Source organism: Lathyrus oleraceus, chromosome 7, assembly GCF_024323335.1.
Source record: "Lathyrus oleraceus cultivar Zhongwan6 chromosome 7, CAAS_Psat_ZW6_1.0, whole genome shotgun sequence".
Taxonomy (NCBI): domain Eukaryota; kingdom Viridiplantae; phylum Streptophyta; class Magnoliopsida; order Fabales; family Fabaceae; genus Lathyrus; species Lathyrus oleraceus.
The window spans coordinates 468,476,333-468,548,421 of NC_066585.1; the positions used below are offsets into that span (position 1 = coordinate 468,476,333).

A 72,089-nucleotide genomic window follows, 5' to 3' on the forward strand; every position below is an offset into this window, starting at 1 on the left:
TGGTGGTGCAGAAGATGAGTTTTTCGAGATATGGTGGTGCAGAAGATGATAGATTATGGATTTGTTGACTATCAGGTGCTTTTCTTATAGTGTTGATTATGTACTATTTATTATTTTCATGATTATCAAAATATTATATGCAAATACTTTCTTTATTAATGATGTTTCATAGATTTATTGACCACTGTAGCATCCAACACTCTATTGCAAGTGAATTAAATACCGATTACATTTGCAACATTTTTGTTGTTGTTCTTTATAATGTTGGTCAATAGTGTGAAATGAAAGGAAAATAAGAGATTTAGAAAAAAAGTTAGAAAATAAAAATAGATATTCAAATGAAAATAGGGAGAAATTTAATAATACAAAAGATAAAATTAGTTGGAAAAGATAGGAATATTTATTTTATTTCTTTATAATTAAGATGATAAATATTCATTACAATAAATTATTACTTAAATATGTGATATATATATATATATATATATATATATATATATATATATATATATATATATATATATATATATATATATATATATATATAAATAAATAAAGAGAGAGAGAGAGAGAGAGAGGATTACAATCCAATGACTCATACCATCCCAATCTAAACTGAGGATAACTCTAGGGTGTACGATTGCAAATAATAATTTTGCCACGGATAGAGACTTTTTCTGTCACGGAGAGAGAGAGAGATGTATATATATATATATATATATATATATATATATATATATATATATATATATATATATATATAGAGAGAGAGAGAGAGAGAGAGAGAGAGAGAGAGAGAGAGAAAATTATCCTTATTCTGCCACGGATTACAGTCCAATGACTCATACCATCCCAATCTAAACTAACTTTTTCTCTTAATTTCCAAAATTCAACTATAAAAAACCCCTAATTTTCGCAATCAACAACATCTATCTACCCTAGAGTTACTTTGTTGAATTCTTCCCTCATCTTCACCATAAAATTAATTCCACTCACACCTTTTCAATAAGTAACCAGCTCCATAGAACCTTTTCAATAAATGACTTTCCCCGTAAACTCACTCACCATGAGTCGTCAAAGGAATATATCAATTAGTCTGTCATCATGAATGATCATTATCAACTATTGAGCGGGTCTTCACCTCTCACATCTCCAGCTTATTAATCTATCCCATACAAGGGATGTGTTCCATCAAATACACCAGGGTTTTATCAAAGGGTTACACCAAGGGTTTTCAAGGGGTTCCACCAAGGGTTTCATTAAAGAGCTTTTACTAGGAGTTCTATTAGGGGTTTCATCAGAAGTATAAATGATTTTCATCAAGGGGTTATGTCATACGATGAACTGGACTTTATGGATTTGTAATCGCAATGTCGCGGTTAGCAAGATTCGCCACCGACTTTTCTTTTATCCCTTAAGGAAAGGTGGAAAAGAACAGGAAAGACCTTAATTTTAAATTCTTAGGTTCGGGAGGTACTTTATACGAAGGGAAGGTGTTAGGCACCCTTCGTATCCATGGTTATCCATGGGCTCTTAATTGCTCAATCATTTATGTTTTCTAGGTTTGAAAAAGTGGTTGAGAAATGTATGAAAGATGTTTTGAAAATGAGAATTTAACTTTGTAATGATTCTTGCATGAATGTATACAAAGTGGTTATCTCGTTCGAGTCTTTTTTTGAAAGTAGTTTAGAAAAATATAACTCGGCAATGATCCTAGTACGGATGTATGCTAAGTGGTGATTTTCCAAAAAAAGATGTTTGAAAGGTGTGAGGTGTGAAGAGTATTTTTTTTTTTTAGGTTATGAATGAGCAATTAAGGTTATACCTGTCCGAGGTCTTTTCGGGCAGTTCCTATCCTTATGAGGGTAAAACTGTCCTTACTATTGGGAAGCAAGTAGTTTTATCCTTGGGATGTTTAAGGGTCATCGTAGGGTCATCGGCTGGTCATTGAAGGCAACAGTTGTGAGGATACCTTAGCATTCGAAGGGACTATCATCATTTAACCGTAGGCTACACCGAAGGGTCATCGAGGGACAAAATCGTGTTTCGAAGGCAACATCCGAGGGACTATGATGATTTTTACCGAAGGGTCTTTGCTAAGGATATCCCCATATTCGCGGGACATGACCGTAATATTGTAATCGTGGGGTAATAAAGAGAGGTCCGATATCATTTAATTAAAGTCCATATTTTAAATTCCTTGGGTAATTAGGATGATTAATTAAAATCAATACATTAAGAATCAATACATTAAAATTAATTAGGCAATCAATATGAATCTTCACATTAAAGTGAAATAATTTAGAATCCATCTCCATGAAGGCTTCCCATGCGTAAGGTGGAGTACCTATTTCTTCGGAAGTATGCTAGCCTTTACACCATGAACACACGGATTAAAGCATCGAGGTAAAATACAATTGGAAATTGCACCATAAAATAAATATAACAGCCAGGAACTTAAGCCAAATAATGCAGAATCATCATTAGGTAAACATAAAATGGGCAATAAAGAGGCAAAGCAGCCCCTGGCCCGTTCGCTTCTGCTTCGCCTAGCGAAGGCTCAGCGAAGGCTCGCTGCGGGCTCGCCTAGCGATGAGCTAGCGAGCGGCCACGGGTTTGAAATTATGACCTCAATCAGCAGCATGGCCTATGGCATCCAACACATAGTTATATGGTTCAGTTTCACAATGTTCAAGCACATTTAAATTCTCATGCAAAGCTTCAAAATGTTTATGAATTCAATTATGATATCCTCCACTAATTAAGAACATGAAGTGGTACCATATACCAAAAGAGAGTACAAAACGATGTCACCTGCAAATTGAGACACTGTTTGCAAATCGAGTTGCAACCTTGAATTGGCGAGCCGGATTGAGTTGGACGGCGGTAGCTTCGGAGCGGGTAAGCGGCCTTCAGGGTTTCCGCCTTCTGAGCTCTTTGGATCAGTAGGGTTTCTGTGTTTCTCCCTCTGGATGCGTGTTTCCGTCCGTCTTCGTCCGTCTCTGTGTGTTCTTTTTCGTGGCAGCAGAGCATGTATTTATAGTAGTGGCAATGGTGACCTAATGGGCTTAAAATGAAGTCCAAAAATTCAAATTCTCGCAAGCTTCGCTAGGCGAAGGAATTGCTCGCCTAGCGAGCAAACTAGGTCTGGGCTTTTTTGCTGGATCTGATGCTTCGCTGGGCGAGTGGTATGATGCAATGTTCGCTGGGCGAATCCGCTGCTCGCCTAGCGAGCAAACTGTTTTGGGCCGCCTGTGGATTGGGCCTGTAGTGAGCTGGGCTCTTGTCCATTTGGCATCAGTGCCTTGCAGAACAAGTCAGAGGGTCTTGGAAAATGCTTTGTAACACCAATGGGCAAATTTTGGGGTATGACAGCTGCCCCTGTTCAATATTCTCGAACCGAGAGAGTAGAATGGCATGTGCCGTTCGTGGTCTGGAGGTGAAAGATTATTGAACACTAGAATGCCCCGAAAATTTGCGCTTGTCCATCAGTCTTGACGGAGATGGGCTTAAAGATGCCACCCAAGAAACTTGCTGAGGAGATTTCCAGATTGTGTCGTACATTAGACGATATCTAGAGACATGGGTGTCACACCGGGTCATACATCAGACCGTATAGTGAACCCTCCATTATGCTGTTGACTTCGTTGGGGAGTCAGAGTATGATATACTGCTGGGGATAAGGGATCAGAATGGATCATACGTTAGACCGTGCCTGAACACCCGAGTGAGTTGTTCATTAGGCAGATGACTTTGCTGGGGATGAAAGATCAGAATGGATCGTACGCTAGATCGTATCTGAGTTGCAGAATGAGCCGTACGTTAGGCTGAAGCTGCTGAAAAGGGAGTAGTCGTATATTCGACTACCATTCAGGAATGTACCTGTCCGAAGGTAGCACCTGAGAAAAGGAGTAGCCGTATACCAGACTACCATTCAGGAAGGTACCTGTCCGAAGGTAGCACCTGAGAAAGGGAGTAGCCGTATATTCGACTACCATTCAGGAATGTACCTGTCCGAAGGTAGCACCTGAGAAAAGGAGTAGCCGTATACCAGACTACCATTCAGGAAGGTACCTGTCCGAAGGTAGCACCTGAGAAAGGGAGTAGCCGTATATTCGACTACCATTCAGGAATGTACCTGTCCGAAGGTAGCACCTGAGAAAAGGAGTAGCCGTATACCAGACTACCATTCAGGAAGGTACCTGTCCGAAGGTAGCACCTGAGAAAGGGAGTAGCCGTATACTAGACTACCATTCAGGAATGTACCTGTCCGAAGGTAGCACCTGAGAAAGGGAGTAGCCGTATATTCGACTACCATTCAGGAATGTACCTGTCCGAAGGTAGCACCTGAGAAAAGGAGTAGCCGTATACCAGACTACCATTCAGGAATGTACCTGTCCGAAGGTAGCACCTGAGAAAGGGAGTAGCCGTATACTAGACTACCATTCAGGAATGTACCTGTCCGAAGGTAGCACCTGAGAAGATGGAGGTTTAACTTGGTCGTACATCAAACCATACTTGAGTTGTTGAAGATCAGACTGGATCGTACGTTAGATCGTATCTGAGTTGAAAGAGTCATATGTTGAGCTGAATCAGAATGAACCATATGTTAGGCTGTATCTGTATACGTTGTACTTGCAATAAATGTCTGGGATGGGCTTAAAGATGCCATCGCTAGGAGGATATCGAAGTGTTGTCAGAATGAATGTTCTCCTGAATTGCATCTGGAATATGTATCTGAATCTTGTCTGTGATTGATAAAGGCGTCTGCCTGAATGAGCCTTTTACTTTGACTATATCAGGAGGATGATTAACCTGCAAAGAAGAGTTAGCTTTATGCCATGTCATGATGCATGAGATGTTTTATGCTTTCGAAAATAAATGCGAATGTTGTATGCAGGCGTATGCTGCGAAATGATGTAATGAGTTATGCGTATGAGAAGTTCTGCTTGGGGACTCTACTGGGGAAAATAAATCCCCATCTACTGATTGGAGATATTCGTGTTGAGGACCCTCTCTCGGCTGGGGGTTCTGATTTCTGTCTGATGGTAGAGATATTCAACAGAGCCTGGCTAGGGATGGATGAGATGATCAATCTGCCTGATGAGGCCGACCTCTGTTGGGGAATAGCTGGCTGTGCCGGGGAATACTGCCAACTTCTTCTGGGGAAAAACAGGTTTGCTGGGGGAAGAGAATTGGTAGTGGATTCATCGGAAGCATGATTAGACCTTTTCCTTGATCCTGAAGTCTTGTAGTAATTGCTATTGCTATTCTATGCATGTATTTCGGTAAACATTGGTCATATTCAAATGCATATATTAATTCAAATTAAATCAATGGGCGTTTACGCAAACAAAACAGAAAGTAAAAAACAAAGCATCTTTTTTGAAAGAGGGTTGTATTGATTTTTGAAAGAAGGCCTATAAACAGGCAAATTGTGTACAAGGAGACAGAAATCCTAGTAAGAGGAAATTGTCAAAAACAAAGAGACAGCTATGCAGAAAAAGTCCTATTGATTTTAAGTCTACTACTGCCATTATGTCTTCAAGCATCTCATCCCCTGCTGTCGGATAGAAGTGATTGGCTTGGTCAGTCCCTGGAACCTGGATGAAAGTTGACTGAGAACGGGACATAGTCATGCGCTTTAATCCCTAATTTTTGCCTGGACCGCCTTTTCAGGTTTTCAGTCCACCAGGATACCCTTTTTTGCCCAAGCCGCCTTTTCAGGTTTTCGACTTGCCGGGTGTACATTTTTGTATGTTTATCCCTAATTTTGCCCGAACCCTTTTGGTTCGCCGGGATGCCCTTACTTTTGCCTAGGTACGTCGACCTAGCGGGTCTCTTTTATGCGTAGTATTTTTTAACTATGTCCGCGTTCACGGGATGCGGGAAGTCTTCGCCATCCATTGTAGCAAGTATCATGGCTCCACCAGAGAATACCTTCTTAACTACAAATGGCCCTTCGTATGTGGGAGTCCATTTGCCTCTGGGATCACCTTGGGGTAGAATGATACGCTTGATCACCAAGTCACCAATTTGATACACCTGTCTCTTGACTCTTTTGTTAAATGCCTGGGTCATGCGCTTCTGATATATCTGCCCATGACAAACAGCCGCAAGTCTCTTTTCATCAATCAAATTTATCTGATCGAGTCGTGTCTGAATCCATTCATCTTCATCTAAGCCCGCCTCTTTCATGATTCTTAGAGAGGGAATCTGGACTTCCACTGGTAAAACGGCTTCCGTTCCATAGACTAAAGAGAAAGGAGTTGCCCCTGTCGAAGTGCGTACTGAAGTGCGATAACCGTGAAGGGCAAACGGTAACATCTCATGCCAGTCTTTGTACGTTACCGTCATCTTTTGTATGATCTTCTTGATGTTCTTATTAGCAGCCTCTACGGCGCCGTTCATCTTTGGTCGGTACGGAGAAGAGTTGTGATGCTTAATTTTGAACTGCGTGCAGAGTTCAGTAATCATCTTGTTGTTCAAATTAGTACCATTGTCAGTGATAATTCTTTCAGGGATGCCATATCGACAAATAAGACTATTCTTGATGAACCGTGCCACCACATTCTTGGTGACAGAAGCGAATGAGGCTGCCTCTACCCACTTTGTGAAGTAATCAATAGCGACGAGAATGAAGCGATGTCCGTTGGAAGCCGTAGGTTTAATCTCTCCGATCATATCGATGCCCCACATTGCAAAGGGCCAAGGAGCTGTCAACACGTTCAATGGAGCAGGAGGCACATGTACTTTGTCCGCATAAATCTGGCACTTGTGACAGGTTCTGGAGTGATGATGGCAATCAGCTTCCATGGTAGACCAATAATACCCTGATCTCAGAATCTTCTTGGCCATTGTATGTCCATTAGAATGAGTCCCAACAATACCGTCATGCATGTCTTCCATAATCCTTTCTGCTTCCTTTTTATCCACACAGCGAAGCAGAGTCGAATCATGATTACGTTTGTATAATACTCCGTTACTCAGAAAGAATTTAGCGGAGAACTTCCTCAGGAATTTTCTGTCCTTGATGGATGCCCCTTCAGGGTATTCCTGAGCTTCCAAATATCTTCTTATGTCGTGGAACCAAGGTTTCTCCTGTACCTTCTCAGTGTTAAGTCCATAACAGTACGCTGGTTCATCTAACCGTCCAATGGTAATCATGGGAGCTTCACCGTCCCATCTGACTCTGAACATAGACGACATGGTAGCTAATGCGTCTGCCAACTGATTCTCTTCTCGTGGGATATGTTCAAATGTTATCTCTTCAAAGTATGGGATCAATGTCATCACCTGCTCTCGATAAGGGATGAGATTTGGATGTTTAGTATCCCATTCCCCTTTGATCTGACTGATTACCAAGGCCGAATCTCCGTACACACTCAAAAGCTTGATTCGCCAGTCTATAGCAGCTTTGAGTCCAAAAATACATGCTTCATACTCAGCCATATTATTGGTGCAATGAAAACATAGTCTAGCAGTGAGAGGTGTATGGTAACCTCCGGGAGAAATGAGTACAACCCCAACACCATGGCCCAATGCATTAGAAGATCCATCAAAGACCATAGTCCATCGGGATCCCCCTTCGGGTCCTTCATCTGGTTTAGGTTTTTCATTATCCGTAACAAACATGACATCCTCATCTGGGAACTCAAAATTCATAGATTGGTAATCATCCACCGCTTGATGAGCCAAATGATCAGCCAGCACGCTTCCTTTGATTGCTTTCTGGGTAGTACATTGGATATCATACTCTGTTAAGATCATCTGCCATCTCGCTATTCTTCCGGAGAGGGCAGGCTTCTCGAACATGTATTTGATGGGATCCATCCTAGAAATCAACAAAGTGGTATGATTCAACATATACTGTCTTAGTCGGCGAGCAGCCCAGGCCAAAGCACAGCAAGTTCTCTCGAGCAGTGAATATCTTGTTTCACAGTCGGTAAACTTTTTGCTCAGGTAGTATATGGCATGCTCTTTTCGACCAGACTCGTCATGTTGCCCCAACACACACCCCATTGAATTTTCTAACACGGTCCAATACATGATTAGAGGTCTTCCTTCAACCGGTGGCATCAGTGTCGGAGGTTCCTGGAGATACTTCTTGATTTTGTCAAAAGCTTCTTGGCATTCGTCATTCCATATCATCTCTTGATTCTTCCTCAATAATTTGAAGATGGGTTTGCAGGTAGCGGTCAAGTGGGAGATAAATCGAGCAATGTAGTTCAAGCGTCCCAAGAAACCTCTGACCTCTTTCTCTGTACGGGGAACTGGCATTTCTTGAATAGCCCTCACTTTAGCCGGGTCAACCTCAATTCCTTTGCCACTGACAATAAAGCCTAAGAGTTTACCGGATCTCACTCCAAAAGTGCATTTGTTCGGATTTAATCTCAACTTGTACTTCTTCAGCCTCTCGAACAGTTTATATAAATGATCGAGATGCTCTTCCTCTGTATGAGATCTGGCTATCATGTCATCCACATATACTTCTATCTCATGATGAATCATATCGTGGAACAAAACCACCATAGCACGCTGGTACGTTGCCCCGGCGTTCTTTAGACCGAATGGCATTACTTTGTAACAAAAAGTGCCCCATTGCGTCACAAACGTAGTTTTCTCCATGTCCTCAGGTGCCATCTTAATCTGGTTATAACCCGAGAATCCATCCATGAATGAGAATACTTTGTGTTGAGCGGTGTTATCTACCAGAACATCAATGTGCGGGAGTGGAAAGTCATCTTTGGGACTTGCTTTATTCAGGTCTCGGTAATCTACGCACATTCGCACCTTACCATCTTTCTTTGGTACTGGTACCACATTAGCAACCCATTGAGGGTAAGAAGTAACGGCTAGGAAACCGGCATTGAACTGTTTCATAACCTCGGCTTTGATTTTCTCGGACATTTCAGGACGCATGCGACGAACCTTTTGCTTAACAGGACGACATTCTTCCCTCGTTGGCAGTCGATGCACCACTATATCAGTATCCAACCCGGGCATGTCTTCATAAGACCAAGCGAAAACCTCTACATAATCATGTAACATCCGAATCAATCTTTCTTTGACACTGTTTTCCAATCCTGCTCCTATTCTGACTTCTTTTCTTTCCACTTCAGTACCTAGATTTACGACTTCGAGTGACTCTTCATGCGGCTGTATAGTCCTTTCCTCTTGCAGTAACAGTCTGGCAAGCTCTCCAGGGACTTCACAATCTTCCTCACTTCCATCTTCGGCTTGGTAGATCGGATTTTCGAAGTCATAATGAACAGTAGCGAAATTATTATCAATAGGATCCAGAGTGGATACGGATCTGCAATTTGTTACGTGAGTGTGTGTAAGAATGCATAGCTTGTTTGAAAGACGACAGGAAAAATAAAGAGCGCAATATTTGAATGCGAAAAAGTCCATTGATTTATTGAATATGAATATGCTTATGAAATGACAAACCCTTAACAAATTAGCTATTGTGCCCCGGGTATAGACACAATACTTTAAGAAGTTCAATTGAAAAAATAAAGATTTGCAAAACTAAATGGACAATAGCAATTACTCCTGACTAAAGGAGATCGGGATAGTGTCTTCAGCCTTCCAATTATTGAGTCCGTCGCCAATTGTTGGGTAGATCCAGCTATCCAGGTCGCAATTACTGTCAGCATCTTCTACAGCATTGATTTGATCTTTGACCATCTTTCCAGAGTTGAATCCCAGACCAGCTTTGTCAGACTTGTACGGTACGTTGATCAGTTGACCCCAGCCAGTACAGCCACCATCTTCGACCACAGCTTGAGCATCTTTCAGAGAAATCATAGCAGGAGGAGCTCGAATAACCTCGGGCACAAGGGGAGTTGGCTTAAGGACAGGACTAGGCGGAGGAACCACTTCAAATGACTGAGTTGGAGTCTCGAAGAATTCACCATCCATCTCAACGTATCTGAAGGTATGCACACTACTGACAATGTATTCTTCTTCCCCACACACAGTGACAATCTTTCCCTCTACTGGATATCTCAGCTTTCGATGGAGAGACGAAGCTACAGCACCTGCCCCATGAATCCAGGGGCGTCCCAGCAAGCAGGAATAGGCGGGGCGAATGTTCATTACATGAAAGGTAGTGTTGAAGACTTGAGGTCCTATCTTGATAGGGAGAACAACTTCACCATGGACAACACTCTTTGCACCATCGTAAGCACGCACCACAATGTCACTAGGATTCAATTCAATGCCTTTACAGTCAAGTTTATCGAGCACGACTTTCGGTAGCACATTCAAGGAAGAGCCATTATCGATCAACACATGAGCCAAAGTGACTCCCTGACACTCAATAGAAATATGCAGGGCCTTATTGTGGTTCCTTCCTGCTGGTGTCAGGTCAGCATTGGAAAAACCTAGGCCGTCGTCAACAGTCAGGTTAGCAACATAGTTTTCGAACTGATCGACGGAGGTCTCTTGAGGTACATGGGCAGTCTTCAGGAATTTTATCAAGGCATGGGCATGAGATTCAGAGGATAACAACAAGGACAACATCGAGATTTTGGAAGGAGTATGCCCCAACTGTTCTACCACATCGAAATCACTCTTGCGGATGATTTTCAGCATTTCTTCCATTTCTCGTTTGGCAACATCTTCAGTAGTAGCTTTGATCGGTGTCTCTGACTGAGAAGGGTTGACTGGTTCTTTTCCTCGGTTTTCGGGAACCGGAGGTGAGATCTCTGGAGAGAAGATCCTTCCGCTTCGAGTAACTTTACTAGTCCCATCAATGTCATTAGGATCAGCAGAATTGCCAACTTGCTTTACACCATGGATGTAAACATCACCTCCATAATTCCACGGAATAGCTTTGCTTGAGGAATACGGGATCGGGCCAGGTGCAGTAATGATCAGGGGAGCTACTCTGGGTTCAGCAATAATCTTCACAGGTATTCTGGGAGCAGTAATCTTCACTGGAACCTTGGACCTTGCAATCACAGATACTTCTTCAACAGGGTTTTCCGCCTTAGAAACCCTTTCAAAGAGGATTGTACGATCGTCCATCAGTCGTTGGATACCATTCTTCAATTTCAAACAGTCTTCGGGCCGGAGTATGCAGAGATTGCAATCTTCAGTACAACCTGGAAATAAACCAGCTTGCAATAAATTCCTCTTTATGATCGGGAGAGGAGATGTTAAGTCCGCTACAGTAGTGATGAGAGGATTGTCATCGAGAGCATTAACAACCTTGTCATGATTAGGCATAGGAGCGGTGATGACATTAGGACTCTCCGGAGGCTCGAACTCAATTTCCCCAGCGTCGATCATGTCCTGAATTTTATTCTTTAACAGCCAACAATCGTTTGTATCGTGCCCGGGGCTATCGGAGTGATATGCACACCTGGCATTGGGATTATAACGAGGCGAAGCAGTGTTGACATTTGCAGGAGGACCTCTGAGAGTGATTAAATTTACCTTCAGCATACTTTGCAGTGCTTGTGCTAAAGTCATATTGAGCTTGGTAAACTGCCTTCTTGGTCTGTCTTGTCTTTGCTGGAAGTTTTGAGCCGGCGGGGCTGCGGTTGTCACTGCTCCAACGGCATGGTCACCATTTTTCTTACTATGATTCTTCTGACCATACACAGCATTCGATTCATTCTTCCCATGATAGGATTTCTTACTGCTTGTAGAAGTAACTGCCTGTAACTTTCCACTTCGAATGCCGCTCTCCACCCGTTCACCTGTCAGTATAAGTTCAGTGAAACCTGATGAAGAACTCCCCAGTAGGTGGCTGTAGAATGGGCCAGTCAGGGTACCCATGAACAGGTCTACTAATTCTCGGTCAGTCATAGGGGGTTTGACCCTGCCAGCCAAATCTCTCCATTTCTGAGCATACTCTTTGAAGCTTTCTTTAGATCCCATGGCCATGTTCTGCAACTGTAGCCGAGTAGGTGCTAATTCAGAATTGTACTGGTACTGCTTATAGAAAGCTGTTGCTAAATCAGTCCAGGTGCGGATGTCAGAGCTCTCGAGCTGATAATACCATTCCAACTGAGTGCCAGACAGACTTTCTTGGAAGAAGTGGATCCACAGTTTCTTATCAGTGGTATGCGGCTGAATCTTTCTCACATAAGCCCTTAAATGCATCTGAGGGCAGGATGCACCATCGTACTTAGTGAAAGTGGGGATTTTGAATTTGCGGGGAATGGTCACATCGGAGACCAGACCCAGACTTTCGAAATCCAGACCAGGTGTCTTCTGACCCTCCATGGCTAGCATGCGTTCTTCCAGCAGTTTGTACTTATCATCTCTTGGAGAGTACTGTTCATCTTCATACCCTTCATCCTCATCCTCAGGGTTAGAGAAATCAGCGTCCTCCTCCTCTGAATCCTTTTCCGCCCCCTCTTCTGGGCCATTCGGGATTCCAAATTTGATTCCTGTAGCCTGTCCTTTACGCCTTCTTCCCGGGTTAATGAAACTCACAGCTTTCTGGTCTTTCTTCTTTTCAACCAAAAGAGCCTTCAGTTCCTCCTGCCCCTTGGATAAGCTTAGCATCATCTCCTTGAACTGAGCATTCTGAGTCTGGAGATCTTTGACAGTTTGTTCGAGATCCATTTTTCTGTTTAAGAGGCAGACCGTGAGAATATGGTCCTTTGGAATACCTGTTATGCAATGTTATGTTATGTGATGCAATGCATGAAATGTTTTCAAGGACTTTTGGAATTTAACTTTGCATAAATCACCAACAAGAGAGAAATGTTTATTGCCACTTTTTTTAATCAATGTTCATTACAAAAGGAATAATAGTAAAATACAATGAAATCTCAAGTCTCCCAGGGGCGACTTCTTTTTGGGCGAAGATATGCATTGAGTCTTCGTTCCTCATTAAGCTGACTGGTGAGCTCTAATACTTTCTTCCTTTCTGCATTGAACTGAGCTTCGAAAGTATCTCTCTCTTCTCTCAACTGGGTCCAGGATCTTTTCAATTCCTCAACATCAGTAGGCATATCTGGGTAAGAAATAATCTGGGAAGTGCCTCCTTCGACCTCTGTTTCAACGATCAATGGTCCGACTGCAAGATATGGCATGACAAGTTCACGAGCTCTGGCGCGTACCCATCGGAGATAAGGCTCCATAGGAATAGAATTTCTCTTTCCTAAATTGCTTCTTTTCACCATGCCCCAAGCTCGTACAAACCTTCGGTGGAGACCTTGAGAGTCATTGTCATAGTCAAACACTGTACCTTGAATAATCATTTCATGTGGGCTATCTCTTCGAGCATACCCAAACTGACGTAAGGCTAAGGCAGGGTTATAAGTAATACCTCCTCTTATCCCCATGAGCGGTACATTAGGGAATTCTCCACATCGGTCTATGATGATAACATTTTCTTTGAGGTTAGAACACCACCGGATGTCTGAATGGGAGAGTGTCATTATCCTTTGAGACCATTTCAGATTTTGATCATTCTTCAAGACTGATTGCGGGAGGTGCGAAATAAGCCACCTAGACAACAAAGGTACGCAGCACATGAGAGTCCCTTGCTCCTTCATAGTACGAGTGTGAAGGGAATGCAAGACATCTCCGAGCAAGGTAGGCACAGGGTTGTGAGTGAGGAATATCTTAATAGCATTCATGTCTATGAATTGGTCCGGATTAGGGAACAACACCAAACCATAGATTAGCAATGCTAGAACATCTTCAAAAGCATGGACATTCATAACTTTTAGGAATTCTCGGGCCTTACTTATCAGAAATTTGGCAAGTAAACCCTTAACTCCACTCCTTGTTACCCAATTAGCTTCAACGTCGGACTTCGTCATGTGTAAAGCTGCGGCAACTTCTTCAGACTTTGGCATCTTTTCTAAACCGCTGAAAGGTATTTGATCCAGGATAGGTATCCCGAGCAGCTGGGAGAATTCTTCTAATGTGGGTACCAACTGATAATCTGGGAAAGTGAAGCAATGATGCTTAGGATCGAAGAACTGGAATAGGACTCTCATCATATCTTCTTTGAAACCAGTGGTAACTAAGTTGAGAAGATGACCATGTTTCTTGTTGAACTGAGCATGATCGGGGAGTTCTGACACCAAATCCTTGAGTTGAGGAGAGATTGCTACAAGATTGATCCGGATAGTCTTCCTGGAAGCCATAACCTGTTCAAAGAGCAAAACTAAATTCCTAAGTCCTTGAAATGGTTAGTATGATGATGTTATGGTGTTATGATGTTATGATGTTATGCAAGCACAAGCATGTCACACAACAATTATCCCTAGGTTTTAAGGCTTGCATGAGTTCCATAGGTAAGTACCCTCCCCACTGAAGTTTGGTTGGTTCAACCTGTCCTAGAATGGTAACCGGGTTCTAGAAGGATCTCAGATCATCGACCTTTCTTTAGGTCCACTTCAGTGCAACACCAAGTGGTTGACCGAAGCTTTCCTAAAGTCCAATCTCAAAGAGTGTAGTATCGAGTATCAACCAACCTCAGTCGGAACCGAAGCCAGTTATCTCACTACTTTCTAATGGCTAGGATGAGTCAATTAGGGTTCTAAAGGTCTGGTTAATGCTTTGATGACACCACGCGGAAGCCAAATTTTTCCTCAAATAACATGAGGACCATCAGGACAACCAAAGTGTCACATTAACCGTAGCTATCATTTTGACCATTCCAGTATACGCCGGATAGTCGCGATGATCTATTGCTACTTACCTAAGGTACACTAGATCCGGGTGTAGGATCTTTCACTCACAGCCCCCTTAAAAGAAGGAATAATAAAACATAAATGATTTTTTTTTTTTTTTTTTTAAGATGGACCTCTCTTTTCGTCCCCAGCAAAGTCGCCAGTTCTGTCATACGATGAACTGGACTTTATGGATTTGTAATCGCAATGTCGCGGTTAGCAAGAGTCGCCACCGACTTTTCTTTTATCCCTTAAGGAAAGGTGGAAAAGAACAGGAAAGACCTTAATTTTAAATTCTTAGGTTCGGGAGGTACTTTATACGAAGGGAAGGTGTTAGGCACCCTTCGTATCCATGGTTATCCATGGGCTCTTAATTGCTCAATCATTTATGTTTTCTAGGTTTGAAAAAGTGGTTGAGAAATGTATGAAAGATGTTTTGAAAATGAGAATTTAACTTTGTAATGATTCTTGCATGAATGTATACAAAGTGGTTATCTCGTTCGAGTCTTTTTTTGAAAGTAGTTTAGAAAAATATAACTCGGCAATGATCCTAGTACGGATGTATGCTAAGTGGTGATTTTCCAAAAAAAGATGTTTGAAAGGTGTGAGGTGTGAAGAGTATTTTTTTTTTTTAGGTTATGAATGAGCAATTAAGGTTATACCTGTCCGAGGTCTTTTCGGGCAGTTCCTATCCTTATGAGGGTAAAACTGTCCTTACTATTGGGAAGCAAGTAGTTTTATCCTTGGGATGTTTAAGGGTCATCGTAGGGTCATCGGCTGGTCATTGAAGGCAACAGTTGTGAGGATACCTTAGCATTCGAAGGGACTATCATCATTTAACCGTAGGCTACACCGAAGGGTCATCGAGGGACAAAATCGTGTTTCGAAGGCAACATCCGAGGGACTATGATGATTTTTACCGAAGGGTCTTTGCTAAGGATATCCCCATATTCGCGGGACATGACCGTAATATTGTAATCGTGGGGTAATAAAGAGAGGTCCGATATCATTTAATTAAAGTCCATATTTTAAATTCCTTGGGTAATTAGGATGATTAATTAAAATCAATACATTAAGAATCAATACATTAAAATTAATTAGGCAATCAATATGAATCTTCACATTAAAGTGAAATAATTTAGAATCCATCTCCATGAAGGCTTCCCATGCGTAAGGTGGAGTACCTATTTCTTCGGAAGTATGCTAGCCTTTACACCATGAACACACGGATTAAAGCATCGAGGTAAAATACAATTGGAAATTGCACCATAAAATAAATATAACAGCCAGGAACTTAAGCCAAATAATGCAGAATCATCATTAGGTAAACATAAAATGGGCAATAAAGAGGCAAAGCAGCCCCTGGCCCGTTCGCTTCTGCTTCGCCTAGCGAAGGCTCAGCGAAGGCTCGCTGCGGGCTCGCCTAGCGATGAGCTAGCGAGCGGCCACGGGTTTGAAATTATGACCTCAATCAGCAGCATGGCCTATGGCATCCAACACATAGTTATATGGTTCAGTTTCACAATGTTCAAGCACATTTAAATTCTCATGCAAAGCTTCAAAATGTTTATGAATTCAATTATGATATCCTCCACTAATTAAGAACATGAAGTGGTACCATATACCAAAAGAGAGTACAAAACGATGTCACCTGCAAATTGAGACACTGTTTGCAAATCGAGTTGCAACCTTGAATTGGCGAGCCGGATTGAGTTGGACGGCGGTAGCTTCGGAGCGGGTAAGCGGCCTTCAGGGTTTCCGCCTTCTGAGCTCTTTGGATCAGTAGGGTTTCTGTGTTTCTCCCTCTGGATGCGTGTTTCCGTCCGTCTTCGTCCGTCTCTGTGTGTTCTTTTTCGTGGCAGCAGAGCATGTATTTATAGTAGTGGCAATGGTGACCTAATGGGCTTAAAATGAAGTCCAAAAATTCAAATTCTCGCAAGCTTCGCTAGGCGAAGGAATTGCTCGCCTAGCGAGCAAACTAGGTCTGGGCTTTTTTGCTGGATCTGATGCTTCGCTGGGCGAGTGGTATGATGCAATGTTCGCTGGGCGAATCCGCTGCTCGCCTAGCGAGCAAACTGTTTTGGGCCGCCTGTGGATTGGGCCTGTAGTGAGCTGGGCTCTTGTCCATTTGGCATCAGTGCCTTGCAGAACAAGTCAGAGGGTCTTGGAAAATGCTTTGTAACACCAATGGGCAAATTTTGGGGTATGACAGGTTATATCAAGGGATATTATCAAAGGAGTTTTGTCAAAGGGGTTCAATCAAGGGGTTTTCATCAGAGCATTATCCACCAAGGGTTCACCATGGTTTTACCAAGAAGTTTCAACAAAGTATTATTATCAAGGGGTTTCATCATGGATTTATCAAAGGGTTTCACCCGAATTTTCTATCAAAGGGTTCCACCAGAATTTTATCAAGGGATTTTATCATAAGGGTTTTGTCAAGGGATTTTATCAAAAGGGTTTATCAGAAATGTCATCAAAAGATTCCATCAGGGGTTCTACCAGAATTTTACCAAGAGGTTTCATCCAGAGTGATTAGGATATTAGTAGAGTACTATCCGATTCCCATAAAATGATCGGATGCTCATGGAAATCGTATGCAAGTTTCACTCAAAAGGGATCAGATTGATCAAAAAGGGTTTCATTAAGAGTTTTCATCAAATGTTCCATTAAGGGTTTCATTAGGGATTTCATCATAATTTTATCAGAAGGGTTTCATCAGAGTTTTATCAAAGGGTTCCACCAGGGTTTCACCTTGGGTTTCACCAAGGATTTTATCAAGGGTTTCATCAAAGGATTCTATCAAAATGGGTTATATCAGAAGTTTCATCAAAGGGTTCCATCAATGGGTTTCACGAGATTTCTATCATGGGGTTTCATAAAGGGATATCATCAAAAGGATTTTATAAAGGGTTTCATCTAGGGATTATATCCTAAGTTTCATCAAATGGTTCCATCAAGGGGTTCTACCAGAACTTTATCAAGGGGCTTCACTAGAGTATCAACAGAGGGGTCTCAGCCAGAGTGATTGTGGTATCACTAAAAGTCCTACCCGACTCCAGGGACATGATCAAATGATCATAGGAATCATAGGCAAGTGTCACCCAGATAGGATGAAACTGATCATCAGGGATTAATCAAGGGGTTCCATCAGGAATTTGTCAAAGGGTTTCATCAGGGATTCCATCAGAAGTTGTATCAGGGGTTTCATCAAGAGTTTTGCCAAGGATTTTATTAGGAGTTTTATCAGGGGTTCTACCAAGGTTTATCAAACAACGACCGGAGGGTCGTCAGAGTCCTACCCAATTTTGGTAACATGATCAGATGATCATAGGAATTATATACAAATTTCACCCAGATGGGCTGAAATTAATCGCCAGGGTATTATTGGAGTTCCATCAAAGGTTGGTATGGATGCCAATAAAGCATCAAGAATTATTCAATCCTTGCGTATTCCCAGAATCCACTGACTATGTGATCAAAACTAGGGTCCCTCTCTATATTTAATCATCTTTCACCATGAGAAGATGAAGGCTCACCGTCATCATCCTCTCAATTTGAAGCTAATTAAATAAGGGCAGCTGTCGTACCCCAAAATTTGACCACCTTTTAATTTTCATTTCTAGTTGACACTAACACATCAAGAGTATACCAGTCATCTGGTCAAATGACCTAAAAAGTCAAAGGGATACCATTTTGATTTTTTAGTCCCTCTTAGGAGTTGATTTTAGTTTAGGGGTGTTATTTAGATTTTTTTATTATTTAAAAAGGCATAATTTTATAGGAGCATGCTAAAAAGGGTATTACTATTAATTTTTGTGAAAGTTAGTAATCAGGATAATATGTCTTATTTGTTAAAAAAAATCAATTAATTATGGGTAGTATTTACTTAATAAAAGTATAAATTGATAAAATTATAGAGGTTTTAATATTATTAATATAATTAACTCTCATTAAGATATTAGTTCTATGGTTCCATTTTATTTTAACTAAATACATTGGTCCAATTGGTAAAAGAGGATGTCTAAGAAGTAAGAATGGAGAGGTCATGTGTTTAACTCTCATCTTTTCTATTTTTTCCTGCATTTTTCCCTTTTTATGTCTTTTAATTATAAAAATCACAACAAATTTAAAATTTGCATTTTTTATCTTTTATTAATTAATTTTTGTATTTTTAATTTATATATTTTTTAAAAATTGATTTTTTTCACTTTTTTTGCATTTTATTCATAAAAATATTTAAAAATTATTAAAAATAAAAAAAATATCAAAAGTGTTCAGATTCAATGTAATTTGTCAATTTTTTCAGATCTAATTTTTGATTGATTGTACTTTGTCACAATTAGTTCTTTTCTATTTATAGTGACCTAATGTGTCCCATAAATATGACTCATTTTCTCATTATTTGGGGGACGACCATTAGACACTAATTAGAGTCCTAAACCTTTTTTAAAGTCTTTTTCTTTTAAGTAAATTCTTTTATCTCATTTATTCTTTTATTTTACCCAAACCATATAATGGTACCTTATGTTTTTTTTTCTCTTCAAAATTTATTATCATATTTTGTTCTAACTTTTAATATTTCTAACACATTTTGTACATAATACAACCATCTAAATCCATCCACCATAATTCTCTAAACTCTATTGTTATATTTTAACTGCATTTTTACTCCTTTATTTATCCACTTTTTCTCTAATATACATCATTTTTATATATTATAAAAATTAACATTATTTTAAGAAAAGTAGTAGAGAAAATAATAGTTACTTCTCTATACAAAGTATGCATACATGGAAACTTACAAAAGTTTTTATTCTCTTCTTTCTTCTTAAATTTCGCTTTTTCTTGGAATTATGTTATCAATTGAGTTTGTTGTTTCATAAGGGTCATATAAAAATAATTTCTTTTTAGTTCTAAAACACTCTAATTATGTGATCCACGAGATTGCAATTAAGAAGGAATCTTGAAAACATGTTGTGTATGGTGATTTAAGCACTTCTCCGATTTATGTTTACAAAAGTGATTTTGTTGTTAATGTTACCCATTATTTCAATTTAAACTCTCTCTATAATCTTAATTCTTTTTTTTAAAACAAAAATACCTAACAAGAAGTGATATTCTTCTACATGTAGGATGAGATACATATGAGATTTTGAGAAATTTTGTGCAACAGAATCTGGCAGCTAATTATTTAGGTCTGATTTCTTAAGAATGAATCCATGGTAAAAAACATTGTGGGATCAAACAGCATGAAAGTTGGTTCATAGTGTTGTATTTATTCACAATATTCCTTTATTTATTTCAATTCAAACTCTCTCTATAATCTTAATTCCTTTTTTTTTTAAAACAAAAATGCCTAACAAGAAGTGACATTCTTTTACATGTAGGATGAATTACGTATGAGATTTTGAGAAATTTTATGCAACAGAATCTGGCAACTAATTATTTAGTTCTGGTTGCTTAAGAATGAATTTATGATAAAAAAATTAGTGGGATCAAACAACATGAAAGTTGGTTCATAGTGTTGTATTCATTCACAAGATTCCTTTATTTATTTCACATTTCTTTTGATAGCTAACTGAATATATCATATAAGTTTAAAATATGTATTCTTTGCAATTGTTATGTTAGTAGCGACAAGATAACATCGTACACCCGTCGCGAACCGACCGTCCACACAGCCGCATCGACACCACCTCTACGATGCGATCATCATCACCACCGACCATGTTTTCAGGTTTTATTTTTGTGCTTTATTGTTTCATGAATTGTGTACATTTGATTTCATTTTTTAATATGCTATGTGTTTTGTTGTTCTGTGAGGAAAATGGGGAAATGGTGAGTACGGATAGAGGAAGAATGACTCACTAGGTTTTAGTTCATGCTATTGTGATCTTTTATCTATATTTTTTCTTCCTAACCACTTATCGCTAAATGAATGGTCTATTAAAATGCAAAAAAAGATTCCTGAATAAGGAGAGAGGAGCACCGCCCCTGCTCTATATTTTTATGCTTTTTTTATTTTAAAAATTATCAATGTTAGTATTAATAAATGTAATAAGAAATTATTTTAAATAAATCATTAATGCATTTAAAGATCGACAAAAATACCATATTAGGAATAATAAAAAATAACAATTTTACAATTAAATGCAGAAAAAGTATAAAAATAGATAATTTGTAATATTTTCTTATGAACAAAATTTATTAACAAATAATTCTTGAAATAGTTTAATCCATTATAAGAAAACAAATTCTAAATGTAATGGACAAAATTTTCAATTTATTGATTTATCAAATCCTAAAAGCACCAGAAGCATTAATCACGTACCGTAACGGATGACGCCTTCCCACCTTTTCTTTTCAGCATGGTTTACTTTCCTTTTTCTTTTTTCTTTTTTTTTACATATTTTGTGCTCCTTATTTATTTTTAGATTAAGGTTATTCATGGGCCTTAAAACCCCTTAGGTTTCATTAGGACCCATAATCAAATCAATACATCTCATTTTGCCTTTTAATAATTTAGTTAGTGTTAACTAATTTTATATTTTTTATTATTCATTATAGCTAGGTAATTTAATTCAACAAATTTAATTATTCTTAGGCTCTATTTAATTTTAAATAGTTAATGTATTTATAAAGGATTGATAGAAATATCAAAGTTATCTCTTTATTCTTTCAAAAATACAAGAATAAAAAAAATATATCTTATCTCTTTTAAATTCAAAATATTAAACTCTTATTTTATTTTACTTTACAATGGAATATTTCTTTTTTTATATAAATGTCATAAGAATAAAAAATATTTTCTTCTCTAAAATGTAATTTTATTTCTAAAATCATAAAATGATAACAAATTTTATATCTCTATAAATTTTATATTAAAATAATAATAATAATAATAATAATAATAATAATAATAATAATAATAATAATAATAATTAAGTATATATGATTTTCTTAATTAAATTTAAAACTATATTTTTTTCAAATTAAACTGGTTGACCGGCGTCACGCATTGTGAATCAATAAATTAATTCAAAAAACTTAAAATCAATTCTCACACATTAAATACAATATTATTGGGATATCATTAACCATATAGCTTAATGATTCTTCCTATTGATTATTGGCCCGTTATAAACATGGTTTTCGAATATTGTAATATTTGTGGCAAACAAAAGTTCAATGGAATATTATATAATGTATACCCATTCATAGGTGTATTAGATAAGTCATTAATATTTTAATAACGGTGGACACCAATATTAACACTTACCTAGGCATAAGTATCAACTATTAAGCTTTAAAAATAATCGGCGAATAAATAGGACTCTTGAGTTAAGTTTTTTTTAGTTTGTCCAAACTTAACCTTTAAAAATAATGTTGTTTCTTTGTAAAAATTAATTATTTTATTTTATTTGCCCGGCCTACTACTCCATCACTTTTTTCTCCGTTCATCATGTCCGAACCTTCCCAGTCCCAACCTTTTCCCAATGATGGCGGCGTAGCCTGATTCAAAACCCTAAACCCAACCCTTCACTTCCCCGTTCCTACCAAACTCCAATGGCTACTGCACTCGCTCTCAGATTCAGATCCAATCTAACCCGCACCGCCTCACTCCTCATCTCCTCTCTCCATCCACCACAATTCAAACCCTCGCCGCCACTCTTCTCTTCCTTCTCACTCACCCCTTCCACCCCCCTCGATTCCACCTCCTGGTTCTCCCTCTCAACCCACCGCTTCCTCTCCACCGCACGCCGCCAGCCTACATCGCGGCCTAAGAAAACCATCGACATCGCCGCACGCGCTCGACAGCTCCAAGCCAAGCGTCTGTGGACCTACGGACTCTCATTCGCGACGTTCGCCGGTTTCATCGTCGTCGTTCTAAACAACTTTCAGGATCAATTAGTCTTTTACGTCACTCCAACCGACGCAATAGAGAAATTCCGAACTAACCCTACCAAAGCCAAGTTTCGATTAGGCGGTTTGGTTCTCGAAGGAAGCGTTGTGTATCCATCTTCTTCTCCAGGTGTGGAATTCGTGATCACCGATTTGATTACCGATATCGTTGTTCGCCATGAAGGCTCTTTGCCTGATTTGTTCAGGGAAGGACACTCTGTTGTTGCTGAAGGGTTTGTGAAGCCTTTCACAGATGAAATCAAAAAAGATAATTCTTTGAAGAAAGTTTCTGCGAAGGCTAGGAGTGGAGAGTATTATTTTTCTGCTACTGAAGTTCTTGCAAAGCATGATGAGAAATATATGCCTAAAGAGGTTGCTGCTTCAATTGAGAAGAATAAAAAGATTCTTGAGGAAGCTAATGCTGTGCCTGAAGTGAAACCTAACATCCCTTCATAATTTGATGGTATTGCTCAACTTTGAATTTTAATTTATTGAGAAATATGTTACAATGTTGTGATTTTTTAGGGGTTTGGATTGGATATTATTTAACTATACGGGAGAATTTTTTTATATAATAATTAGGAGGAACACAATGCTAAAAAGGAAGGGGATAATGGAAAAGAGATTAGAAAATTTTGATTGTTTATGAGGCTATTGTTGTCATGTTGTTGTAATGCATTATTTTGCTCAATAAGTATTTACATGTGATTAGTGAATGTTAACTTTTGATTAATTGCAAAATATTCAAAAGGAAATATGTTTGAGCTCAGTGTGGTTAAATGGAAGCCATGATGCTGCCTTGGCATGGCAGATTCTTGGGCCACTGGTATAGCCAATTTGTGAAGGAGTGCCCGCTATGGCGGCGCCTTAAGCTGCAATGGTGTGTTAATATGGCAGATTTTTGGCCTTTTGCGATTGACAACACTATATGAGCATGAATTTAGGTTTTTAAACTTGTGTTGTGTAATCTTTAGCATTGCCTGTTAGACAGTGTTGGTCTCATAAGTCTGTCATATTTTGCACATACAATTAGAGTCTGCTTCTCAAGCAGCTTTTGAATCTTTGATTGTGAAACTCGAATGGGTGTAATTTTTGGCATCATAATCTTAATTAGTTGAAATAATGTTGTTACATAAGCCAAGGTTTCAGGGACCTTGAACTTAATCTGATGATTCTAAGCAGTTGCGTCTGTGGAATCTTTTTTATTTCTTTTGCTCGTTAAATTTGGAAGCCATCGGTGGCTTAACCCAAATACGGTTTGAGTTATGGCAATGTTTATACATCAAAAAGATCCCGAGTTCAGTTTTGCAACTCCTAGAATGTAATTCACTAATGCTTAGAATATATAGCATTTTTTAGTAGGATTTGGGTTGTTGCTGTTGCAAGAGTATATTTAGAGATAAGAGATTGAAGATGTTGTTCTTACATGTTGCACATATTTTAACCAGATGGATGACTATGAAGTGAGCATATTCTTTCTTCCATTTCCACAGATGGATGTGTGCAGATAAACATAATTAAAAGAAAGAAAAACTCATCTTTGAGAGAATGGATTCTCTCCATTGATATTAAAGATGTGAAATATAGACCTCAAAAAATAAAGGCAGGGGAGGATTTTATAATATAGAAAGAAAATAAATTATAGTGTTTGAATAGTTAAGATGATCTAGTGAAGAAAAGATGTGAGATTCTCAATGGAGAGAATCCATTTCCATCTTTGGAAGTCTTTTACTCTGTTAGGATTGTTTATTTGTGATATGTTATTTTGACGGATCAATAGTTTCCAGCTTTGCTGTCATCTTTTAGACCTTCAACAAAATAATAGATCAATTGCAACCCTTTGTGATAGATATTTTTGTTTCTTCAAACTTTTGCTTAATGATTTTACATTGATAAGAAGCTTGAAGATATAGCTCTTAAGTTCCTAGGTTTATTCCCAATGGTTGTATTATGTGTGTATGTGTATATTTTAGGTTGTTAAGACACACGATTAGCTAGAGTGGTTTCCATTTTAAGTAAATATTCAGTTCAGTTCCTAAAATTGTAGAATTGTATCAACATAATCCTACACATTATTAATCTTCTAAAATGATCCTTAGAGTCACAGAATTTAAATGTAGTTCGTCCCTTTAACAGAATCTGTATCTGTTCTCAAATGCATTCTTGGTTACAGTGACACAGAGATGGAAGAGTCTTAGTTTCATAAGACTTGGTGCCAAATAGGTGCTCCATTAGGGAGAAATTATAGTAGTAGTGGTATCTATAGAGAAAAGGTGCTCTATTAAGGTCCTTCTCTCTCTCTCTTGCTCCCACACCTTTTAATCTTATGTATATTGAAATCTAACGGTATGGAATTATTGATAGATGATCATTTAGTAAATTTTATTCCCACACATTTAACTTAATAACATATCAGATTGAGTTACCCTAACCATCCCTGATCCATAATAATATTCTTATGTATATGAGTATGAGATTGAGAGTATTGATTTATTTTAATGTTATATTTTGAAATTGATGAATTATTTTATGAAAATGATTAATATTAGATTTATTTAAAAGATTAAAAAGATAGTGCATTAAAACTGTCATTCAATAGGAATTTATTAATTCGCCATGTCATCGATTTAATTGTAAACTATAAGAGCATCGGGCAATCCATTTTTGTGTTCTTTGTGGGATCTATTAAGCCTTTGTGGGATCTATTAAGCCATGTCATTATAAAGTATAACTCATCCAATTTTCATTTCAATGGTGCAACTTATATTGTATTCCACAATTTTATTTTATATATTAATATTTTATTCATATTGAATTTTATTTAATAGTTAAATTATTTAAATTAAAATTAAGAATTTGGAGGTGATGAAAACTGAGAATTTTGAGGATTAGGATGTTGATGATTTTGGATGAGCTGGAATATAGATGGTTTAAAATTATATTGGATCCATTTGACTAAACAAAGATGAAAATTTGAGTAAAATATTGTGTATGAAGGTTTTGGGAGAGAAAAATTTAAAATTTAAGTGAAGTGATGAAATTGTGAAAAAGAAATTGAAAATTTAAGAGAAAATAAAATCGTTAGAGAAAATGCGAGTGTATAAAATTTTAATTAATCCCATTTATAAGCAAATGAATTGTTTAAAAAAAAAACAGAACCAGTGTGCAACTGTTACAAAATTTATTATTAATCAATTGTTTAAAGAAAAGAATAGAGCCAGTGTGAAACTGTTACAAAATTTATTATTATTTTATTCATTGTACCTTGCTTCACAATACAATTGATTGACTTATGTTAATATTTTTTTTCTGTTTATTTAATTTAAAAGTCATGTATTATTTTTTAATTAAGTATTTTAGAGTTGAGACAAATATTCTCTTCAAAGCTTTCTTTTAAAGTAATAAAACCGATTTAAATTATTTGTTTATTAAAAGTGTTATGGTTAATTAATAATGAGCCTATGTTTTTTATGTTTTTTTAAATGATTCATTCTTGTACTAAATATTATCGAGTTGAATTTATTATTATTATTGTAATGGGTTTAAGAAACTCAAATTAAAAAAATGATCATATCAGGACACATTATATAAACACATTAAACTACATAGTTGCTTCAATAAAGAGAGATCAATGCACATTCAATTACATAAAAATAATACCAAAGCTGAGATACACTTCAAAGAAAAGTTTGATGTAGAAACTTCTCCCATGGTATTTGAGGGATAAATGCAACTAATGACAGGAACACTAAAATATTAAGTGTGCCCCGACAATTTTGTAATCAAGGTTTTTGAATTTTATATCTCGTCATCAATATATTCTTCACCTTTAAAAATTACAAATTATAAACAACACTTATGATCAATAATCTTACAAAATAATCTTTCTCATGATGACTCAAAAAAATACAATGAAGGACTCTTGTTCAGAATCACATATAAGTGAATCACTAATTTACTACTTGAAACAACTTCATTTTGTAGACTGTCACACAATTAACAAAGTGATGATTAGTTAGAAATCATAAAAAATGCTAAAAATAACGTCACAAATATTCACATGGAGACATTTAATACATATTAAATATTTAAATAGTTACTAACATGATGGACTGCATTGACATATTCACAAGTAGTAGTGACATTCTTATCTAAAGACATGACATGTTTATATATCACAAGTAGTAGGGGTGGTTATATATCACAAATTTGACTCAAATCAAATTGACTTATTAGTTACCTGAATTTGTTCATTTATTTGTACATCTGCTCTAACCTGCGATCATCCACATTATTTTGGTTTTGGTGAGTGTGAATTTTTCAACCCGTGAATCCAATTCGTCAACGATGTGAAATTCCTAGTAATTTATTATTATTTAAGAAAATAAAATTAATAAATGATTATAAATTATTTTTTTCCCTTAATTTCTTACTCACCACCAATATTTTTACTAAACCAATAATTTATCAACCCGTGAATCCAATTAGTCAACTATCTGAAATTATTAATAATTTATTATTATTTAAGAAAATAAAATTAGTATGTGATTATCAATTATTTTTTCCCTTAATTTCTTACTCACCACCAATATTTTTACTAAACCAATAATTTCTCAACCCGTGAATCCAATTCGTCAACGATGTGAATTATTATTATTTAAAAAATAAAATTAGTATATGATTATAAATTATTTTTTCCCCTTAATATTTTACTCACCACCAATATTTTTACTAAACCAATGATAAATAAATTTATGTAATTTTAATAGTAATCGTAGTTGCTTATTGCTTTATATATATATATATATATATATATATATATATATATATATATATATATATATATATATATTATATATATATATATATATATATATATATATATATATATATATATATATATATATATATATATACATGTACATACATATATATACATATCATATACATATATATATATATATATATATATATATATATATATATATATATATATATATATATATATATATATATATCATATATATACATGTACATATATATATATATACATATACATGTACATACATATATATACATATCATATACATGTACATACATATACATATACATACATACATATATATATCATATATATACATGTACATACATATATATACATATCATATACATGTATATACATATACATATACATATCATATACATGTATGTATATGTATGTACATACATACATATATATATATATATATATATATATATATATATATATATATATATATAATATGTATATATATGTATGTATATGTATATATAATATGTATGTATATGTATATATAATATGTATATATGTATGTATATGTATATGTATAATATGTATGTATATGTATATATATAATATATATATATATATATATATATATATATATATATATATATATATATATATATATATATATATATATATATATATAAAAATAAAGGGGATACATGAAAATGGTATATATATATATATATATATATATATATATATATATATATATATATATATATATATATATATATATATATATATATATATATATATATATATATATATATATATATATATATATATATATATATATATATATATATATATATATATATATATATATATATATAAAGGGGATACATGAAAATGGTATGGTCTATTTTTTTCCAATTTTATCCTTTATCAATTGTTACGATTACTATCAATTATTAAATTTAATAAAAAAACAAAAAAAAACTCATTTATTAAATATGTAACTTCCATGAACACATCAAATAACTTCCTCCAACACATCAACTATACTAAATAACTTCCTCCAACACCACTATATATGATAACTGCATATTTCAAAAATAAAAACATTTCTTTCTTTCTCTCTCTTTCTTTCTCCACGCCAAAGTTAGTAGAAAAATTCATAACCATACCAACCCCACATTTGCCTCCTTCCTCTTTTACTATATTTTTCTCTTCCATAACCAAATCATTTTCTCAAATTCATTTTGAAATAAGAGGTACGAGTGTGTTTGAAATGAATTGAATCTTAATTTCAGTGGATCGCTTCGAAGAAAATTGTTCACTGATTTAACTTTTTGATATATGGAGGATTATGTGGTTTAGATTTTGATTTCTATTACTCTTTTTCTGTGTTTTATCACTTACTTAATTTGGCCTAAAATTGATTGCAGTGTCTGTTTGAATGGATGGATTGAGTGATGGGTGTTATAGTAAGATGTGTGAGGTTAGAGATAGTTGTTCTTATTGTCTAAGGTGAAACACGGTGATGTATTTCTAAATATGAAGGATATATCATCATATCAACTTCCATGGTTGAATTTTTGACTTAATTAATGGTACTTGTGAAAGACGCAGAAATCAATTGAATATTCATGTAGCTTTTTATAAGGACTGAAGCTATACTATGGATATTTTGTTGCAAAAAATGTATGGATTGTGTAAAATGTGATATATCTTTTTGTCATAATCTTGATCTGATTATAATTATAAGGATTCATTGTAGGTCTATTTCTTATGTCCTTAACTGACTTGCTCAATATTTATCTGTTGTAGGGAGAAGTTTTGGAAGTGAAAGTAAACAAATTAACATCAATAAAGACCCAACTCCCATACTCATATTATTCACTTCCTTATCTTGCACCCAAAAAAATACAAGATAGTGCAGAAAATCTTGGGGAAGTGCTTCGCGTTGACCGCATTGAAACTTCACTCTATGTGGTCAGTTTCACATGTTAATTCTTGAATCTTTATCAATTTATAAGAAAGGAATTCTTAATGAAATATATAGCTTTGGAAACATTTAACCTCTGAATTGGTTAGCCACCATGTTGGAAGGGTAGTTAGTTAATGGGTAATCACTCTTTAATTAGTTTAATTAATTATATTTAATTGATTTAGTGGATTGTCATGTCCACAACTTCTAGAATCATATTGGTTGTTATATCTTATGAAAAATGTAAAGGAAAACAAGAGATCAAATGACTGTCAGTACATATTCTCTTTTAAAAGAAAACATAATAATAACACAAAATATAGTCAAAACCTATAACAACATATAGAATCGCCTCTCTTAAATTTTAGAATATAAGCTTCCAAATTTATGGTATATATAATAGTCATAAGAGAGAAGCTTACCGATAAGAAGATTTCCTGCTGCATCTATTGTTGCTGTCATTGAAACTGATAAGTTCTGTTCATTGTCGGATGATTCCAAACCAGAAATAGATGGATGGTCAACATAACCTGCCTCCATCAAGCCATGGTTCAATTGAAGAGAATTCAAGTTCTGAAGTGCGAGTAGGTGACCCTTCACGCCAAACAGAATAAATAAAATAATACAGAAAACAATCAGACAACAAAATAAATTGATCAGATCAAAACATTTTATTCATTTTAAAGGGTTTAGTTTTACTCATGATACGACAATATTCTATTTGCATGACCATGAACTTAGGATCAACAATCCAAACATTTTTGTTTTGGCACCGACATGTTTTAGATGAGTGGCTAGAATGCCCTAGCAGGATTTCAGAATCCAAAAGTCAAAGCCAACTAATATCCTGAAAGTCCTATGACATAACAAAACTCAAAATACAAAATCAAGTAAGACTAAGGCTTGAAATTTAAAACCATCCCACCTTTAATTTTAATTTTGGAGAGAAGCATTATTGTAGAAAAATGAAAGTTCAGAGGGAAATTTGAGATTTGAATGTTGAGAATGATTTTTCAACAGAGTACAGATAAACAAATTCCACAAACCAAAGAGTACAACTGCGTAGTCTTTGGCAAAATAAAACAAACTACATAGTAGTAAAGCATACCAAAGTGCTTTGTAGTTAATAGACTACATTGTTTGGAATAACGAAAGAATGAAGGGATTCAAAGGCATGCAAGATTGAGTCAGTTCAAGTTGTATAAAGACACACCTTTCTGGGCCTTACAGGAACATGAAACTCCATCCCCAATGCACGTGTATTTTTATAGGATATATTTATATTTTTATAGGAACATGAAACCTGATGAAACCTTTCACAGGGTCATCATAAAATTCTGCATATCTTCCTTTTGATGCAAAGTTCCTGTTAGCCTACATATCCATAATGAAATTGTTACTATGTGTCTGCAATCATATAACATCACACTGATATTGACAAGTCTGTAATAAAGAAAAATGTAAATCTATACCTATATATAAATAAAGTGGATATCATTTTTTGTGTAGCTTTTTTCCCTTCAATTTTTCCCATCATTTAAACTATTTTATTTACAATTTTGTATAATCAACTTTTTTCATATTTATTTTGCATTGCATTTTGACTTTGTTCTCTCTTATAGAATATAATTTTTTTTAATTTTAATTTTACGGTAAAGATGAAGATGAAATAAATATTTTTGACACTGTGTAATATTTATGCATCTAAATATGAAAATAATTACCAAGTACATAGTATGAAAATAATTACCAAGTACACAATTTTTTAAATTATATTGTGTTATTTATTTAAAAAGAACTAAAGATAAATTATGCCATCTATATATAGGTGTAAGTAACTTATAACATGCATAATTAATTTTATTTAGTCTATAATATGTAGTGATTGAAGAAGAAAATTTATATCAAATCATCTTCTGATGATATATCAGTTTTCGATCAATTGTTTTTGTAGAGGATTCAGCATAGTTTCCAGTTGACAATTACATTAATAAAATGGAAAATAATACCCGTCAAATATCAAGTCAACAACAGAGGTCAAGAAGGGCCGAAAATGAAAGGAAGAGGAGACAAAATATGAGCAACGAACAGAGAGAAAACAATTTGTCAAGACGACGTGAAAATTATAGGCGGCGAAAAGAGCACGAGAAACAAGCTCAAACATCTCGCCATATAAACAGTCAGTCGAGAGTTCCATTTCAAAATTTTACAAATATGACTTTTCCAAGATCACACTTTCAAGGAACTCATGACAGTGAAGCCGACCCAAGTAGAATTACACATGTTAATGATGTTGCACTTGGTTGGTGATGATCAATATATATATATATATATATATATATATATATATATATATATATATATTATATATATATATATATATATATATATATTATACATTACATTTCATAATTTTGTTCGCTTTCGTCATATCTTATTTTATGTATTTAAACCCGCAGATCGTAATTGTACATCACCTAATCAACGAAACATCACGAGTTAATCCGATACAGGTATAAGTGATATAGTTATAAGTATGCGAGTATTAATTTTTACAAATGTATATATATTAATTATTATTTTTGTATCAGATGATATGGATGTTGATGAAGCTTTGGAGGATGCAGTAATATCATATGTTAACATGGATGCCAGAGAAAATGGTGCATTATCACGTCGTCCTCAAGGTATGTTCGTAAAAATTTTGCTTCAAATAAATGTAGCCTTTGCTCATGTGACGTAAAATTTAAAATCATGCAATATTAAAATATAATAATTGAGGCATCTTGCATATATTTTTTATTTGTATTTTAGATTTTAGATAATATTTAGTAATCAATATCAAACTCCTGCCTGTAGAATCAGGACATGCTTTTCGAGCAAAGCACAATATTGCTCGAAATTTCAAAAATAATATGATGATGGCAAAATCCCGATTGCCTCATCCATTTACCTATAGACACTGCAATGCAAGATTGTTTCATCATGAATCACGTGACACGTGTTGTAATGGTGGAAAGGTATCATTCTCACGAGTTGATACTCCTATAGAATTGCAACAATTATTTTTGGATGGTTCAGCTGAAGGAAAATATTTTAGGCAACATATTCGAAGTTATAACCATGTGCTTTCATTCACTTCAATTGGTGTTCATGTTGATGAGAATATTCTTGCATCTGGTCGTGGTATATACACATTTCGTGCTCAAGGTGCTTTTTACCATAACATAGGAGGTTTCTATCCAAATGAGGGTGTCAGACCGCGTTTCTTACAACTATACATCTACGACACCGATAATGAGCTACATAATAGAATGCAGGAATATCCATAACTGCACCAAAATGTAGTTCACAAATTACAGAAAATGCTCCATCAGTTTAATCCTTTTGTAATTAGGTTCAAGCAACTTTCAATACTTCCAAATATCAGTGAATGTAGCCTCATACTTAAAGAGCGTCCACGTAATCACCATCAATACAATCTTCCAACTGCTGAACAAGTTGCGACAATTATTGTTGGATGTGATGCAGATTCTATGGATTATGGAAGGGATATTAATGTCATTCGTTGTGATGGAAATCTCAAGAAAGTTCAAGAGACAAAGGGATATTATGATCCTTTGCAATACCCTGTATTGTTTCCATTTGGGACGCATGGTTGGGACATAAACACAATAAATTGCAATGGACGAAGAGTGTCATGTCGAGCATATTACAGTTACATGCTTCAGGTAAATTTGGATTAATTTTACTAGATAATCTACTTAGCTAAGTGTTGTTTAAAAAACTTTACATTTAACACCGACATTTTTTTCAATCAACTGTAGATTCGCCCAAATGATCAATCAATGTTGTTAAATGCGGGTCGACTGTTGCAACAATATGTTGTAGACAATTATGTCAAAATTGAATCAGGGAGATTAAGGTGGATTAAAGAGCACCAAAGTGATATACGTTCTGAATTGTACCAAGGTTTACATGATGCTTTGCATGTTGGTGAAACTAATGCAGGTACAAATTCATATAGCATAAATATACAGTTTTGGATTAATAATTAGTTGTACTTCTAATGCTAATAATTCATATATTCTAATACTAATGCATTTCATGAATCATCGTAGAGAACATTGGAAAAAGAACAATATTACCATCATCATTTATTGGCAGACGTCGAGACATGACACAACGTTATGAAGATGGCATGGCTATTGTTCTTAATGGCGGTAAACCAGATATTTTTCTAACAATGACATGCAATCCTTCTTGGAGTGAGATAACATCAAAACTTTTGCCTTTTCAAACACCACAAGATCGTCCAGATTTGCTAACAAGAATATTTCGTTCGAAATTTGAGAAATTGGAGGATGATGTTATTAATAAAGGAGTCTTGGGTAAAGTTAAAAGCTACATGTATGTCACTGAATTTCAAAAGCGAGGACTGCCGCATGTGCATATGTTATTGGTCTTAGAAAGTAACGATAAGTTGCGTGACCCAAAAGATTATGATAGTATGGTAAGAGCAGAAATACCTAAATTAGAATGTGAACCACAGTTGCATGAAGCTGTTGTAAGACATATGATCCACGGACCTTGCGACATAATCAACCGAAAGTCTCCATGTATGAAAGACGGACATTGTAAAAAAAGGTATCCCAAACAATTCTTGGATGAAACACGTCAAGGCACTGACTCATATCCCGAGTATAGGGGAAGGTTTGATGAGTCTGTATCGTTAGGTAAAGATAGGTCTGTCGATAATAGATGGGTGGTTCCTTATAACCCTTGGTTACTGTTAAAGTATGACTGTCACATCAATGTAGAGATTTGCAGTAGCATTAAAAGTATCAAGTATCTATACAAATATGTGTACAAGGGCCCTGATCGTGTGGCTATGGAGGTTCATAAAGGATCATACATGGATGAAGTTCAGCAATATATTGATGCAAGATGGATTTATGCTCCTGAGGCATTATGGAAAATATTTCGATTCACTCTTTACCGATTATATCCTTCAGTTGAAAGATTGCAGATCCACTTGCCGAACCGCCATCAAGTGCGCTTTTATGATCATCAGCAAATTGTAGATGTGTTAAATAATGAACGCAACTCCAAAACAATGCTCACACAATTCTTTGCATTGAATCTACGAGATCCACAAGCAAGAAAATATCTGTATAGAGAGATTCCAGAGCATTATTGTTGGAACAAGCGGGATATGGAATGGCATCGTAGGCGATCAACAAGAAAAGTGTTGGTGTAAGCCCTAGAGGCCAATACATTTTGGTACTTGTATCGAATAATAAAAGGAATTCTCTTTATTATGGTTGATTAATAAAGTCCCTGGAATAGATAGTCCGTTTAATGTATTAAGTGTGACTTAATCGTGAGAACACATTAAACATAAGGACACTATTCTTAAAGTATCCGTAGTCGAGCTTTAGTGTGAAGTGGGATAACATTAAAGCATTAAGACTATTATGTTTGTAGACTGATGATCACATCTCATGGATCATGGATAAAGAGTTATCAAGTCTTAAACATAGGTATGAATATTAGGAGTAATATTTATACCGGATTGACCCGCTATGAGAATACTATATAGAAAGTTATGCAAAGTGTCATAAGTTATTCTCATGGTGATAATAATGTATTCCACTCTTCGACCTGAAACCACTATGGATCCTAGATGTAGAGTCGAGTGCTTTATTGCTGATCCAACGTTGTCCGTAACTGGATAACCATAAAGACAGTTGATGGGTACTCCACAAAGCATGCTGAGGGACATGAGTGACCTAGATGGAATTTGCCCATCCTGCATAACAGGATAAATGTCTATGGGCCCAATATTGAACTGCACAAGGATGACACGGTCTATGCCTTGTGTTCAATATAGACATAAGGGCAAAAGGGTAATTATACACATAAGTATTGTCACAGAAGGTTTTGTCAGATCACATGACATTTTCGTGTCTTGGGTAGCAGTGATGTGTTGCTAGATACCGCTCACTGTTTATTATGTTAAATGCATGATTTAATATAATTGCCAACGTCACGAAAACCTACAGGGTCACACACAAAGGACGGATTGATGAGAGATAGGGTAACTAAGGAATACCGTAAGGTACAGTGCCCTTAAGTGAATTATAGAACATCGTAAGGTACGGTGTACTTGAGTAGAATACGAAATATGGTAAGGTACCATGGGCTTAAGTGATTTTGGGCATATTATAAGATATGGGCCAAAATACACTTAAGTGGGCCTTTTAGCTTGAAGCCTACACAAGTGGTTCTATAAATAGAACCCTTGTGCAGAAGCATTTTTTTGGCGGTTGCATTAATTTCGTTTCTCTCTCTCTCTCTCTCTCTCTCTCTCTCTCTCTCTCACTCAAAGCCTTCATTCGTACCAGCTAGCACTGAGATTGAAGGAACCCGTTCGTGTGGATTGAGTAGAGACGTTGTCATCGTTCAACGTTCGTGATCGCTCTGTGGATCTGCATCAAAGGTTTTGATCGTCATAAGAGATCTGCACCAAAGGTTTCAATCGTCATAAGAGGTAAATATTCTATCACTGATCATGACCATTCGTAAGGATCTCTAAAGGAGAAAATTTTAATTTCCGCTGCGTTTTGGACCGTAATTCTCCTTCAGTGGTATCAGAGCCACTTACGAAACCATGACTCGGATAGCTGTTTATTTTCTGTATTAATATGATTAAAAGACAGAATGAATCAATTAATTAAACGAGTAATTAAATTTGGCATCATGAGTGTACGAGTTGGATGATTGATGTTGACTATGCTTCGGAATCCGACATTAGTATGGTGAAGCAGCGATACATCGATCGTTCATAGGTTATGCAATTGAGACCGATCAACTTATATATGATATAAGTAATCCTAATGCAAAATACGGTATATGTGGTATACTGTTTCTGTTTCGTTCATTCGAACACTAAATGATTGTTTTCCTTTGAGCGATCAATGGTCATTTGCTTCGGAATCCGACATTAGTATGGTGAAGCAATGACCTGTTGATCAATCATACTGAATCAACAATCAAGGTGTGTTTGATGGTCTGAAATTGGCGCATTAGGGTTGGTGACGGCGCAAGGGTTGTGCCGTCAAGGAGTTGTGAATTTAGGGCTTTTTGGAAGAGGTCCGTAGACTGTTTCAAAGTCCTATTAGTTTGGCCGCGTGAAGCTCGTGTGACGAGTGTAACTGGCGTAACAAACTGGATGCGTGACGGTCGTAACACGCCCATGACGGTCGTCACACTCACATTGCCTGTGACGGTCGTCACACGCCTGTGACGGTCGTCACACGCCTGTGACGGTCGTCACACTCCCAGAGTCAAAATTTTGGGGTTCCTGTTTTGTGACTACGCAAGGGTTGTGTTCATGCAAAACAATGTCCATTTCAAATGAATTGTTCATTAAAAATGTGATCGGTCGCCGAAATTTAATTTGGTTTTAATTAATTAAAGGAATTAAGATTAATGATAATAATAATAATGTGTTTATTATTGTTGCCTTGTTGTGATCAGTTATGGCCTTAGTCTTCCTTTATTTTGTTTTGGGTTTTTAAATACGACCTGCGTGTCGTGCCTCTCCTTTTGATCTCTTAATGTAACTTCTTTTCTCATCTCAAACCCTCGTATGTAAAACGAGTTTCTTCTGGAATGTAATGTTATGAATAAAGAGAAGAAGACAATGTTATGAAGAAAGAGAAGATTTCAATATCAAAAGAGGACAATCTTGAAGATCTTGCTTGGAGAAGCTTAGAGAAGAATTCAATATTAAAGGAGGACAACCTTGAAGATCTTGCTTGGAGAAGCTTAGATCGTTGTAGGTTAGCTTCGCTTCTCTCATTGGCTTGGGAGAACAATTGCGCTAGGGGCCATAACTGTTTCATTTTGTTTGTATGTATGTTGATGCATGTGAATGTATGTTGATGCATGTGAGAGACGATTTATATGATAAACAAGCCGGTGAGATCATAACAATTGCAATTCCCTCAAACTAAAATATTAAGTTTATGCTTTCCAAGTTTTAGCACTCATCAAGACTAGTATCGGATAACGTAGGTTTCGCCAAAGCGAGGTGCATGTTCTATATTAGTAAGGTGCGATGGGATAATTGTAATATCCAACTGCTAAAACAATGGGTCAAACTTAACTAAACAAATTATGATGATATTATATATGTTTGCTTTCCAAGTTTTAGCACTCATCAAGACTAGTATCGGATAATGTAGGTTTCGCCAAAGTGAGGTGCATGTTCTATATTAGTAAGGTGCGATGGGATAATTGTAATATCCAACTGCTAAGACAATGGGTCAAACTTAATTATAATAATATCATATATGTTTTAGAAGCAAGAGTTGGGAATGATCCATATGATGGATTCGAATAAGGAGTTATTCACCCAACTGAAATTTTCGAGAGTTGTATGAGATACAACTGGAAGGAGTTCCTACCTAAATAACCTAGTTTTGTGTAATCCGCCTACGCGGACTTAGAACGAAGTGAAATATGGATCTCGACCCACTAGAAAATCTTCCAACGGGATTTTCCGAATCAAATGATGAGGGTCATTTGTTTTGAGTAAAATAGTGGGAGCATATTTGATTAAAGGCCTAATTAAATATGTCAATGATACTTATATTTTCTTAATCCTTATGTAGATAACCATGACAGCAAACACCTCTAACAACATCTTGCGATCAATCCTTGACAAGAAAAAAAATTGTCTGGGACAAATTTTCTGGATTGGCACCGAAACCTGAGGATTGTCCTCAAACATGATAAAAAGCTGTATGTCTTGGAGACACCTGTTCCTGAAGAGGAACCTCCTAGTTCTGCACCTAAGGCAGAAAGAGATGCTTATAAGAAGCATGTCGATGATGCCAATGAAACTGCTTGTCTCATGCTGGCTACCATGAACTCAGAATTGCAAAAGCAACATGAGAACATGTCAGCGTTCGATATGATCGAACACCTGAAGCTGCTCTATCAAGAGCAAGCAAGGCATGAGAGGTTTGAAGTTTCAAAAGCCCTTTTCCAAAGCAAGTTAGCTGAGGGAGCCCCTGTAGGTCCCCATGTACTCAAGATGATTGGGTATGTGGAAAACCTTGAGAGATTGGGTTTTCCCCTCGAAAAGGAACTTGGGACTGATTTGATCTTGCAATCGTTGCCAGATAGTTTCAGTCAATTTGTCCTAAATTTCAATATGATTGATATGGACAAATCTCTTCCTGAACTGCTCGCCATGTTAGGAACTGCCGAGCAGAATCTGAAGTCAAAAGGGAAGTCCATTCTGATGATCGGAAATGGAAAGAGACAGAACAAAAGGCCCACCAAGCAGGGTGATAAAGGGAAAGGCAAGGAAGTTGCCAAACCCAGACCCACCGTTGCTGCTTTGAAGCCTAGTGGAGGCATAACAAAGGCAGGCACCTGCTTCCATTGCGGTAAGACCGGACACTGGAAGAGAAACTGCCCAAAGTACCTGGAAGATACGAAGAATGGAGTAGAGACTTCAACTTCAGGTATTTTTGTTATTAAATAAATTTATCTACTTCTGCATCATGGGTATTAGATACTGGATGCGGTTCTCACATTTGTACAAATGTGCAAGGGCTGAAAAGGAGTAGAGATTTGGCAAAAGGTGAAGTTGACCTACGAGTTGGCCGTGGAGCAAAGGTTGCTGCTTTAGCCGTAGGATCTTATGTATTGACTTTACCTAGTGGTTTTATAATTCAGTTAGAGAACTGTTATTATGCACCTGCAATTAGCAGGAATATTACTTCCATTTCTTGTCTGGACAAGTTTGGTTTTTCATTTATAATAAAGAACAATTGTTGCTCAATTTATTTGAATGATATATTCTATGCTACTGCACAAATGAGCAATGGACTATATGTCCTTGATCTCAAAATGCCTATTAATAACATTAATACTAAAAGGGTGAAACCTAACGAGTTAAAACCAACTAGGTAAGAATATTAAAACTCTTCGATCAGATCGAGGTGGTGAGTATTTAAGCCTAGAGTTTGATCCATCTGAAAGAGTGTGGGATCCTATCCCAACTTACTCCTCCTGGAACACCCCAATGGAATGGTGCATCTGAGAGAAGAAATCGAACCCTGTTAGACATGGTCCGATCCATGATGAGTCACGCCGATCTTCCAAACTCCTTTTGGGGACATTGACAACAGCTTACACACTTAACCGTGTTCCATCCAAAAGGTTGATAAGACACCATATGAGATATGGAATGGTAAGAGACCACATATATCTTACATGAAGATTTGGGGTGGCGAATTTTATGTGAAACAACAAGTTTCAACTAAGCTTGAGCCCAAATCTGACAAATGCTTATTTGTGGGGTATCCTAAAGAAACAAGAGGGTATTACTTCTACAATCCTTCTGAGGGAAAAGTGTTTGTCGCTCGAACTGGAGTTTTCCTAGAAAAGGATTTTATTTCCAAAGGAACCAGTGGGAGGAAAGTAAAGCTTGAAGAAATTCAAGAATCACAAAGCATTGATACACCTATGGAGGAATTAGAGTAGGAAACACAAGTAGTTGTGTAAGAGCAACCTACTCAAGTAGAACAAGACCAGCGTAGGTCAGGCAGGATACGTCACCTACCTGAGATATATGGATATCTGATCAAGGTGATGTATTACTCATGGATCAAGATGAGCCTGTGACCTACTCATGGAATCTTCGCCTTGATGAAATAGTAAAATTGTATGGATTCATCAAGAACGAAGATGAGCCTTGTGTCTACAAGAAGGTTAGTGGGAGCATGATCGTATTCCTGGTATTATATGTAGATGACATATTACTTATTGGAAACGATATCCCTACCCTGCAACAAGCAAAGTCTTGGGTGGGGAAATGCTTATCTATGAAGGACCTAGGTGAGGCAGCCTATATATTAGGAATCAGAATCTATAGAGATAGATCATAAAATGCTTGGCCTAAGTCAGAGTACATAGATAAGGTGCTAAGACGCTTTAATATGAATGATTCCAATGGTTATGTGTTTTGCTGAAATGGTGGCGCTGTGAGCTTGAAAAGTTCAAAGCAAGATACGGTTGTTGATTCTACAACCGAGGCTGAGTATATTGCTGCCTCAAATGCAAAAAAGAGAGTTGTTTGGATCAAAAGTTCATTAGTGAACTTGGCATAGTCCCAAGCATTGTGGATCCCATTAGTCTCTATTATGATAACAATGGTGTTGTCGCACAAGCTAAGGAGCCTAGATCTCACCGACGATCCAAACACATACTTAGGCGTTATCATCTCATTCGAGAGATAATAGATAGAGGAGATGTGAAAATATGTAAAGTACCTACACTTGACAATATAGTTGACCCACTGACAAAGCCTCTTGCGCAGCAGAAGCATGATGGCCATACTAGATCAATGGGTATACGGGGTATGCCTGATTGGCTCTAGTGCTAGTGGGAGATTATTGGTGTAAGCCCTAGAGGCCAATACATTTTGGTACTTGTATCGAATAATAAAAGGCATTCTCTTTATTATGGTTGATTAATAAAGTCCCTGGAATAGATAGTCCGTTTAATGTATTAAGTGTGACTTAATCGTGAGAACACATTAAACATAAGGACATTATTCTTAAAGTATCCGTAGTCGAGCTTTAGTGTGAAGTGGGATAACATTAAAGCATTAAGACTATTATGTTTGTAGACTGATGATCACATCTCATGGATCATGGATAAAGAGTTATCAAGTCTTAAACATAGGTATGAATATTAGGAGTAATATTTATACCGGATTGACCCGCTATGAGAATACTATATAGAAAGTTATGCAAAGTGTCATAAGTTATTCTCATGGTGATAATAGTGTATTCCACTCTTCGACCTGAAACCACTATGGATCCTAGATGTAGAGTCGAGTGCTTTATTGCTGATCCAACGTTGTCCGTAACTGGATAACCATAAAGACAGTTGATGGGTACTCCACAAAGCATGCTGAGGGACATGAGTGACCTAGATGGAATTTGCCCATCCTGCATAACAGGATAAATGTCTATGGGCCCAATATTGAACTGCACAAGGATGACACGGTCTATGCCTTGTGTTCAATATAGACATAAGGGCAAAAGGGTAATTATACACATAAGTATTGTCACAGAAGGTTTTGTCAGATCACATGACATTTTCGTGTCTTGGGTAGCAGTGATGTGTTGCTAGATACCGCTCACTGTTTATTATGTTAAATGCATGATTTAATATAATTGCCAACGTCACGAAAACCTACAGGGTCACACACAAAGGACGGATTGATGAGAGATAGGGTAACTAAGGAATACCATAAGGTACGGTGCCCTTAAGTGAATTATAGAACATCGTAAGGTACGGTGTACTTGAGTAGAATACGAAATATGGTAAGGTACCATGGGCTTAAGTGATTTTGGGCATATTATAAGATATGGGCCAAAATACACTTAAGTGGGCCTTTTAGCTTGAAGCCTACACAAGTGGTTCTATAAATAGAACCCTTGTGCAGAAGCATTTTTTTGGCGGTTGCATTAATTTCGTTTCTCTCTCTCTCTCTCTCTCTCTCTCTCTCTCTCTCTCTCTCACACACTCAAAGCCTTCATTCGTACCAGCTAGCACTGAGATTGAAGGAACCCGTTCGTGTGGACTGAGTAGAGACGTTGTCATCGTTCAACGTTCGTGATCGCTCCGTGGATCTGCATCAAAGGTTTTGATCGTCATAAGAGATCTGCACCAAAAGTTTCAATCGTCATAAGAGGTAAATATTCTATCACTGATCATGACCATTCGTAAGGATCTCTAAAGGAGAAAATTTTAATTTCCGCTGCGTTTTGGACCGCAACTCTCCTTCAAAAAGTTATCGGGAGAATCTATACGGTATCACCTTCGGAGGGAGATAAGTTTTACTTGCGACTGTTGTTATCGTATGTCACAGGTCCAACCAGTTGGGAGTATCTTCTTACAAATAATGGCATGACTTTCAGTACATTCAAAAAATCAGCCGAGGATAGGGGATTTCTAGAGACTGATCATAGTATTCGTGATTGTTTGGTTGAGGCTACGAGTTTCCGAATGCCATATGCTTTACGAAGGTTATCCGTGACGATTTTAATATTTTGTGAACCTACTGATGTTAGAGGCCTTTGGAATGAGTTTTTTACACACATGGTAGAGGATTATCGAACAACTAACAATGTTGTGGAATCAAACTTAACTAATATGTTGTTGAAGGACTTGAATGAACTCTTAAACCTGCACGGTAAAAAGATTGATGATTATGATCTCCCATCTTTACCCCCTAATACAATAGACAAAGGTGCAGTTCCAAGTATCATACAAGAGGAGTTAGCGATCGATATCCCCAATGAAGATATTGAATCTATTGCTAAGTTAAATAATGATCAAATGATTGCATTCAACATCATTATGAATGTAATTATTCAAAAACACACTGGGGTATTTTTTGTTGATGATCCAGGAGGAACAGGTAAAACATTCCTTTATAGAACATTAATGGCAAGTTTAAGAAGTAGAGGAGAAATTGTCTTAGCAACTGCATCATCTGGTATAGCTGCAACATTATTACCCGGTGGTAGGACTGCACACTCTCGATTTAAGATACCTATTGATATTCAACCGAGTTCCATTTCTGGTATTGAAAAGCAAAAGGATCTTGCAAATCTCATTAGAGTTGCTACCGCAATAATTTGGGATGAAGCACCAATGACAAACAAAAATTGTTTGGAAGCCTTAGATCGATCATTACAAGACATTTGTAGCAATAATGCTCCATTTGGTGGAAAAGTTCTGATCATGGGGGGGGGGGGGATTTTCGTCAAGTTCTTCTTGTTGTAAGAAAAGGTACTAAGGCACAAATGATTTCAGCGTGTATTGTTCAGTCTCATTTATGGAATCATACCAAGATTTTGCGTTTGCGTCAAAATATGCGATCATTGCATGATCAAGAGTTTGCAGAATTTCTTATTCGCATTGGTGATGGTGTTAAACCTACCAAACCAGATGACATGGTGAGGTTACCTTTACATACTGCAATCCCATGGGAAGGTGAACATTCCATACAAGTACTTATCTAACATATTTTTCCTAATTTAGAATTGCATGGTTGGGATGCCCCCTATATGGTACAAAGAGCTATTTTGACACCAACAAATGATGATGTCCAGAAATTGAATGATATGATTATCGATCAGTTTCCAGGAGAAGAACATAATTTGTTATCGTTTGACGTGGTTGAAGGAGATAATCATAATTTATACCAGCAAAAATTCTTAAACTCAATTGCACAAGGTAGTTTGCCACCACATATTCTAAAGATAAAAAAGGGTGCACCATTGATGTTGTTACGAAATCTAGATCCTAGATATGGATTGTGTAATGGGACCCGGTTATTATGTCGTGGTTTATTTATGAATATGTTGGATGTGGAAATCTTGACAGGAAGCAACGCAGGAAAACGTGCTTTTTTGCCTAGAATTAAAACAAAAACATCTGCAAGTGATGGACTGCCTTTTGTCCTTAGTAGAAAGCAGTTTCCTGTGCGACTAAGTTTTTGTAATTACAATAAATAAATCACAAGGACAAACCATTCCAAATGTTGGAATATATCTTCCACAACATGTTTTTAGTCATGGACAGTTATATGTGGCTTTATCCAGGGGTGTTTCACAGGCTACAACAAGAGTTTTAACCAGGGAAGGAAAATTGAAAGGAGAAGATGGTGACTACACAAAAAATGTAGTCTACAAACAAATTCTTTTATCACACCCGCATGTATTTATTAAGTACATTGAAAAAATTGCTCACACGTTGATTCCCATTTTGGTTACACGACATAACAAGCTTATATTGTATTATTTATATCATAGATAGATAATAACTAAATATAATTTTCTTTTGCTTTAATATACAGCCAAACTAGAACACGGTGAAATCTTTCAATTATGTAAGGAGTTGAGACGAAAGAATGTTGAGACTTGCTTCGACATGAAAGTAAGTTATACTTAATCTATTATTTTATGCTTTTATGTTAGATATAAATGGGGTGATAGTTATTCTCACTATTCTTATGCAATAAATTTTAGATAACAGACTTTGAAGATAAATGGAACACATGGAAGGATTAACAAAGTATTTCATCCATCGGCAAACTCGACAATAAGGTGTATTTATCTTTTCCGTAATATGTATAAAAAAAATTCTTGCACTTTCATCACTCTTTCAGTAACATTTTTATCATCCACAAACACTTACACACTTAAACGTTTAGAACATATTATCACAAAATAACAGTTAGGGTTAAATATATTTGGGGTTCCTATAAATATCCCATAATTCAATTTTAATCCCTCTAAAATTTTCTTCAAACAATGGTCCTCCTGAGTTTTCCACCATAATTTTGATCTGTGTTGTCAATGTATGTTAACATAAGTTGATGTGGCATGCCACGTGGAATACAATTTGGCAAAAATATGATAAACACCTTAAATTGCGGAGGTTACAAACCTCCTCTAAACAAATCCAAAAAATCCATCGTCCTTCAACAATACCTTCAAGCCCTACAAAGAATTATCAAGTCCTAATTCCCAATCCAGAATTCTAAATGAATTTAACCCATCATCATCTTGAAGTTTGTAAACACTTATGAGATCCATACTCTTCTATTAAAGTTACCTCAACCTAACTTTTCAAATGGTTCTCAACTTTTCTCTATTAACGTTACCAAGCTTTTTTCACCAAGTTTATTTCATTCTACATAGCCTTTGGTAAACTTCAACATGTCCACAAGCTATTTTAATAAAATTGATAACCCAAACACCACTGTTTGGAACAACATGCCTTGGAATTGGTTCAATATTACAATAAAAACTGGTGTAAACTGAGTCTGAACCTGACAGGTTCACATACTCGTTTTTATGGAAAAAGGGTATTGATTAGACGTGTTCATGAACGCTAATTTGATAAATTTGTATGCGAAATAAGGTGGTGTTGAGCAAGCACACCACATGTTTGATGATAAGAGTCAAATAAATGTTGTTAGCTAGAAGTCTATACTTGTTGGGTACATTAAGTGAAATTCTGTTCAGGCAGGGATAAATGTTGGACCAGATGCCTGGGACAACATGTACAATTAGTTTATGATTGATGACAAAATCTTGGGACAGATGGAAGACACGACGTATGGGACATTGTATACCAGAAAGAACCAATTTTCGAGCAAGATAATAAATGCAGAAAGTAAATAAATAACACAATAGAATTGTTAACCCAGTTCGGTGAAACCACACCTATGTCTTGGGGGCATTCTATCCAAGAAATGAAATACATTATCTTGAATTAGTACAATTAGTCTTATAGGAACATCAACCCCATATGATGTTCAATTCCTATTCCTAATCCTAGTGACTTTCTATTTAGGTCTCCCCCTAAATATGAGTGTAGCGGGAAATTCATGATCATCAAGCTATTGACAAGCTAGAGATCAATTGACAAGAGTCGCCACCGCGCTTTTATTGTTTCCAAGGGAAAAAGGGAAAAAGTACGAACAAAACCCAAAAAGTAAGAAGTTTTCAAATAAAAACTAATAAAAGTCAGAGATCACAGGTAAGGGGGTTGGTTACACAGAGGGAAGGTGTTAGCACCCAAAGTGTCCTAGGTACTCCTAGGGAGCCCTTTTTGTGTGCATATGTATTTTGTACAAAGTGATGTTTACAAACAAATAAAATGGGGGGTGAGAAAAGAATTCATTAATTATATTTTTGTGTTTGACAAGACCTTCGATCTTGTGCCTACGTACCAACATAAAAATGAGAGATCAAAATCTCGTAGTTCGTGATACAAATTTCAAAAATGGGTGCATTGATTTTAACAAAATTTAAGTTTGAAAGGCACAAAGGCCTAAAATGGTTTGAATGAGTTAGTTCTTTTTGGCTTTTTGAAAGTTTAGGTCAAGTATAGTTAATTTTATTCACAAGTTTGATTTAATAAAATAAGTTTGAAAATGCAATGGCATAAGGCCAAAGTTTCCATCTTTTTTTGCAAAAAAGTGGTCAAAGTTTAGAACAAAAGTAGTTCACACAAAGAAGATTTTGAAAAATGGAGGGAGAGATTTTGAAATCAAAGAAATGGGGAGAAGATGAAGAGACTATCCTATGCACAAAAATTAAAAGTTTAGAGTTGAAAAGATCTGACCAAGTGGGTAACAATCCAATAGACAAAAATGTCAATAGAAACCCAGAATTCCCTTGGACTTTTAGAATCAGCAACATACAAATGCACAATTATATTATCTTGAAGAGCAAGGCATCAAATAAATATGGCCTCATCCAAGCTTATCCATTCCATGATCTTCTTCAAAATAGCCCATGCAACAGATGAAATCCACAAGTCACAAGTTCAAAATAACAGCTTCACAATAATCATGTTGGAGATGAACTAAGAGAGGTCTTCAAAGATGCATCAGATGAATTTCAAATTTGCAAGCACTTGGTTCTTCAACAAATTGACATTGGCCAAGTCCATTAGCTTAGGAAGGTTGCCTAGATTCTAAATCCATTTGTCCAAGATCAAGCCAACAGTCCACTCAAAAGTTTTTTAGGGTTTTTGTTATTATTATGTACATTAATGGTCAAAGACCACACAAACAAGCAAAGTCTACACAAACAAAATATGTCACACAATATGGTCCAAATGGACAAAGTGAAAATTACATTAACATAAACAATTAGAATGATATGAACAATGGCAAATGAAATAGAGTGCTAAAAGTAAATCGCATTAAAGTAAAAGCTTGAAATTAAAAGTTAGTAGTTAGTAGGTGAGAAGTTATTATTGTTTTGTTTCTTTTTGCTTTTGTTTTTTCAAGACATTCTTTGGAGAACACTCAACCCCCTTATCACAAGCATGGATCCTTGAACCAAAACATCTTCCAAAGGAAGGAAAGAAGGCCAAGTTTCCACACAATACCATGAAAGAGAGGAGACTTACAATCTCACTAACTAGAATGCTTATGCCTTTTATGTCACAAATTTAGCGTTATGTTAAGCAATCGTGATTGGACTTATGTAGAAGTCACAACTATTTGAGGTCGGGCAATAGAATTTTGGTGTTAATGCATGTTAGAGACATAGTATGATGGACTATACTCATGAAACATACCACACACAAAAAATAATATGCAAAAGGTGTGGCCTAATCTCATCCACACTCATGTCAATTTTTCAATCAACTAGCATTAGAACTTTGAGATATCATAAGCCAAATGGAATGAATGAATTAAGAAGAGGAATGAGATGAAGTGGGAAGGGGATGAATGAAATCACAAATTGGTCAAAGGAGGATTTTTACCAAATTAATATCATTCATTCATTTTGGAAGATGGAATGTACATTCCATCAATCCCCTAAATCCAATTATATTAATTTGATAAAGTCAAATCAACCTTGACCAAGGCCCAACAACAATAAATAAACTCAAACAAGTCAATACAAATGGTCAACAAAAATAATTGGCATTTATTCAATTTAAAATAATAAAATAGTGCATTTAAATCAAATATGGTTTGTCCAATTCCTAAAATCTCATCAAAACACCAAAGAAATGACCATGAGATTTATCATAGGTTAAACAAGGTCAAAGGACCTTGGAGAAAAAATTTCATAACTTTTTGACATTTAAAAATATTTTTAAACAATTAAAAAAAATGCAGAATCAATTAATTCATGAAATTTTTTAATAATGATCCAAAAAATGATTTTAATTCAGAATATGAAAGAGAAAAATATTTGAAATTGTTTGGTGAAAGTCCCATATATTTTGGATCAATACTGAATTTAATATGAATTATTGAAAATAATGCAATTAAAATAAAAATTCAGAAAATCAAAAATACGTGGACCACTTGATCTCCCTCATTAACTGAGGTGGCAGATCAAGTGGCCAGGAGCGCGCTATCCACCATAGACCTTAGTCAGCGCGTGGCAACTTTGGTAATCAAAACCAATGCTCAGGATTAAACAAAAGGAATGGATCATGTGATTCAGAGCCTTGCCAACTCATTGCCGGAGCCAGAGCTCCGGTCATCTTCTCCGGTGGACCTCACCGGACCGGTTCACCATAAACCATCACCAAAATTAAAAACAAGGACATGATCTTAAAGAAAAAATGGCACTGAGCTCGAATCTGGCCTCAATTCACTCTAACTCCAAGTATATTGAGAGATACATGGAGTTGAAATTTTAGGTACATGAACTGAGTTGCTTCGATTTAGCCTCAAAGCAACTCAATCTTCTTGCCTACATTGGTAGGACTTCAGACAACCAAAGAATCAAGAGAATTGAGCAAGAATTTGAGAGAATCGAAGAGTTCCAAATTTCTGGAAAATACCTTCAATGGAGGTTTAGATTCAACTGATCTTGATCTTGCTTGTGCTTGGTCTCACTCCAATTGCTTGCAGAAGAAGGATTGAATGGTTAAGAAGTTGTGGATTCCTGGAGAATTGAATTTCAAAACAGTGGAAATTCAATCTCAAATTCAAGAGAATTTTTCAGGATTATCCTTTGCAAAGTGAGGGTTTGAGATGGGGGATCAAAGCTGGCGCGAATGTGTGTTCATTTCTGAGCAATTGAAGCTCTATTTATAGCTGAAACAGTTAATAATTGCACTTTCAAATTCACTTTCCAATTTTGGCAAATGGTGATGCAAGTATGCATGGGCGCGCACAGGCCCATGAAATGATTGCTTGAGGTCCACAAATGAATACCAGATGGTTTGAACTAAGCTTGGATTGCAAGGCAAGTGTGCATTGGTGTTTGAAGTTTGATCATTGCCAAGTGATATCACCCTGTTTATGCCATGTGCAGCTTATGCATTTCTTGTCCAAAATGAACGAATTTGAGGTCTTTGGAAAGGTGAGATCAAGAGGATCAACTTTCATGTTCAACACTTTTTCATTTGGAGCTTGGAACTTGGAGAAATTTGAGGTGGAAGTTTGGAAATTTTTGACATATCAAAATTTTTCTAAGTGTCAAGCCATATGTCTCAATATTCCACCTTGCTTAATGATAACGCGAAAATACATCAGATATTTTCCTTGATTTACACTCAAAGATCATACCACTTTAATTAATATTCCGATTATTCCGCAAGTATTCAAGTTATTTTTGCAGGTATTTCAATCTCCACGCATAAATGAGGAAAATTTAGAAAAGGAAGAAAAAGAAGAAGAAACATATGATAAAGCAGCAGAAAAAGCAGGAAAACCAGAAATACAGAAAGTGCTGATGTGACGACCATCACAAGGAGCATGACGACCGTCACGCCCAGCCTGTGACGAACGTCACAAGCCTATGACGAGCGTCACACGACCAAAATATGCGCTTGAAGCAGTCAGCAGAAGGATTCAAAATGTGCCTAAATTTTCTCCAACAGAAGCACTTCCCCGTGGATTCCTCACTCAACCAGTCACCCTTAATTATCTCAACTGCCAAAGACCTATGAGCAATATATAAAAGACCAAAGTTGGAAAAATTGGGGACGCTTACATTTACGCTCTGCAATTGATTTTTTTACAGCATTCTAGCTTTTTAGTTATTTTTCTTTTCAGCAACTTTGTTTCCGTTGCCTTAGTTCATTTGCCATTCTTTTTAGAATTTCCTTTTCTCCTTTCCTTTCCGTTTTCCAGTTAGCCATAGTAGTAGTTTCCTACACTGGGGAACTACTACACTTTATTTAATTTAGTAAGCAATTGTATTGAAGAAGCAGAATCCTACCGACTTGTGGAGGACTGCTCAAGTACTCGAAGATTCGCCGTACTCTATTAATCCAATTGCCAGGTTTTTATTCAATTATTATTATTGCCTTGTTATTGTTATAATTATGTTTGCTGCACTGTTAATCTGTTTATGCTCTGTGTTTGCGCTATTTAACATGTCCGGCTAAATTACCGGTATCGGTATGTAACAATTTAATTAGATGGGATTTAATAATAATCGGTGAAAACTCTTTTTCTCAAACAATCTTTTAGGCTGAGGTTTTTAATTTAAATTTAATTAACTTTGTCACAAAAGTGTGAGAAGCTATTTAATACGATTTTGCCACGAGAGTGGGAAATTAACTAAGGTGAGAACCAAAAATCGCGAGAGCGTGAGGCTCGAGCTGGATAGTAAAAATTAGGCATTGAGTTTAAAAACAGCGAGAGAACTTTAAAAGCAATTAGAACTTATTTATTTTCAAAAATTAATTTTAACTTCAAATGGGACAGCGAGAGCGTACATTCTGACTTAAAGCTATAGACCGAATCAACAATCACGAGAGTGTGAGATAAAGCTTTTTAAATAAATATTTTCTACTGAGAGATATTTGGCATTTAAACTATTCACCGGTGACTTATCGAATCCCTGACAATTAATGCGTTGCATACTGATTCCTTCCATCAATTCTTTCTTAAAACTAAATTTCCCTTAGATTTAATATTCTGCACCCGAACTTCTACTAATCATTCCCTTAGCTAAACATAGTGACGTTAGTAGCACTAGTTTGACCATAGCTCCCTGTGGGATCGATATCTTTTAAAACTAAAGCGATTGGACTGTGCACTTGCAGTCAAGTACCCGATAGACTATATTTTATATATAGTCATGACAAGCATCAAGTTTTTGGCGCCGTTGCCGGGGACCTGTTTTAGTCGAATAGTGCGATTCTTTCGTTGCACGGTATAAACTAAGGTAAAAATAAAAACTAATTTACTCTCCCTTATTTCCCCGATTGTATGCCAAGTACTCGCTCACAAGGCGATAACTTAGCACCACCAATCCAAGAATTAGAGCGTTTCTTATATGTAAGACGCTGAATAGAAGAATATCAACAAAAGTACGATATTCCCAATATCTTCTCTCCTCCTAAACCAGAAGAAAAACCAACAATGGCTGAAGAAGGACCACATAATCGTCCTCTTAAATTCTATACTACCCCATCCCAACAAGAACCTCACAACATCATTGTTACCCCCACTATCAATCGAAACGATTTCGAGCTGAAACCCTCACTATTATCAGCCGTCCAACAACATCAATTTGCTGGAAATCCTACGGACGATCCTAATGAACACCTGACCAAGTTTGTGCAGTACGCAGACACTATAAAGGTGACTGGTGTATCTTAAGATGCGATAAGACTGCGCCTCTTTCCTTTCTCACTAAGAGACAGAGCTTGGGCTTGGTTGCAATCCTTGCCCTTCAACTCCGTTACAACATGGGAAGAATTGAAGAACGTTTTCTTATCCCGATATTTTCCGCCGAGCAAAACTGCTATGCTGAGAGCTCAAATCAACGGATTCAGGCAAAAAGATGTAGAATCTCTCTACGAAGCGTGGGAGAGATACAAGGACATGATGAGGATATGTCCATATCACAGTCTCGAAGACTGGGTGATCATTCACACATTTTACAATGGGCTTCTGTATAACACAAGACTGACAGTAGGCGCTGCCGCGGGCGGTGCACTTATGGACAAGCCATACAACGAAGCCTATCAACTCATTGAAAACATGGCCCAAAACCATTGCCAATAGGGAGGTGAAAGAACTCCAGTAGAAAAATCCCAAACAAAGGGTGGAATGTACGAAATCAGTATCCTTGACCATGTTCATGCAAAGGTAGATGCCCTTGTTCAAAAATTAGACAACTTGGCCATACCACCCGCAGCCACCGTGGTTGCTGTAACTCCAAACTGTGAGTTATGTGGAAACCCTGGACACACTGCACAAGAATGTCAAATATTAGCAGGAGTCCCAACCGGTCAAGTGAGTTACACACAAGGAAATTCATATTCGAATACCTACAACCCAGGTTGGAAAAACCATCCTGATTTCTCGTATAAGAATAACAACGCCCTGTATGCACCTGGCCAAGTACCAGCTGTTCCGCGTGGATATCAAAAGCCAGCTAATAATGCTCCTAACATGCCTAGGAAGTCAAATCTCGATTAATGATGGAAAGCTTCATAGCTACCAAGCTCAGACAAACAAAGACTTCTTGAACCAAAACATACATACTAGCGAGCAACTTAAACAACTAGCGAGCAAAGTAGACACCTTAGCCACCCATAATAAAATGCTTGAAACACAGATTTCACAAGTGGCTCAACATCAAGCATCTACAGCCGCTCCAGCTGGAACATTTCCTGGACAACCGCAACCTAATCCCAAAGGACATGTAAATGCCGTTATACTGAGGAGTGGAAAAGAAATAGACGGACCCGTAGATCCAAGACTCCAAAACCCTGCCATGTACCAAAAACCAAACAAAACCTCAACTGAGCAGGTGAATGAACCAAAGGAAATAGAAGATAATACCCGAGAGGCCGAAGAGAAAGAGAAACCTTATGTGCCTCCGCCTCCTTATAAACCACCCATTCCGTATCCTCAAAGACCCATAAGTTCTAAAACTGCGAGTCAATTTAGGAAATTTGTTGAACTTCTGAAGCAACTAAACATTACAATACCCTTTACAGAAGCCATCACACAAATTCCCTCCTATGCCAAATTTCTTAAGGAAATCCTATCTAATAAGAAAAAGATTGAGGATAACGAAACAGTTACACTTACTGCCGAGTGTAGCGCAATAATCCAAAATAACATGCCTCCAAAACTAAAAGACCCAGGTAGTTTTTCCATACCCTGTGTCATTGGAAAATTCGTCATAGACAAAGCTCTACGCGATCTAGGAGCCATCATTAGTGTAATACCCTTAACCATCTATAAAAGGCTCAGTATGGGAGAATTAAGACCAACCAAGATGTCTGTTCAATTAGCTGACCGCTCAATCAAATATCTTGTCGGTATACTAGAGAATATCCCCGTACGTGTAGTACAATTTTACATTCCTACAGACTTCATAATCATGGACATCAAAGAAGATTCCAGTACACCTATCATACTAGGAAGGCCATTCTTGGCTACCGCCGGAGCCATAATAGACGTAAAGAGAGGTAAGCTGACATTCGAAGTTGGAGAGGAAAAGGTTGAATTCATCTTGACCCAATTCTTACAAGCGCCAGCTATAGACGATACCTGCTATCTACTTGATGTCATAGACGAGTGCGTGAGAGAGATGGAGATGCAAGAAACCACATATTATGATATAATGAAAATCCAAATCCCTTCAATCTTTGAAGATGATAATTGGCATGAACCATACCAAAACGAAAGTCTAAACGAATGCTTAGCACTTACACCCAACCACATGCCATGCCCAAAGAATCCTGACTTGGAATTAAAAGCACTACCAAAGAACCTAAGATACGAATTCCTAGACACTGAACTGAAAAGACCAGTAATAGTCAACGCTAACTTGGGACAGATGGAAACTGAGAAATTACTAGATGTCCTAAGAAAATATCCAACTGCGTTAGGATATAACATCGCCGATCTAAAAGGAATAAGTCCTTCTATCTGTATGCATCGCATTATGCTGGAGGAAGATTGTAAAACCTCTTGAGAACACCAGAGAAGGATCAACCCAATCCTAAGTACGGTAGTCAAGGATGAAGTAAAGAAGCTACTAGATGCTGGAATCATATACCCGATCTCCGATAGTCAATGGGTTAGCCCCGTTCATGTAGTACCCAAGAAAGGGGATATCACAGTTGTTAAGAACGAGAAGGGCGAATCTATAGCACAAAGAGTTGTGACCGGAAGTAGAATGTGCATCGACTATAGAAAACTAAACAAAGCCACTCGGAAAGATCATTTACCTCTACCCTTCATTGACCAAATGCTTGAACGATTGGCTAAGCATTCTCACTTCTTCTATCTAGATGGTTATTCAGGATTCTTTCAAATCCCAATCCATCCTGACGACCAAGAAAAGACTACCTTCACATGCCCTTATGGTAATTCGCTTACCGACGAATGCCATTTGGATTATGCAACACTCCCGTAACATTTCAAAGATGCATGATGGCAATCTTCGTCGATTTTATAGACGACATCATGGAAGTCTTTATGGACGACTTTTCTGTTTGTGGGAAGAGTTTCGAAGGATGTCTATCAAACCTTGAAATGATACTCGAAAGATCCGTGAAAGTAAACCTCGTTTTAAACTGGGAGAAATGCCATTTTATGGTTCAACAAGGAATTGTGTTAGGTCATGTGGTATCTGATAGAGGAATTGAAGTAGACAAAGCTAAGATCCAAAACATAGAGAACCTTCAACCTCCGAAAACCGTACGAGAAATACGAAGCTTTTTAGGAACGCCGGTTTCTACCGACATTTCATTAAAGATTTCTCGAAAATTACCAAGCCACTTACGGGTTTATTAATGAAAGACGTTGATTTCATCTTTGATGAAAAATGTTTAACAACGTTCAACCAATTAAAAACATCTTTAATCACCGCACCCATAATGCAACCACCTGACTGGAGATTACCTTTTGAAATCATGTGTGATGCGAGTGATTACGCAGTAGGCGCAATACTAGGAAAAAGAAAGGATAAGAAGCTTCATGCTATTTACTATGCAAGTAGAACACTAGATCCAGCCCAAATGAACTACGCCACTACCGAAAAAGAACTTCTAGCCGTCGTGTTCGCCTTGGAAAAATTTCATTCCTACCTAGTAGGGGCGAAAATTATCATCTATACCGACCACGCCGCTATTAGATATCTGCTAAGTAAGAAGGATGCCAAACCAAGACTTTTAAGATGGATCCTACTCTTACAAGAATTTGACTTAGAGATAAAAGATAAGAAAGGTACTGAAAACGTAGTAGCGGACCACTTATCACGAATCAAAGGGAATAAACCTGAACAAATTCCAATTAATGATGATTTCCCTTACGAACAACTTATAGCCCAAATGGAAAGCGATATGTCTGAACTAACATTAAACGATACAGAAATAGAAGAATCCGTGGAAGAAATACATGTGAATGCAACTCTGCCATGGTATGCTGATTTTGTCAACTACCTAGCTGTCGGAGTACTTCCACCGGACCTATCTTACCAACAAAAGAAGAAATTATTTCACGATCTAAAACAATACTACTGGGATGAACCTCTGCTTTTCAAAAGAGGTACCGACGGTATTTTCCGTCGATGTGTTCCTGAGGATGAAATAGATGATATAATCTCTCATTGCCATTCCGCTCCCTATGGAGGGCATGCAAGTACCTCAAAGACCTGTACTAAGATCCTGCAATCAGGCCTCTTTTGGCCTACTCTATGGAAAGATATCCATAATGCAGTTATAAAATGCGACTGGTGCCAACGCACTGGCAACATCTCAAGACGCGATGAAATGCCACAAATAGGAATCTTAGAAGTGGAAGTCTTCGATGTATGGGGGATTGACTTCATGGGACCATTCCCATCTTCTTTTGGTCATAAGTACATACTCGTTGCTGTCGATTATGTTTCAAAATGGATCGAGGTTGTAGCCTCTCCAACAAATGACACACGAGTAGTGATTAAGTTATTCAAGAACATCATCTTTCCTAGATTCGGTGTGCCAAAACTAGTAGTTAGTGATGGTAGCTCCCATTTCATATCAAATATCTTTGAAAAACTTCTTCTGAAGTATAGAGTCCAACACCGTGTAGAAACACCTTATCACCCACAAACTAGCGGGCAAGTCGAAGTCTCGAATCGAGAAATCAAACAGATTCTAGAGAAGACTGTAGGAATATCCAGAAAAGACTGGTCATCTAAACTAAACGAAGCTCTGTGAGCCTATAGGACGACTTACAAAACCCCAATAGGAACCACACCCTTTAAACTAGTCTATGGTAAATCATGTCATCTCCCTGTGGAATTAGAACACAAAGCATATTGGGCAATTAAGACCCTAAATATAAACTATACTTCCGCAAGCGAGAAATGAATTCTGGACATTCACGAATTGGAAGAACTGAGACTGGACGCCTATGAGAATGCCAGGATATACAAAGAGCGAACCAAAAGATGGCATGGCAAACGCATTTCTAGGAAGGAGTTTAATGTCGGCGACATAGTGCTACTATTCAATTCAAGACTTAAACTTTTTCCAGGAAAACTTAAATCTAGGTGGTCCGGCCCTTTTGAGATCACCAAAGTCCTCAAAAGCGGTGCTATAGAAATAAAAGGTAGGAATAGTGAACCTTTTATAGTAAACGGGCAGCGATTAAAATATTATCATAATATTTAAAATAGAGACTATTCGAACAGTCTCAGACTCATAGAGCTGCCTGCTCAACCCCAAACCTAGTACACCGCGACGCTACTGTCGAACTTACGACATTAAACAAAGTGCTTAGTGGGAGACAACCCACCTTTTTCTGTTATCTTCGCTACAAACTATTTTCCTTCTTCGATTTTCTTCTTTATTTTTTTGCTCCCCTTTTCTTGATTCTTTGCAGTCATTCTTGTTGTTTCTAGTTACTAACTTAGACATATTGGATATTGATAAACAGGAAAATTACTAACTAGTTAGTTACTTACTTTCATCATGCAACAAGTAGATACAGTTTTCAGAGGCAGAGTTCAGAGAAGGCGGTATGATTATCTAGCTCGGAAGGATATGGCATTGACCATTTATTATGATGGACCTACCATGGATAAGTTAGGTATCCGAGATAACATCCTATTTATGTTTAACCAGCTAGGGTGGGAGAATACTAACTAGTTAGTTACTTACTTTCATCATGCAACAAGTAGATACAGTTTTCAGAGGCAGAGTTCAGAGAAGGCGGTATGATTATCTAGCTCGGAAGGATATGGCATTGACCATTTATTATGATGGACCTACCATGGATAAGTTAGGTATCCGAGATAATATCCTATTTATGTTTAACCAGCTAGGGTGGGAGAATGCAGCTATTAAGATACGGTTTGTCACTTACCGTGAACTAACCTTAGAATTCCTTAGCTCCCTGGTTTACAACCCCGAGCATGGTTACGGACTTAACAAAGGGTTGATATCCTTTAGGCTGTTTAGCATGGACTTCACCTATAGTCGTCGAGACCTTGCTGACCTCCTAGGATTTCCTAGTGGCCCTTTCGTTTTTACTACCCGTCAGGAGGAACTAATCGATGACATCGACCTAGATCACTTTTGGGGTAGCTTAACTGGAGACTACAACCCTAACCCGAATGAGATGCACTCACAAATGATCCATAACTCTGCTATCCGCTACTTCCATAAAAAACTAGCCCACACCCTGTTTGGTAAGGAAGAGAACAACACCATAGTGTCCCGCGATGAACTTTTCATCTTGCTATGTGTCGAGCAAGGTCGACATGTCAATGTCGTGACATTCATGATGGAGATATTCGTTCACCTTGCTATGAATAATCGTACCCCAATAATAATAGGTGGCCTAGTAACCATGATAGCAGACGCCATCGGACTTAGACGCCCACTTTACGAGCATGTACCATTTGGAAATATCTGACCCATGGATATCGAATTTTGCCTTAACCGTAGAATCATAGGCAACCTTGGGCCGGATACTTTTGATTATCTAATCAATAACGAAGTGGTCTGACTATTTATCTTGCCTAACCATGAGAGAACGAGTGTTCACAACTGCAATAACTGGCTTTATGACTTAGATGAACACCCTATTGATCCACCTTCACCTCCCGAGACACCGTCTAAATATGAGTATATCAATGACCTTATCCATGTGGAAGAATCTGACCCTGAAACACCTCCCAACTACTATAACATTGATGAACCGGTTCCTCTATCATATGCTGATAATCTTGCCATGCTTCTTACCAGCCTGAACGATTTCCAAGTTGACATCACAATTGTGAAAGAAGAGATAAAGATCATGCGCTTTGATATCTTAGGCCTGATGGATATAGCCGTCGAGCAGTTTCATCACCTGAACCAGGTTGTAGCTGCATTGGGACAGAACCTTGGCTAATACTACTGACCACTGATTCCTCCTACTCGCACTAAGCAATAAGGACACTGCTTTGTTTTATGTGGGGAGGGAGCATATTTATTTTATTACTTTTGTTTAATTATTTTATTACTTTTGTTTAATGCTCTGTTATCGTTATTATTTTTTCTTATGTTACATTTAATTTTAATATATTAATTCAATAACATTGATATTCATTTATTTATGCTTCTATATTTATTTATCTATTTATGTTTCTATATTTATTTATTTATTTATGCTTTTAAATTCAATTGCTCAGTTATCATATTATACTGTTATCATATGCTATTGTAATTAAAACTGCTGCAACCTTTGATGAGAAAATTGAAAATAAGCGTGTGACGACCGTCACATATAATGTGACGCCCATCTCACAGATGTGACGACCGTCACGGATCTACCACGATCGTCACACGGCATGCAAATGACCGTTACAAACATCTGACTGTTGCAGACGACCGTTACACACCCGTTGCGCGTGACGACCGTCACACCCCTGTGACGACCGTCATGAAATCCAGAGAGCACGCCTATAAATGCAGGCGCTTTTCCTCTCTTCTTCCTCATCAATCATCCTACCCATACCATTCTTCTCTGCATTATTCAATTCTTCACATCTTTTAAGCGAGAAGCGTGTAACTCACAATATCCTTCTCACCCACCAACGCCAAAAGTTCCATAAATCTCACTAATGGCCCATCAAGAAAGAGCTACTCCTAACCTCTCAACCGTCGTATTCAGAAACAGAGAAGCCGGCGAACGCCAAAGAGACAACTACCCCAAGTTCTACCAACGCTCAGTTTAAGCTACGAGGTATGTTGATAATGGATGCCTGACGGAGCTAGGGCTTTTGGATGGCGTGGAGTGGATGTTGACGAACTCCAGCCTAACGCAACTGTGTACCACACCGCAACCGACCTACGAAGCGCTGACCCTGGAATTCCTGAGTTCCTACTCCTATATTACACCCCCTGTCGCAACTCAGTTTCTCACCGGAGTCGCCACATTTAGAATGTTCGACACCGAGTATTCCCTAAATCAAACTCAGATAGCGCGAATGCTTGGCTTCAGACATGGAGAAGGAATTCACTGTTGTATCCCTGACGGATGGTCAGAGGTAGCATTTCAAGTTTGGCATAGCCTCCCCAACATGAACGCCACGAGATGGGATACGCTTAACGCAACATACATTCACAATTAGAATCAAGCAACATACAAATGCACAATTATATTATCTTAAAGAGCAAGACATCAAATAAAGATGGCCTCATCCAAGCTTATCCATTCCATGATCTTCTTCAAAATAGCCCATGCAACAGATGAAATCCATAAGTCACAGGTTCAAAATAACATCTTCACAATAATCATGTTGGAAATGAACTAAGAGAGGTCTTCAAAGATGCATCAGATGAATTTCAAATTTGCAAGCACTTGGTTCTTCAACAAATTGGCATTGGCCAAGTCCATTAGCTTAGGAAGGTTGCCTAGATTCTAAATCCATTTGTCCAAGATCAAGCCAACAGTCCACTCAAAAGTTTTTTGGGTTTTTGTTATTATTATGTACATTAATGGTCAAAGACCACACAAACAAGCAAAGTCCACACAAACAAAATATATCACAGAATATGGTCCAAATGGACAAAGTGAAAATTACATTAACATAAACAATTAGAATGATATGAACAATGGGAAATAAAATAGAGTGCTAAAAGTAAATTGCATTAAAGTAAAAGCTTGAAATTAAAAGTTAGTAGTTAGTAGGTGAGAAGTTATTATTGTTTTGTTTCTTTTTGCTTTTGTTTTTTCAAGACATTCTTTGGAGAACACTCAACCCCCTTATCACAAGAATGGATCCTTGAACCAAAACATCTTCCAAAGGAAGGAAAGAAGGCCAAGTTTCCACACAATACCATGAAAGAGAGGAGACTTACAATCTCACTAACTAGAATGCTTATGCCTTTTATGTCACAAATTTAGCGTTATGTTAAGCAATCATGATTGGACTTATGTAGAAGTCACAACTATTTGAGGTCGGGCAATAAAATTTTGGTGTTAATGCATGTTAGAGACATAGTATGATGGACTATGCTCATGAAACATACCACACACAAAAAATAATATGCAAAAGGTGTGGCCTAATCTCATCCACACTCATGTCAATTTTTCAATCAACTAGCATTAGAACTTTGAGATTGAAGGAGAATTGCCATCCAAGGCGCAGCGGAATTTAAAAATTTCTCCATTTAGTGATCCTTATAAATGGGCATGATCAGTGATAGAATCATTACCTCTTGTGGCGATTCAAACCTTTGATGCAGATCTCTTGTAACGATCAAAACCTTGGATACAAATCCACAGAGCGATCATGAACGTCGAACGATGACAACGTCTCTACTCAATCCACACGAACGGGTTCCTTCAATCTCAGTGCTAGCTGGTACGAATGAAGGCTTTGAGTGTGAGAGAGAGAGGGAAACGAAATTCCAAGTCTTCACTTGAGTCTTAGTCTGAATGACAATGCTTCTACCCAAGGGTTCTATTTATAGAACCACTTGTGTGGGCTTCAAGCTAAAAAGCCCACTTAAGTGTATTTTGGCCCATATCTCATAATATGCCAAAATCACTTAAGTATTTGGTACCTTACCATATTTCGTATTCTACTTAAGTACACCGTATCCTACGATGTTCCTTAGTTACTCTATCTCTCATCAATCTGTCCTTTGTGTGTGACCTTGTAGGTTTTCGCGACGTTGGCAATTATATTAAATCACGCATTTAACATAATAAATAGTGAGCGGTATCTAGCAATACATCACTGCTACCCAAGACACGAAAATGTCACGTGATCTGACAAAACCTCCTGTGATAATAATTATGTGTATAATTACCTCTTTGCCCTTATGTCTATATTGAACACAAGGTATAGACCGTGTCATCCTTGTCCAGTTCAATATTGGGCCCATAGACATTTATCCTGTTACGCAGGATGGACAAATTCCATCTAGGTAACTCATGTCCCTCAGCATGCTTCGTGGAGTACCCATCAACTGTCTTTATGGTTATCCAATTACGGACAACATTGGATCAGCAATAAAGCACTCGACTCTATATCTAGGGTCCATAGTGGTTTCAGGTCGAAGAGTGGCATACACCATTATCACCATGAGAATAACTTATGACACTTTGCATAACTTTCTATATACTATTCTCATAGCGGGTCAATCCGGTATAAATATTACTCTTAATATTCATAGCTATGTTTAAGACTTGATAACTCTTTATCCATGATCCATGAGATGTGATCATCAGTCTACAAACATAATAGTCTTAATGCTTTAATGTTATCCCACTTCACAATAAAGCTCGACTATGGATACTTTAAGAATAGTGTCCTTATGTTTAATGTGATCTCATGATTAAGTCATACTTGATACATTAAACGGACTAGCTATTCTAGGGACTTTATTAATCAAACATAATAAAGAAAAAGCCTTTTATTAATTAATAAATAATTCGATACAAGTACCAAAAGTATTGGCCTCTAGGGCTTACACCAACAATCTCCCACTAGCACTAGATCCAATCAGGCATAACCCTAATGCCCATTGATCTAGTATGGCCATCATGCTTCTGCTGCGCAAGAGGCTTTGTTAGTGGGTCAGCAATATTGTCAAGTGTTGGTACTCTACATATTTTCACATCTCCTCTATCTATTATCTCTCGTATGAGGTGATAATGCCTAAGTATCTGTTTGGATCGTTGGTGAGATCTAGGCTCCTTAGCTTGTTCGATAGAACCATTGTTATCATAATAGAGACCAATGAGATCCACAATGCCAGGAACTATGCCAAGTTCACTAAGGAACTTTTGATCCAAACAACTTCCTTTGTTGCACTTGAGGCAGCAATATACTCGGCCTCGGTTGTAGAATCAGCAACTGTATCTTGCTTTGAACTTTTCTAGCTCACGGTGCCACCATTTAAGCAAAACACATAACCATTGGAATCATTCATATTAAAGCTTCTCAACACTTTGTCTATGTACTCTGACTTAGGCCAAGCATTTTGTGATCTATCTCTATAGATTCTGATTCCTAATATATAGGCTTCTTCACCTAGGTCCTTCATAGAAAAGCATTTCCCCAACCAAGACTTTACTTGTTGCAGGGTAGGGATATCGTTTCCAATGAGTAATATGTTATCTACATATAATACCAGGAAAACGATCATGCTCCCACTAACCTTCTTGTAGACACAAGGCTCATGTTCGTACTTGATCCATGAGTAATACATCACCTTGATCAATTATGAGATATCAATATCTCTTAGGTAGGTGACGTATCCTGCCTGACCTACGTTGGTCTTGTTCTACTTGAGCAGGTTGTTCTTACACAACTATTTGTGTTTCCTGCTCTTATTCATCCATAGGTGTATCAATGCTTTGTGATTCTTGAATTTCTTCAAGCTCTACTTTCCTCCCACTGATTCCTTTGGAAATAAAATCCTTTTCTAGGAAAACTCCAGTTCGAGCGACAAACACTTTGCCCTCAGAAGGATTGTAGAAGTAATACCCTCTTGTTTCTTTAGGATACCCCACAAATAAGCATTTGTCAGATTTGGGCTCAAGCTTATTTGAAATTTGTCGTTTCACATAAACTTCTCAACCCCAAATCTTCATGTAAGACATATGTGGTTTCTTACCACTCCATATCTCATATGGTGTCTTCTCAACCTTTTGGATGGAACATGGTTAAGTGTATAAGCTGCTGTCAATAGTGCATGTCCCCAAAAGGAGTTTGGAAGATCGACGTGACTCATCATGGATCGGACCATGTCTAACAGGGTTCGATTTTTTATCTCAGATACACCATTCCATTGGGGTGTTCCAGGAGGAGTAAGTTGGGATAGGATCCCACACTCTTTCAGACGGTCATCAAACTCTAGGCTTAAATACTCACCACCTCGATCTGATCGAAGAGTTTTAACATTCTTACCTAGTTTGTTTTTTACTTCATTCTTGAATTCCTCGAACTTTTCAAAGGACTCTGATTTGTGTTTCATTAAATACACATAACTACATCTACTGAAATCATCAGTGAATGTGATGAAGTACTGAAAACCTCCCCTGGCTGGTATGTTCAGTGGTCCACATACATCAGTATGTATGAGGGCCAAAAGATCATTAGCTCTTTCACCTTTTCCTGTGAATGGAGACTTTGTCATCTTTCCAATTAAACAAGATCTGCATGTCTCATATGATTCGTAATCAAAAGATTCCAAGAGTCCATCTTTATGGAGTTTGGAAATGCGTTTCTCATTTATGTGGCCTAATCGACAATGCCAAAGGTAAGTTGGATTTAACTCATTAGGTTTCATCCTTTTAGTATTAATGTTATAAATAGGCATTTCAAGATCAAGGACATATAGTCCATTGTTCATTTGTGCAGTGGCATAGAATATTTCATTCAAATAAATTGAGCAACATATGTTCTTTATTGTAAATGAAAAACCAAACTTGTCCAAACAAGAAACGGAATTAATATTTCTGCTAATTGCAGGTACATAATAACAGTTCTCTAACTGAATTATTAAATCACTAGGTAAAGTCAATACATAAGTTCCTATGGCTAAGGCAGCAACCTTTGCTCCATTGCCAACTCGTAGGTCGACTTCACCTTTTGCCAAATCTCTACTCCTTTTTAGTCCCTGCACATTTGTACAAATGTGAGAACCGCATCCAGTATCTAATACCCATGATGCTGAAGTAGATAAATTAATTTCAATAACAAAAATACCTGAAGTTGAAGTCTCTACTCCATTCTTCTTATCTTCCAGGTACTTTGGGCAGTTTCTCTTCCAGTGTCCGGTCTTACCGCAATGGAAGCAGGTGCCTTCTTTTGCTATGCCTCCACTAGGCTTTAAAGCAGCAACGGTGGGTTTGGGTTTGGCAACTTCCTTGCCTTTCCCTTTATCACCCTGCTTAGTGGGCCTTTTGTTCTGTCTCTTTCCATTTCCGATCATCAGAATGGACTTCCCTTTTGACTTCAGATTCTGCTAAGCAGTTCTTAACATGGCGAGCAGTTCAGGAAGAGATTTGTCCATATCATTCATATTGAAATTTAGGACAAATTGACTGAACCCATCTGGCAACGATTGCAAGATCAAATCAGTCGCAAGTTCCTTTCCGAGGGGAAAACCCAATCTCTCAAGGTTTTCCACATACCCAATCATCTTGAGTACATGGGGACCTACAGAGGCTCCCTCAGCTAACTTGCCTTGAAAAAGGGCTTTTGAAACTTCAAACCTCTCATGCCTTGCTTGCTCTTGATAGAGCATCTTCAGGTGTTCGATCATATCGAACGATGACATGTTCTCATGTTGCTTTTGCAATTCTGAGTTCATGGTAGCTAGCATGAGACAAGCAGTTTCATTTGCATCATCGACATGCTTCTTATAAGCATCTCTTTCTGCCTTAGGTGCAGAACTAGGAGGTTCCTCTTCAGGAACAGGTGTCTCCAAGACATACAACTTTTTATCATGTTTGAGGACAATCCTCAGGTTTCGGTGCCAATCCAGAAAATTGGTCCCAGACAATTTTTCCTTATCAAGGATTGATCGCAAAATGTTGTTAGAGGTGTTTGCTGTCATGGTAATCTACATAAGAATTAATGAAAATATAAGTATCATTGACATATTTAATTAGGCCTTTAATCAAATATGCTCCCACTATTTTACTCAAAACAAATGACCCTCATCATTTGATTTGGAAAATCCCGTTGGAAGATTTTCTAGTGGGTCGAGATCCATATTTCACTTCGTTCTAAGTCCGCGTAGGCAGATTACACAAAACTAGGTTATTTAGGTAGGAACTCCTTCCAATTGTATCTCATACAACTCTCGAAAATTTCAGTTGGGTGAATAACTCCTTATTCCAATCCATCATATGGATCATTCCCAACTCTTGCTTCTAAACATATATAATATTATTATAATTAAGTTTGATCCATCATTTTAGCAGTTGGATATTACAATTATCCCATCGCATCTTACCAATATAGAAAATGTACCTCGCGTAGGCGAAACCTACATTGTCCGATACTAGTCTTGATGAGTGCTAAAACTTGGAAAGCAAACATATATAATATTATTATAATTTGTTTAGTTAAGTTTGACCCATTGTTTTAACAGTTGGATATTACAATTATCCCATCGCACCTTACTAATATAGAACATGCACCTCACGTAGGCGAAACCTACATTATCCGATACTAGTCTTGATGAGTGTTAAAACTTGGAAAGCATAAACTTAATATTTAATTTGAGGAAATTGCAATTTTTATGATCTCACCGGCTTATTTATCATATAAATCGCCTCTCACATGCATCAACATACATTCACATGCATCAACATACATACATACATAATGAAACAGTTATGGCCCCTAGCGCAGTTATTCTCCCAAGCCAATGAGAGAACCTAAGCTAACCTAATAACGATCTAAGCTTCCCCAAGCAAGATCTTCAAGGTTGTCCTCCTTTGGCACTGACTCCTTTGCTTTCTTCATAGCATTACATTACATAAAGAAACTCGTTTTACATACGAGGGAGTGAGATGAGAAAAGAAGTTACATTGAGAGATTAAAAGAGAGACACGACACGCAGGTCGTATTTTAAAAACCAAAACAAAATAAAGGAAAACTAAGGCCATAACCGATCACCACAAGAGAATAATAAACACATTATTATTATTATCAATTTTAATTCTTTTAATTAATTAAAACCAAATTAAATTTCGACGACCGATCACACTACGCAGAGTAAGCTGGGGGTCCGCTGCCCGGTCAGCGGACAGTGGTTCATTTAAAATCGACGTCGTTTTTCGCATCAACACTTGATACTTTTAAAGCACTGAGTTAGCCGAACGGGTGAATTTTGCCTTGCGTTAACTGGTTAACCATATGCGTTAACCGGTTAACACTGTTTGAAATCTGTTCAAAAATTGTTTTCTGCCTTGCGTTAACCGGTTAACCAAATGCGTTAACCGGTTAACACTGTTTGAAAATCTCTTGGAAAACTGTTTTCCGTCTTGCGTTAACCGGTTAACCAAATGTGTTAACCGGTTAACACTGTTTGAAACACTTAAAAAAAATATTTCGTATTGCGTTAATCGGTTAACCATATGCGTTAACCGATTAATACTGTTCCAAAAAGTGTTTAGAAAGCACAACTCTTGTGCAGTCATAACCCCAATCGCATAACACTCTGACAACACAACCCTTGTGCCGTCACTAACCCTGATGCACCAATTTCAGACCGTCAAACACATCTCGATTGTTGATTCAGTATGATTGATCAACACGTCATTGCTTCACCATACTAATGTCGGATCAAGAAGCAAACGACCATTGATCACTCAAAGGAAAACAACCATTGAGTGTTTGAATGAACGAAACGAGAACACTATATCATATATAATGTATTTTGCATCAGGATTACATATATATATATATATATATATATATATATATATATATATATATATATATATAACTTGATCGATCTCAATTCAATATTTGATTCATTTTGTCTTTAATCATATTAATACAGAACAAAAACAGTTATCAGATTCATGGTTTCGTAAGTGGCTCTGATACAACTGAAGGAGAATTGTCATCCAAGGCGCAGCGAAATTTAAAAATTTCTACATTTAGTGATCCTTACGAATGGGCATGATCAGTGATAGAATCATTACCTCTTGTGGCGATTCAAACCTTTGGTGCAGATCTCTTGTAACGATCAAAACCTTGGATACAAATCCACGGAGCGATCACGAATGTTGAACGATGAGAACGTCTCTACTCAGTCCATACGAACGGGTTCCTTCGATCTCAGTGCTAGCTGGTACGAATGAAGGCATTGAGTGAGAGAGAGAGGGAAACGAAATTCCAAGTCTTCACTTGAGTCTTAGTCTGAATGACAATGCTTCTACCCAAGGGTTCTATTTATAGAACCACTTGTGTGGGCTTCAAGCTAAAAAGCCCACTTAAGTGTATTTTGGCCCATATCTCATAATATGCCAAAATCACTTAAGTATTTGGTACCTTACCATATTTCGTATTCTACTTAAGTACACCGTACCCTACGATGTCCCTTAGTTACTCTATCTCTCATCAATCCGTCCTTTGTGTGTGACCCTGTAGGTTTTCGCGACGTTGGCAATTATATTAAATCACGCATTTAACATAATAAACAGTGAGCGGTATCTAGCAACACATCACTGCTACCCAAGACACGAAAATGTCATGTGATCTGACAAAACCTCCTGTGATAATAATTATGTGTATAATTACCTCTTTTCCCTTATGTCTATATTGAACACAAGGTATAGACCGTGTCATCCTTGTCCAGTTCAATATTGGGCCCATAGACATTTATCATGTTACGCAGGATGGGCAAATTCCATCTAGGTCACTCATGTCCCTCAACATGCTTCGTGGAGTACCCATCAACTGTCTTTATGGTTATCCAATTACGGACAACGTTGGATCAGCAATAAAGCACTCGACTCTACATCTAGGGTCCATAGTGGTTTCAGGTCGAAGAGTGGCATACACCATTATCACCATGAGAATAACTTATGACACTTTGTATAACTTTCTATATAGTATTCTCATAACGGGTCAATCCGATATAAATATTACTCTTAATATTCATACCTATGTTTAAGACTTGATAACTCTTTATCCATGATCCATGAGATGTGATCATCAGTCTACAAACATAATAGTCTTAATGCTTTAATATTATCCCACTTCACAATAAAGCTCGACTACGGATACTTTAAGAATAGTGTCCTTATGTTTAATGTGATCTCATGATTAAGTCATACTTGATACATTAAACGGACTAGCTATTCTAGGGACTTTATTAATCAAACATAATAAAGAAAAAGTCTTTTATTAATTAATAAATAATTTGATACAAGTACCAAAAGTATTGGCCTCTAGGGCTTACACCAACAGAGATATAATAAGCCAAATGGAATGAATGAATTAAGAAGAGGAATGAGATGAAGTGGGAAGGGGATGAATGAAATCACAAATTGGTCAAAGGAGGATTTTTACCTAATTAATATCATTCATTCATTTTGGGAGATAGAATGTACATTCCATCAATCCCCTAAATCCAATGATATTAATTTGACAAAGTCAAATCAACCTTGACCAAGGGCCAACAACAATAAATAAACTCAAAAAAGTCAATACAAATGGTCAACAAAAATAATTGGCATTTATTCAATTTAAAATAATAAAATAGTGCATTTAAATCAAATTTGGTTTGTCCAATTCCTAAAATCTCATCAAAACACCAAATAAATGGCCATGAGATTTATCATAGGTCAAACAAGGTCAAAGGACCTTGGAGAAAAAAATTCATAATTTTTGGACATTTAAAAATATTTTTAAACAATTAAAAAAATGCAGAATCAATTAATTCATAAAAAATTTTAATAATGATCCAAAAAATAATTTTAATTCAGAATATGAAAGAGAAAAATATTTGAAATTTTTTGGTGAAAGTCCCATATTTTTTGGATCAATATTGAATTTAATATAAATTATTAAAAATAATGCAATTAAAATAAAAATTCAGAAAATCAAAAATACGTGGACCACTTGATCTCCCTCATTAATTGAGGTGGCAGATCAAGTGGCCAGGAGCGCGCTATCCACCATAGACTTTAGTCAGCGCGTGGCAACTTTGGTAATCAAAACCAATGCTCAGGATTAAAACAAAAGGAATGGATCATGTGATTCAGAGCCTTGCCAACTCATTGCCGGAGCCAGAGCTTCGGTCATCTTTTCCGGTGGACCTCACCGGACTGGTTCACCATAAACCATCACCAAAGTTAAAAACAAGGACATGATCTTAAAGAAAAATGGAACTGAGCTCGAATCTGGCCTCAATTCACTCTAACTCCAAGTATATTGAGAGATACATGGAGTTGAAATTTTAGGTACATGAACCGAGTTGCTTCGATTTAGCCTCAAAGCAACTCAATCTTCTTGCCTACATTGGTAGGACTTCAGACAACCAAAGAATTAAAAGAATTGAGCAAGAATTTGAGAGAATCGAAGAGTTCCAGATTTCTGGAAAATACCTTCAATGGAGGTTTGGATTCAACTGATCTTGATCTTGCTTGTGCTTGGTCTCACTCCAATTGCTTACAGAAGAAGGATTGAATGGTTAAGAAGTTGTGGATTCCTGGAGAATTGAATTTCAAAATAGTGGAAATTCAATCTCAAATTCAAGAGAATTTTTCAGGATTATCCTTTGCAAAGTGAGGGTTTGAGATGGGGGATCAAAGCTGGCGCGAATGTGTGTTCATTTCTGAGCAATTGAAGCTCTATTTATAGCTGAAACAGTTAATAATTGTACCTTCAAATTCACTTTCCAATTTTGGAAAATGGTGATGCAAGTGTGCATGGGTGCGCACAAGCCCATGAAATGATTGCTTGAGTTCCACAAATGAATACCAGGTGGTTTGAACTAAGCTTGGATTGCAAGGCAAGTGTGCATTGGTGTTTGAAGTTTGATCCTTGCCAAGTGATATCACCCTGTTTATGCCATGTGCAGCCTATGCATTTCTTGTCCAAAATGAATGAATTTGAGCTCTTTGGAAAGGTGAGATCAAGAGGAACAACTTTCATGTTCAACACTTTTTCATTTGGAGCTTGGAACTTGGACAAATTTGAGGTGGAAGTTTGGAAATTTTTGACATATCAAAATTTTTCTAAGTGTCAAGCCATATGTCTTAATATTCCACCTTGCTTAATGATAACGCGAAAATACATCAGATATTTGCCTTGATTTACACTCAAAGATCATACCACTTTAATTAATATTCCAGTTATTCCGCAAGTATTCGAGTTATTTTTGCAGGTATTTCAATCTCCACGCATAAATGAGCAAAATGTTGAAAAGGAAGAAAAAGAAGAAGAAACATATGATAAAGCAGCAGAAAAAGCAGGAAAACCAGAAATACAGAAAATGCTGATGTGACGACCGTCACAAGGAGCACGACGACCGTCACGCCCAGCCTGTGACGAACGTGTAACACGCCAAAATTTGCCCTCCTCATTCATGCATTCACTTTTTAGGTCATTCAGCATTTCATGCCATATTGCATCGCGTCAATCAGAATTAGCTCCAAGAAGCTCGAACATCATCCAGGACACTTTGTGGGTTCTACTTAGACGGTCAGTCAACGCAAGGAATAGACTTGAGGTACTACCAACAGGTCTAATTGGGGCCTATTCACCGTGCAAATTGCCAGACTTGAAGAAGCAAGAATCGGCTGATGAGTTGTCATGCTCGCTAGGCGAGCATATGCTTCGCCTAGCGAAGAACACTGTCATGCTCGCTAGGCGAGCAGATCCTTCGCTAGGCGAAGGGAGCGCATTTCAGAAAATATCAGAAAGCTTTGGGCCTCAGCTGACCTCATTCCAAACCCATTACCCACGAAATCAGTCTATAAATACTGAAGTTTCAGTAGAGGAAAAGACACTTCGAGTTACACTGGGAGAACCACGGGAGAAAGATCTTGAGAGAAGGAGACCTAGGAATTACTCTGCAGCAACCTTCAGGCAGCTCTGAGGAGTTCACTCCGATTCACACGCTCTTTTGCCTCCGCCTCACGCAAACCTAACAGAGCTTTACAAATCCAGCCGCGCCGTTCGATCGATCTCTCTCATCAGGTATGCCTTTGTTCCTACTACTTTACGCCTTGAATTTGAATATTATGAATGTATGAGGTAACATCAGGTGTTGCCCACGGGTTTATGTTTGTGTATAAATATATGAACAATGCATCGAATGTTTTAATAATTTCGTTTCTGAGACGAATTCCACAGGGTTTGGAGTCCTTAACATCGTGCAGGTATCAACGAAAAATCCAAAACCCGCAGGCCCTCGCTAGCCGCTTCGCTAGGCGAGCCTGTAGCGAAGCTTCGCTAAGCCTTCGCTAGGCGAGCCTGTAGCGAAGCTTCGCTAAGCCTTCGCTAGGCGAAGCAGTCGCGAACGTGACAATATTCGTTTTTTTTTATCTCTTTGTTCTAACCTGTCTTGTGTTTCCATGGCATTGTTTTCTCTTGATTTCACCCTGCTGCTCTAACCCTTTGTCGAGTTTTGTGAGGGCTCACATGGCTTTCGCAGAGACACTCGCGTGGTTTCCCATTTTATTTGTGGGATACCCCCTGGAGTTTTATTCTGATTATTCGTGTTGACTGATTTCCTTTGACGGTCCAGCTGGAGAGATTTCAGGGTTTCTTGCTCCTTTAACTGTTATAGCTTCGGATCTTTATCCGTGTGGTAATTTTTTCCCTTTCTCGTACTTTATCGCTTTCTTAGCTGGAAGACCTCGATAGGAGGCAATGTTTGAGCCCCTTGGTGGCATTTTACTTTGAGATACATGTTTTGTGTTTTGTATTCATATCCCCACATGTAGCGCGGTTCCTTCTACTACAGGTGAGTAAGTCTCCAAAGGTCGAGCATCCGGTAGATTGCGTAGTAACGTCGTTCATCCAAAACCCATTCCATGACCCTGTAGTTAGCCGAACTACGGCTTGCTCTGATTCTCATTCCAGATGAGATACGTAGGCATAAGACGCGATGTCTTAGCGAGCACACATCCCCCAACCCATAGGTCAGCCGAACTACGAAGACTCTGATTCTCATATTTCAGATGAGATACGTATGCAGTGGACGCGACATCCGCGCGAGTCATTTCTCTTAACCT

General features: G+C 37.2%; 3 protein-coding genes and 1 non-coding gene across 5 annotated transcripts; 3 read left to right on the forward strand and 1 right to left on the reverse strand.

Moving 5' to 3' along the window:
- Window positions 1–22,016: 22,016 nt before the first annotated feature.
- LOC127106646 (cytochrome c-type biogenesis protein CcmE homolog, mitochondrial) lies at window positions 22,017–24,407 on the forward strand. 2 transcript variants are annotated; one of them, XM_051043944.1, is made up of 2 exons: window positions 22,017–23,022; window positions 24,008–24,407. In XM_051043944.1, exon 1 carries the CDS (start codon window positions 22,224–22,226, stop codon window positions 23,013–23,015), a length of 792 nt encoding a protein of 263 aa, XP_050899901.1. In that variant the 5' UTR covers window positions 22,017–22,223; the 3' UTR covers window positions 23,016–23,022; window positions 24,008–24,407. The 2 variants fall into 2 exon arrangements, with proteins under 2 accessions (XP_050899901.1, XP_050899902.1); XM_051043945.1 differs by lacking the exon at window positions 24,008–24,407 and adding an exon at window positions 23,311–23,633.
- Window positions 24,408–31,531: 7,124 nt separating this feature from the next.
- Window positions 31,532–32,649, forward strand: LOC127104384 (uncharacterized). Its single transcript, XM_051041569.1, has 3 exons — window positions 31,532–31,619; window positions 31,909–32,004; window positions 32,177–32,649. The coding sequence occupies exons 1-3, from the start codon at window positions 31,532–31,534 to the stop codon at window positions 32,647–32,649; spliced, it is 657 nt and encodes a 218-aa protein (XP_050897526.1).
- A 33-nt stretch (window positions 32,650–32,682) lies between these two features.
- Window positions 32,683–44,490, forward strand: LOC127104385 (uncharacterized). Its single transcript, XM_051041570.1, has 9 exons — window positions 32,683–33,048; window positions 33,145–33,328; window positions 33,439–34,545; window positions 42,282–43,150; window positions 43,270–43,411; window positions 43,460–43,654; window positions 43,805–43,918; window positions 44,277–44,356; window positions 44,449–44,490. Exons 1-9 carry the CDS (start codon window positions 32,683–32,685, stop codon window positions 44,488–44,490), a joined length of 3,099 nt encoding a protein of 1,032 aa, XP_050897527.1.
- A 7,181-nt stretch (window positions 44,491–51,671) lies between these two features.
- Window positions 51,672–51,778, reverse strand: LOC127109028 (small nucleolar RNA R71). The gene has a single exon (XR_007796517.1). It is a non-coding gene; the product is annotated as a small nucleolar RNA R71 (small nucleolar RNA).
- Window positions 51,779–72,089: the final 20,311 nt, after the last annotated feature.

Bases quoted from the DNA above. Each gene is read 5' to 3' on its own strand.
- LOC127106646 (XM_051043944.1), top strand. From the start codon at position 22,224: ATGGCTACTGCACTCGCTCTCAGATTCAGATCCAATCTAACCCGCACC.
- LOC127104384 (XM_051041569.1), top strand. From the start codon at position 31,532: ATGACTTTTCCAAGATCACACTTTCAAGGAACTCATGACAGTGAAGCC. The intron at 31,620-31,908 runs GTTGGTGATGAT...TTTTTGTATCAG, and splicing joins TGTTAATGATGTTGCACTTG to ATGATATGGATGTTGATGAA. The intron at 32,005-32,176 runs GTATGTTCGTAA...TCCTGCCTGTAG, and splicing joins ATTATCACGTCGTCCTCAAG to AATCAGGACATGCTTTTCGA.
- LOC127104385 (XM_051041570.1), top strand. From the start codon at position 32,683: ATGCTCCATCAGTTTAATCCTTTTGTAATTAGGTTCAAGCAACTTTCA. The intron at 33,329-33,438 runs GTACAAATTCAT...GAATCATCGTAG, and splicing joins TGTTGGTGAAACTAATGCAG to AGAACATTGGAAAAAGAACA. The intron at 44,357-44,448 runs GTAAGTTATACT...AATAAATTTTAG, and splicing joins AGACTTGCTTCGACATGAAA to ATAACAGACTTTGAAGATAA.